The 64,039-nt window shown below is 45.6% G+C and overlaps 2 protein-coding genes across 2 annotated transcripts in view; both read right to left on the minus strand.

The window, feature by feature from the left end:
• Window positions 1-11,106: 11,106 nt before the first annotated feature.
• Window positions 11,107-32,982, minus strand: LOC126543483 (purine nucleoside phosphorylase-like). Its single transcript, XM_050190597.3, has 6 exons — window positions 32,689-32,982; window positions 23,480-23,649; window positions 20,387-20,490; window positions 18,990-19,165; window positions 16,578-16,771; window positions 11,107-12,461 (listed from the first exon to the last, which is right to left on the minus strand). Exons 1-6 carry the CDS (start codon window positions 32,730-32,732, stop codon window positions 12,259-12,261), a joined length of 891 nt encoding a protein of 296 aa, XP_050046554.1. The 5' UTR covers window positions 32,733-32,982; the 3' UTR covers window positions 11,107-12,258.
• Window positions 32,983-57,013: 24,031 nt separating this feature from the next.
• LOC126543484 (uncharacterized) overlaps window positions 57,014-64,039 on the minus strand; it is a 34,297-nt gene continuing 27,271 nt past the window's right edge. The window contains exons 2-3 of the mRNA XM_050190600.3: window positions 60,104-60,190; window positions 57,014-58,505 (exon numbers count right to left, since the gene is read on the minus strand). Of these exons, the coding sequence (XP_050046557.2) occupies window positions 57,480-58,505; window positions 60,104-60,190 (1,113 nt within the window). The 3' untranslated portion in view covers window positions 57,014-57,479. The remainder of the gene's footprint in view (window positions 58,506-60,103; window positions 60,191-64,039) is intronic.

The raw sequence follows: 64,039 nt of genomic DNA on the forward strand, positions 1-64,039 counted from the left end.
GCCGTGCCCCTCTAACCTGTCTCGAGACCGGCGGAAAAGGCCGCTTAAACCCGAATTCAAAATAGTTTTTTTTCTACCTATTCACAATATCGAGGTATTCTTTTTTCTGTCACACCAACTTACTCGCCAGCATTGCAAATAAACCATTATCTGCTCATTTCGCCGTCGAATGCTGGCAAAGACGGCACGGTGAATTTCGCAACAGTGGGCATTCGTGATACAATCGCAACACGTGCTGGACAACGCCTGCAACGAACGGCACAAGTTGCAAGCGCAGAAGCTGAAGACCTGCTTCACATCCGTACTTTTGCGCCCATTTCCGGAAAGCCTAGCCTAGTGTCGCGCATGTGGCTGCACTTCAGCACTGGTGCCGCACGAGCATTGGAACATCGCAGTGAACTAGCGAGAAAGGTGCAGGTGAATCGAACAGACAAATAACCTTCGCGAGATTTCGCGCCTCTCTGCACCGGACACGCGAGAATAGACGGTCGAAAGTGTTCCTGGCACCATGGGAACATAGCGAGCGTGGCACAGCGCCAGAAACGCTGTCAGCTGGAACCGCATGTCGCATTTGTCGTGAACGCGACGTGGCGGCGAACGCCCACGCTGCCACCGACGTGATGGCATACGCACGAATAGCGAGGCGAACCCATGCACGCCGCGGCAAAGCTTCCGCTATAATCTATAGGCACTATACGGATTATACTTCCACAATACTGCGGGCTCAATCGGTGGGTTCCACCATCCATGACGTGCTGAGGGCCACATCTAGTGGTGTTGGAGGGAAACAAGCTTTGCGTTACGTGACTGAACTCTCCACGCTCATTGGTGAAAGCGCACGCGTCATTCTTGTGGCTAGAGCGGCAACAGCTTCTACTCGCAAAAACAAACAACGATGACCAAGTCTACGATGCGTCAAATCGCGGAGTAGTACAATTCTCTCTGCTCCTTTTGTACGAGAGATGCATGGACTTAGTTTATATACTGTACTATATACAAATAGCTCAGTCGTTTTCAACAGCTTAGTCAGAGTCTTAGTGTTCAGGCTGAGCAGGAGCCGTAGTCTTCCCAGCGAAAGTCACCAAGGCCGGGATCAGCACGTCGCACCCTACCTAAACGACAACTGCTAAAATGGCTGCTCTACGCGCTGCACTTTGCATTATCTGCCCAAAACAGCGTCTAAATTGTTTCTATTCTACGCAACACTGCAGTTTGTAACCACCAAACGGCGGCACGCGCCACACGAATAACTGAATAGTGTTTGAAATGATAAAAGTTTCGAAACATATTGACCTAGAGGCGATATCATACCGCTTTCTTGAGTGTCTTTCAAGTTCCAGACCACCGCGGCCTTATGGGTGGCAAGCACGTACGCCGATGACGCTGCGCGGAGAGCTCACGAAGAGGGTATACAGCAACCAATACCATGGTCCAGGAAAGATGCGGTTACGAAAAATTTTGGTCTCGTACGAAAGATCGTGTTGTCCGTGTAAAACACGACAAGCTTTCAACACAGCAGGGTGCACGGCTTGGACCTTCGTTCAGGTTTGAGACCCTGTCTGGGCTTCCCGACGTGAGACAACCTTTCTTTGTCAGCTATGGGCAGCAGGCCTTTGCAAAAACTTTTGCGTTCCGTTTTGAAATGGTTGATAACGCTGCGCGTGGCAGTTGTGGTCACGAGGAGCCCCTGAACCCCATCCCTACTTGTTACCACTGTGCGAATTCATACTGACAACTGACCGCTTTCGAAATTGAGCATTTCGGGATGCCGACCTCACCACTCGTCGCCGAAGAGGGTGACGAAGGCGTCGTTGCAATAAGAGATACATATTAGAGCAACGAGGAAAGAAATACTTAAGGAGCATAAGGAGCAGGGCAGGCCTAAACTTCGATTGTTTATTCGGAAGGCGGAGCCGAAAGAGTACACCAGATGCACATGCGTGCAGCGAACAGGTAAAAAAAAATCGTAGCAACGTGTCAAACTGTTTAAACTCGCTGCCAAAAAAAAATATAAACAGATCAGGTAAACATATATCACTGATGCAATTCGTGCATTTTTTTAAATATCAAAAGCCTCCAACAGCTCCTGTGCCCACGTGTCATTACTCCTGCTCAGCATCATGAACTCGCGCAGAAGTGGCTCACACTTTCGCTTTTTAAGGGCGACAGACATGTGCTAGCGGCTTTAGTACCTGCTGATAACTGTGACATCTGTACGCATGTTTGTGTCCAGTGTTTCTCGCCTCCCTATTTCCTTTTTACCAATTACCTTCTCATCTAACCCCCCGTCCTGGTACCAATAATATCGTATCTTCTTTTCGGTTGACCTTCCTGTCTTTTCCCGTTAGTTCTGCAATCTCACTCTCTCGCTCTTTATGTACAGCATCTGCCAACCTTCCTACGCATAATGGCAAAAAACATGAAAAAAAGAGGGAAAAAAAGTCAAGATTCCAGCAGGAACTCAGTTCACAAGCACCTGTGAATGAAACTATCACATAAAAGATATCCCTTTCTTTTTCACTCTAAGAACACTACGTTTGCGTTTAACTCCGAATCGTACAATAACAACGTTTTCCTTTATGGCAGGTGTTCCTGATGTTTTCGCCAAGTTTTATTATCGTCCTCAATTTATAACCTCTAACAGCATCAACTCCTCTCTCTTGCCCTCTTTCCGTTACTGCAATAGTCCACGAGTCTAACTGCACTAGGACAACTGTGCATCCCGTTCGTCGCATTCCATTCGCAGGTGAGCGAAAAAAGAATGATGTAACAGAAAAAGAAATAGACAATAATGATGCGCACTCGGCTGCAGCCTGTCTTTAACTCCGTCTCAATTTGCTGCCGTATATGGCAGGTGAAGTGGCATTATGCATAAGTTACATGATGTCACGATGATGTCACCATTGGTTAGAGCATCGCACGCGTAATGCGAAGACGTGAGATCGTTCCCCACCTGTGACAAGTTGTTTTTTCATTCACTTTCATCGCCATTAATTCATCATTTCTTTAATTCAATTAGTAAGTACAAGGCTATTCCCCTGTGTTTTCCTTGGTGTCTTTGTTTGTTGGCTTCTCATGATGTCACCATTCCTTTCTTCATGTGTAATTAGCGCTGTCATTTGGATCAGTGTATATTTGCTTGAAACCTTACGGAGTACTTATCTTGTAGAGAAATAAACTGATATTTGGCAATTATCACTCGTTTCTTACACTTTAGGTCACCCTCTTACAAAACAATCCTGCCTTTCAGCCTAAACACTTTAGTACTTGAATGCTTCAAGCATTCAAGCATTGAATGCTTGAGTTCAAGTGACATGCATGTTCCCGGTCTAACCATTTGATTCTGCGGGTGCAAGAATAAGCGCGAAAAGGGCGTGTGTTTTAGTGCACAACTAAATGCTGAACGCTCCGTTCTGCCCGCTTGTCGTCGACAGGAATCCCCAACGGCAACTTCTCGAACTTCTGCAAAACTGTATTGCTTCATATGTGGGTTATGCATCGGTTATGCAAAAACGTAGCCAATGGACTGACAATTTTCGCTTGCATCCTCAAGACGAGATCATGCATATGCTGTCTCTGCCAAATTATTTACTAGCCGAGTCATAAAAGCTTACTTGTACCTCAGATGAGTGGCTCAGTTTTCCATCCACCCACCACAGCTGTACAAGACTCGACAATTTGTATTAGCCTGCTGTTCGCGACATGATCGACTAGCATTACGCGACATCAAAGGCAACATTTAGAACCCTGTAATAAGCGCTTGTCCCGACAGTGCGCGCCAGAACACCAGAAGGAGCACTGCAAGAAGACAGCTCCTTCGCGTATTCTGCCAATACACACTTAGCGCTCAGTTTTCTCGAGCAATTGCCATCCTTCCAGCATGCGTAACCTAGAATTCTACTGCTATTGCGTTGTCCTGAACGTAACAGATAATAAAAAAGGATACGTAGTTTCATAACTGTTTTGCTCAGAACTCACTTGGATAATGGATAAGCTATAAGTAAATGACTGACAAATCTCTCTCCCACCTTGATCGTCCACCGGGGAAGCGTCTAGTCGTTGTCGTTGAGTCCGAAATTGATTACTGCATAGGAGATTCAGGCAGCGACCGACATTATCCTGGGAACGCGCTCTCTTTCCTGCACGACCCGCACGCACACACACCGCAAGCCAGGGCGCGTACAAAGCGACCTACTTCCGTCCTCTGGCACAGGTGTTCAACTCGAAAGTGCATCAGCGCGAAGTTCGCGTCACGCTGGCGGCTGCCGCTAGACGACCGCAGTGCAACGAGGCTGCTGAGTGCGCCTGTTAAGGGTGCACAGTGTAGGTGTAGCGCAGCGTTGTCGCTCGAACAACGTCACGCCGTTGTGTGACTAGAAGGTTTCCATCTTCCATTCACCCCCATAAGAAAGAAAAAAAAAAACAGAAACAAGTCCGAGTGGTAACGCACTGGCTGCTGTATCCAAGTTTCCTTTTAGTACGACCGGTAGCGCACGAACAGCGTTCAATGCGTCAGCAATTTGCATTCGCGACGGGCGCGCCATCTCTAGACATTTTCATGTTTATTCCTAACGTGAGACAAACAGATGGGAAAGGGAAGACGGTGGTTGGGGTTGGAACGTCAGCAATGATATATTTTTTGTGCTACGCAAAAGACGCGCGGAAACTGTGGAAGCGTCAAACCCTTACAGGCTGAAGTGGAAATTCTACGCGCTCGTAAATCAACGAGTTTCGGTCATAAGTAAATGTAGATGACGGCAAAAGCTGAAGTATAAAAGCTACATGGGCACATGTGGAACGTCCAAGTGTATTTGTTCATATACGCGCGTTCATGTGAGTGCACACATGCGTATGTGAGCGCGCATAGCAACTATGGACTGGATTTATTATCACGGCAAACGACGTCCAGTCTTATTTCGACATTTGTAGAACCCAATGCTCTGTTTTCAAATCTCCGTTCAGCTTCATGAAACAGCTTTAGCAAAATCAGCTACAACGCAAACAGGCCAGACCACTTTCGTCATCTTCCAGATCGCTATCAGGAAAGTGTAGCCTGCAGTGATAGCGGCCGAAGACACCGAGTTCTTATGGTAGCCTTTCGAGTGCAAAAGCTGCAGTGGCCTCTGTATTCTAAGCGAACAGCGGCATCGCCACAACACTTCACACTTGCAACACCGGTCACTGCTGCCAATACTTGCTTCTTGAAACAAACGGTACATTTCCCTCAAATTGGTTAATATATTTAACAGCAGAAAGAAAATAACCACCTATTTTATCAAAGAATAAACGAAACCTGCCAATCTATAATGAAAACACGGCTTGCTAATTGGGGAAATATATTGTACAACAGGGATATTTTACCTATAGGTATATACGTATAGGGCACGTTTTTCAATGAGCAGCAATCTGCGAAGCACCATCTTGCGTTCTACCGTAACTAACGCGAATACTTTGCGTTCACGCACGTAAGCTTTTCGCTCACGCACGTAGTTACAGGGTGCAGCTTCAGAATACATTATCGAGAATTAATTATGCGGCGTGAGCAGTCGTAACCGAGCCTGTCTTTCTAGGTGCAATTGTATAGCAGTAAATCAACGAAGGACGTAATTATAGAGGTAATTAAAAATCTACGAAGGGAATGGAATGTTCAATAGAAGCGCCTAAATAAATGTCTCCAGAAGACGGCACCGTAAACTGCGTCCTTATCATTCTTCATTCTTTCTTGTATCTTCACTTAACGGAACCCTCGTCAAAAACGGCAGCAAGGTTGCATGCGCGGATATATTGCCTCGGAACGCGGCTTGAGACTAGTTATCTGCAGGACTGTATGACATCAGAGTAGAAGAAGAATATGCTACACCCCTGTCTCAACGGCAACTATATTTTCTGGAGGTGTCCGCCGTCGGTCATATCCGCCGTCGTCCGCCTCTTTAAGCCGGCACTAATTCGGAGTAGACATCATGAGACTAAACGAAGATCGATATGTTTATTTATACATATACAAAATTCTCAGGTAAACGCCACCCTTTGAAAGAGAGCCCGACTCCACCCTTTAAGAGCAGCCGGATGGTCCGCGTTAGAACATGTGTGTCACAATTAGGTCAACTGTCATAAGTAATTAAAAAAATTGGAGGACGCTTAAAGGGACGCTAAAGGCTAATATTAAGTCAACATGGACTGTTGAAATACCATCCCAGAAACCTCGAAACGCTTGTTTCCTGCGAAGAAGAGACTTATTTTAAGAGAAAATGCGTTCTGAAGCGTCCGCGTACCTCTAGCGCAGTTCAAATCGCCCGCCCCCCAATCGAAGAGTGGTGACGTCATGGTCTCATAGTGACGTTGCGCCGTCGGTGAGTAAAACGGCGCCCGCAGACGGCGCTACGGCTTTTCTGCGCAAAACGCAAACGCGCGGCCAGAAACAGAGCCAAGACAGAGAGAGCCAACAGCAGCGCCAAAGTGGAACTATAGTGGCTAGCGGAAGGGAAAGCGCGCGACGATAAGCTGGTTCTTTATTTTATGACGCCAACTTTGACGCTCGTTGCAATGGACGACCCTGACAACGACACATTGGCTCGCGCTGCTGGCGCCGTTGCGTACTACTACGACGGCAACTGTATGTGATGGCTGTACATATTCGCACATTTGTAGCTTTTCCTTCGTAAAAACCAAATGCCGCACTCAATGACCCGTCTTCAACCTGCAGTTGTTCTTGCGCTTCGGAGAATGCAGGCAAGACCGACGGAACAGCTCTACGGGAAAGCATTGCTTTGAAAGGCACTCCACACGACTTCAGTAAGTCCTCGTTGAACTCGTAATCCTCTGGACGAAAGTGCAGCGAGCACACTATGCGATTTTTCGGCTCTTTGCCAATGCGCTGTGGCAGAGGTACGGCACTTATAACCACTTCGAACGGAGAGGTTCACTCGTTGACACACAGTGGTAAGTAACGTTGGATTCGCCGCTGCAACTGCCCTCTGCCAAGCTCCGCGGACCGTTCGCGCATCCCACGACATCACATGGACATGGCATTCTCGCTGCTTGTTCCAAATGCAAGTTTCACGAGCCAGCAGAACCAGCGCAGCACGACGCGATAACGAAACAACTGAAACTCCAAAGCTCGCGCGGCGCAGAGTCGAGCGAAAACAAAACCTTTCGACCACCCATACCACTGAAGGGTAACGTCAAAATGTTATTTATTTTTAGAATTAAACAGAAGTAGACAAATAGCATTTTCTTCCGCCTTATAACCTAATGAAATTATTTTTAATACGAGTAGTTGAGTACTAGTGACATAAATTATGATTTGGAGTGCCTTCGTCATCGGCATAGTACCGGATGTCGCTGGGGGGTCTCAAATGGTGTCATGCATTTACCTCAATTTCTCGGCTACTTAAGTTCTGTTCGCGATTATATTAACGCCTTAGACGTTCTAGAGCATCGCTTTATCACTTTAACTTGATTTCATAGAAACCTTTAGTGTCCCTGTAAGCTTCGCCTTTAAGAGGAAGCTTTAGCTTGGGTGCTCCTATATAAATACATGTAAAAGAAGAATTCGTTTTTCTTGACAACCACTGCACCAAATTTGAGGAGGTTTGTTGCATTTAAAAGGAAGCCTTAAAATCTAGTGACTGTTGGTTTCGAATTTTTGATCTCGGTCGTAAATGTTTTATTAAAAATTGACAAAAATCAAAAATTTTCAGAAAACGAAACTATGAAATTTACAACTCCGTAACTCGGCAATGAAAAAAGCTATCAGAATTACGTGAATTGCATCTAATAGTACATTTAAAGCGGACAAAATTGATGTCACACATGAACCTAAAAAAATTTAGTAAAATGTAAATACAGCTTTTGCAGAACTTTTGTACATAACAAATTCATGTAAGATATAAAATGACATGTTCAATTTATCCGTTTTTAACGATCTAATGGATACTGAAGAAATTCGTAAGACAATTCTAGAAGGTAACAATGATTCGAAATTCATAGAACAAATGAGTAACCTGAGTGTCAAGGTTATCGGTGAAAGGCCTATCGTAACGCGCGTGTGTATTAGTTAACATTTTTTTTATGTGTTTTTTATTTTCTAAGGTTAAGCGCGTAGATCTTCAGTAAGTGCGTGATTTGCACTAAGAGTTCTTAGGTCCGTTAGCGCGTGTCCTGTGCGGACGGAAGGTAGCAGAAGGTTTATGACTGGGTTGCTCGTGTGTGTCGAGGGCAGCCGTATTCTGACTTCTCTAGTACGCGTGCGTAGAGCTAGTTAGTAAAAGACACATTTGTTCAAAGGTTCCTCTGTGTTGCGTAAGTTACGCAAGTTTGGGTGTTTGTTTAAGGAACGTGTCCTGTGTGGATTAAAGGAAGAAATGTGAGTAAGCGTCGCAAGTACGCGTTTGGATTAGAGACCACAAAGCTGGCGCGATTGTATTTACGTACCTGTGGAGTTGGCCAGACGGTGCAGTGGCAGGAGTACATGAGATAAGTACGCCACTGTGGTAGGATAAGAACAGGCTGTTCACGAAGTTAGGCTGCTTAAGTTATGTTTGGGTATTGGTGTTTGAGAGCCTTCAGTTCAGTTCTGCGTAAACCTTTACTCTTGTGCAGCGCGACGGTCAGGTTTGGTCGAACTCAAGAGGAACGTGAACGCTCGCTTTGGCGGCACGAAATTTTGGGGCAAAATTTGGGGTTTCCCAGTTGAGTGACTTGCATTGAAATTGTGATAGGAGGCCTGGTGGATTAACGGCTGATTCCGGGCGTTTGAACGCTGAGCGGTATTGTGTTGCCAGGTCAACTCTTCTGTACCAGTTGTTGTGAGATGGTTGAAGGCATTCCAAGTACGCAGGGGTTGCAGAGAGCAAAGCCATCGTCTTGCTCGCCAGCCATTCTCTTCCTGCCCAGCGGTTGCCAGCAATGGCCAGGCGAGATTTTCCGGGCCATGGAGGAGCTGTTAGGAATGGCCGTACGGGGTGGAAACGTGCCAGCTATTTCAGCCCGCTGCACGTGTTCCAATCCAACCAGACGGGGCGCACTTCAGAGAACTGCGGATAACCGGCAGCCACGTGGTGCGGGGTCAGCTCAGGAATGTGGTACCCGGCCGCGCCACCCGGGACGGAGCAGAGTTCTACGAAGCCCCTCTGACGTCGGCTCCGGACCTTTACACCTGTGTGTGTGTGCAACACGAGTATGTGAGCCCGCCTCCTCCAAAAGGGCGGGTCATCTTCGGTGACGTCGAACGGTGACGTCGAACGATGACTGGACGAACGTTTCCGTTCGCTTAGAATCAAGGGGGGGGGGGGACAAGTGCTTATAAGCAGCGTTTGCCGGCTGATAGGGTGTGCTGGTTGTGTGCTCGTCGTAGTGAGCTGAGTGCTCGTTGCCATGCTCGAAATGTACTAGTGAGCTGTGTGCTCGTAAGCGGTTTGCTGTATGCGTCGTCTTGCGGGCACCATTTGGGAGTCACGCTAGACTGTCGATGTATGTGTTGTTTTAAATGTAAATCCTGTAAATAAATCCTGTTCACCGAGTTCCTCTCTACGACCTTCAACTCCTTCAAATGGTGGCAGCGGCGAGGTCGTCCGACGACTCCTACATCTGGTTGACAGTGGTGGGATCGTCCGACAACTCTTACAAGCTAATCAAAAACGATTTTGTAGCGCACCAGCCTTTACGTTATTTCTTGACCGCGTCGTATAAGAGATATATGGTCACAGTAATTGGCATCAAACCAACTAGCCTGAAAGTCTATACTGTAAGCTCGACTTGGGTATCCACCGGAGAGTATCCTCCAGTGCGTTAACTTAGCCCGCATTCTCGGGTTTATGCAACAAGGGTCGCGATGTTTGCGCAAAACAAAGCGAGTCCCCGCAACGCAGAGCGAAATAACAGAGAAATAAAGTATCTAACCAACTCATCCAGTACGTGAGAGGGCCTGCGCACTTTTGTGACGTCACGTAGTATAACCGAAGCTCCGAAAACAAAATTTATTGTATCTAGGCCAAATTTAGACAGCAACGAGCGTCAACCGCGTCTGTCATAAGTACGTATGCGCTTAGGCTTGCCGGCGTGGTGTCGCAACTCGAAGCGCGCGGAACCTCTGTTAAATAGGAGGATCTTATTGATATAACACCTCAAATGATTTGGCACAGTCGGAACGGTGAAGGTACCGCTTCTCTGAACCATCCCAAGCTCAACAGGAAGTGGGCAAGAGAGCCGACTACGGACGAACACCTTTCCTCACTTGCACAGGCTACACAAGATGTACCCCGACAGACACAAAGAGAAATAACCCGGGTGTGAAGACACCGACGCTCCCGCACACCACATACAAACTCCCGAGGCGCGCGGCCGGCGCCGTCTCGCCGCTAATCACGGACTCGCTCGTGGGAGGCGCGGCTCACTGAACTGGACTTGGGAAGCCAGCTAGCGACCCTCGACCAGGCCCGTCGAGCCGTAGAAGCCCCTTGGGTTCTGGAATGGGGGCTTCACCCATATACACCACTCATATTTATGAGTTAATAAAATTCTTCTTCTCTTTAACTATAGGCGGGTGTGACCTGTGACGGTTACGTTAATGAAGGCAAGCTGTCGCCTGCCCCTCTTCTTGAGCTATCGCCGAACCTTGCAATCTTTATAATCTTTTCTGCACGATTACACATCGCGAAGCAAAGCATACCACAGCAGCGTGTTGATGTCACGCAAGCATACATTTGGTACGATTCGCCCCAATCCGATGTTCAAACTTGTGCAGCCGAAAAAAATTTCCCCACACAGAGGAGTATTCATGTTCAGAGGTTTTACGCGCCAAAAGCACGATATTCTTATGAGGCGCGCCGTAGTGGGAGCTTCCCGATTAATTTTGCCCTATTGGTGTTCTTTAACGTGCACCTAAAAGGAAGAATACGGGCTATTTTTCATTTCGCCCCCATCGAAATGCGGCCGCCGCTGCCGCGATTGAACCCTCAAGTTCAGCGACGCAACGATAGCCACTGGGCTACCGCGGCGGGCGCAGAACAGTATTCGAAGGCTGGAAGGACTTGCACATTCTACCACACCAGCATTCGAATAGTTCACATGGATATTGTAGAAGCGAGAAATTCACATACGAACGTGTTTAATCTACAAGAACGCTTTATCGTATATTGCAGCACCGGTACATCAGTCATCCACATTTACTTATTGACACACCATTCGCCTGTCCCAGATCTCGTGAAATATTCGAATAATTGTTCTATATACACCCTAACAACGCCGTGTGGCAACATAGCGTCGCAGTGACTTCAGTAGCGCCAATGTTGTGATTACAGATGGAACTAAGAACCAAAACTTGAATAAAGAATGTAACACGTGGTCCCTGGGTCCACATTCAAAATTAAAACTTGTGTGAAATGCTTTCCATAAAAGAATATGAACATGTTCATGCCACGCGTGAGAGAACATGTGTATGAAACAAATTTTACTCGAAGTGTTTCATTGTTGGATAACGGCAATATATGTAATAATTTCACGCGACAGACATAAAATGAGCTGCACGCCCCGATCTCGAAGAGCAGGTGGCTGTGCTATAACTCTCTCACCACGAGCGTCTCTTGGACGCTGGGCCTGTCACATTACGGGTTTGCGTGGCGGACTCCGAGAGCAGTGTAATCATCGCTTGAAGCCACTACTATACTCCATCTCACAAGTCGTTTGCAGCACTGTGGAAGATGCAGGACTCCTTAGCGAATAGAAAGGCCGCGTGCCTCTCGAAATGTATTCTTCCGGGTCGCGTCTTCTGCTCGCCGTCACACTAATTCGCAGTATACGACATGCATGTGCGGAGGTCCTAGCATGCCACGTATCGCTGTAGCATGTCATCTACCAACGAAAAATAAAACTATAATCCCACCAATAATCAAGATACGCGCGGAACTATATTCCGCTGCGCAAGGCTGTTGCCTGTGCACGCCTCGTACCTTCGACAGTGCTGCAAACGACTTGTGAGATAGAGTATGAAGAGCAATTAGCAAAGTGCCACCACTTCATTCCGGTGTGAAGGAATACGCAACAGTGTGCCGACCCGAGCTGCGGCTAGTAAGAAGCGGAAGGTAAAGCATACAGTCTGAGGTCACGAATTATGCTTTGGCTTCCATCTCCCCATCAGCCTTCATATGTACCTAAGTACGTGTCGCGGCCCTAGCGAGTAGCGCTCTTTTCTGTGATGCGTTTTCTGGTGCATGTCTAACATACTGCCAGCGAATGGGAGGCGAGGAACAGCGTAGTATTTCAGGCGTCCATCTTCTTGATGAGAGCCTTGACGAGTTTTTCGAGGTCTTTCTTGCGTTTCTGGCCGGTTTCGAGGACCTCTTCGTGATTGGCCACTTGGCACGTGTTGTAGTCACTTATGCACACGTTGCTGATGAGCGAAAGCCCGAAGACACGGAGGCCACAATGTCTTGCCACGATGACCTCGTGTGCCGTGCTCATGCCTGCGACAGTGATGGAAAACATGCATTTCATATATATAGCACTCTCTGTAGCACAAGTACGCAAGACTACAGTCAGGAGACGCTCGCAAGAGAGCACCATAAGAACGTTGAAGTGGGAAGTGCACCCTCCAGCTGCCTCCAAGCAAAAAAAAATCAAGGTCGCAGCGGGCCGTGTATACCACGATAATCAACACATGCTGAGCAATACTCATACGTTGTTTGTACGATCATAATTTTAATCGACAGTAGGACGCGGCCACAACCTGCGTGGGAGATGAGTAGGTCCGTAAAACAAAGAAGTGAAGAACAATACACAGAGGTTGCAATTTTTCTTAATTGTAACACCGTAAAATCGGTATGTAAGCCTTGTACATAGTATATACAGGGTGTTTAACGTAACTTGAACCCAGGATATAAAAAAAGATATGGTTAGCCGCAGCTGAATGAAACTAAACAACTCGATCGGTGGTTTCTGAAGGTCCTCTACAAATCTGCCTATCATACTTGCGGTCCTCAGCCAATAATAAAAAAAAATTGGGTAACTAAACTTAATTAGTGAGTTATGCGGAAAACAAAAAAAAAATGTCTCAGTTAGTATAGGCTGTTACGAATAGTATGCGTTCGGTTCAATTCGCTTCCGACGCGCCTTTCATTTTTAAATTCCTGACTCACGTTATGTGGGACCTTACAACCTTGCGTGCTGCGTCGCGCCAACGTGTCACAGCGCTCCTGACACTGCCCAGGAGGCGCGTCCGAGCAGCGATCGTGAGCGCCTCTAGCGGCACTTTCCGTCAAAACTGACACTGACGGACCACGCTACTCAGGCTGCCCACGCGGATCTGCCAACGTGATCCCATGTTCATGCTTGTTTTGAAACGAACAAATGGCGCAAGTTTTGCTGTGTTGGTTCAAACCAATCCCAAATTAGACGGTCGGATACGCCCTGTCATTCGTCGTAAAGGGCGAAATCTCTACGCTGCCGGGCAAGTTCACAGCGTGAAGGAATTCGCCGGTGTGACTGTGCTGGAGAAGTGCGACTCCCAGCGAGGTGAACGCAACTACAGCGTATCTCTGGACGTGAGTATACACTGAGCTATCATATTATGCTTTGACCAAGCAACTCAATTGAGTGTGCAGGTATGGCTGAGCTTATTAAGCGTTAGGCGTAGGTGTTCTTGGCCAACCATTTGAGCTACGGTAGACAAAACGTGTTCTTCCGTGGTGCTCTTTTGACACGCTTGCAAAGCCTCATTGGCCACGGATGATAGGTGCCATATCTTTCCCAATTAATAAAAGGCTCTTTTAAAAAACTTGCACAAACAATTGTATTAGACTGCTATGTTCTGCCAAGCAATCGCAGTACTTTGTTTACAACTGCCGAGGCACCGGCACGACCTTGGGCCGCTCCGGCCGCCAATACTCGAGTGACCGTATCCGGCAACCTGAACCCAAGCAGAGCCTCACAGCGTGAAGCGCTCAGCGACTCACACAAGCCAGAACACCTGCAGCCACCACGCAGTACGCTTCGTACAGGAAAATAAATAGCTCTAAAATATATCAAGAATTTACAAAAAATGTAAGTCGGCTTCCCGGCAAGACTCTTTCTCGACCAAACCCTTCAGTCTGCTGACTACAACACTTTCTAGTGCGGTCATCCAGGAAGGAAGCGCGAGCACAAAACAACGGCCGGCCAGGAAATCTGTAGAGTCGGAGATCAGGCAGTCCTGCGTGGCTGTTACAGTCTTTAACGCAGCAATACCGCCGTCCCCACGCTTTCTTTCCTGGGCAGTTTTCGATGTCTTGCACATTTGCCATCGTAAAACAGCGGTATGAGAACGTTTACCTGCAGGACGGTGGCGCACGTGGTTCAGAAGTATCGAATCATACGCGGTCATAACTATAACACGCGCGCCAGCTGGATTCTACGCCGTCTACTGAAGTTGGATCAGCGCCTGAGTTGCGCTTTCGACGCTACAGGTGGCGCAACCGTCGCCGGGAAACTCCACTGTCAGGAGCCTCGTGCGAGGAGTTCAAGCGCAACGCGCAACCTTGCTATCGCTGTCGATGCTTCGCTCTTCCGGTGAAGCTGACAATTTTCTTATGTCATCAATATACTGCAAGGCTTACCGCCGATATATGTTTAAGTGCTGCTATACGAAGTAACGACATCCGCCGGATTTGAGGGAGAAGCTTACCACTATAGCTACCGCAAGGACGTTCCGTAAACGCCTTCCTGCAGGACAGCTGTGAGGACATGAGTTTGAGGGGAAGTACAATCCGATTTTTTTTTTATGTATAATTATGCGGGTGAAAGCAAGCGAAAGGAGACACACGTGGCTGAAGAAGCGTAGTGCTATCCCTTATTAGTTTGTCACACGCCTATGCCGACAGTTATAATCACTGGCTGACAAAGGCGAACACATGTTCCTAAACGTGCACTTACCGCACGCACCCGAAAAAGCGTGTTCTGGTCAGATTTGTAAAATCCTGGAACGATAGTAAGGTAAATATGATAGACGTCGGCTAGAAATCAATGCTGTCATTCTCGAGTCGCACCCTTGTGCATGTTCACTGGTTGGAACAATATGTGGGGAGGTACCACTGTAATAATTATGCCAGAGTCAAACATTGGCATTTCCTATATGTTTCCAAATGTCAGCGCGCACTTAAACACAAACGCGCAGATGGCTTTGCGTCGTTGGATCAAAGCGAGGCTATATTCAGTGAGAGCGTCGCTACGTATAGCCACAGCGGCTCGGACTTTGACTAACTTCTTGCTCCCAATATTCACGTTTATTCATTTGGCAGTATAGAACGACAGGTTTATTCTATTATCACTATTGTCTTCATTATCATGCGCAGATGCGAGCATTATTACATATAGACTCTAGCTGTAAGAAATTAAACGTACGCAGATTTATAAGAGTTTCAGTTATTCTGAAAAAGAAAAATAAACAAGGCGAGAGAACGTTGACATTGTTCGAGTATTAAAATCTGTGGTAATTTAGTATGTTCAGTTTCGCCAAAAATTTTGGGAAAGGGTTGAATTCACGTGACACTGTGTTTCTTGCTAATTGCGGGGGCGCCAGCTACGGTATAAATAGTCCTCACAAAAAGCACTTTTGAGATCACTAGTTGTGGTAGCACGTGATGATTTGCCTAAGCAATAGTGGCACGGTGCCGCTTGTTCAATTTTTCTCGTGAATTCAGATTACGAGTGAGGTTACAGAGGGACCGACAGTTGGTTTTGTTAGACTTCGTTGTAACAAGGTCGGACATTTTCGGACACGAATTAAATGGCGAGGATGACACCGCAAGCGACAAAAAGAGCACTTGAGTTGTCGGTCTACCCTTGGCATTCCCCATCTTGCAGTTCACGCTTTATCCTTATGACAAAGGAAGGTTAATCGAAAGGACAGCAATGAAAAGAAAAAATTTCAACACAGAACTGAAGAGCAAGAAGACACTTCTTGAAACTGTTTAAACAATTATCATGCTCGTATTCTCAAAAACGTTCTTTTTTTTTTTTTTTTTTTTTGCCTAAGGGTCGTCGGCGATTAGCCATTACCGCAGCGACTGTGTCATCATCACGAGTAGTGGAGACCCCCGAACACTGGAGAGTAAGCGAATTCTCTTACGTAAAAGTTTTCTAAATACTGCCCCATATATGCACGTTCGTTCACGCTCAGTGGACACGCGTCATCAGTATTCAAGCAATCATAACCCAAATTTGAAGTGAAGGCATTGAGATTCATTTTAATTAACATATACGTTACGCATCATATCACCCACATTTTCCCTTTGTTAAGTAAAGTAAATGTTCAAGTTATATCGGACCAAGTTTCGTCCAAGAAAGAACAGCCCTGCCTACTTCCCGTACAATCGGGCCTGAAGAAAGCTTCATAACCCGCTTCTGTTAGAAAATGTGGTCGTCCAAGCGTATTCCAAAGTTTCAGTCCTAAATAACGACATTCAGAGTACTACGGGGGATGGCCTGAAGTAAAGCCAGTTTGCTGAATTTTCTGATCACACTTTCATTTTTTGATCGAAGTGGACTATATGCATGACTGGAGTAAAGGAATGATGCTCAGAACTTCTGAAGTGGGAACGACATACCACAAGCGTCGGCGCCGAGTACTCGGAGCATGTTTATCTCGGCAACAGACTCGAAGTTTGGTCCTCCAACCATGCAGTAGACACCTTCCCGGAGAAAAGGCCAGAGCGAAAGCTCTTCGTTGGCAATTTTCTTGGCCAACTCTCGGAGATCCCTGTCGTAGGCATTGCTCATGGCCGGAAAGCGAGGTCCCCATCTATAGGCAGGAAGAAATGTGTAAGAAAACTTGGCCGTGTTCTTACTTTAGTGCAACATCTGCAAGCATAAATAACGACATGTATTTTTTTTACACGATATCATTGTGAACCGCTTGTGGGAGCATTACAGCACTACTCGCGCATAATGTAGCGAGCGGCACTATGTAGCGTGGTCATGAAGAACCAGGACGTAAAGATTGCATATTGTCACGTATAGTAACGGTAAAGAACGCAGTATAAACACTATGAATGACGAAACTAAGTTTTTATTGGGCGAACTTGTGCTCACAAAAACAAGTTACACTCAAAGCACCACGATAGCGGCGAAAGAGTCGGCGATCGTCGAAATCTGATCTGCCGGTCAAGCGCGTCGGCTTTTATACACGAGTCATCGAACGTTCTATAGTAATCGCTGATGCCTGCGTGTTTCCCAGAAAGTTCAACTCCATTCGCGTCGCTCATACATGCTGTCAGATTACACAAGGTTTGGTGACAACAGACGGAGGATAGAACCATGGATAACATACCAGAAACTTCTGATACATGCAGTCGCGTCCCGCGCTAAGCGATAACATTTGTTAGACGGTGAAAAGCGCTCACACGAAAAAATTAAACACGTCCACGTGTCAATATGATCCACTCATGGATGTTTATTTCTTTAATGTGTTGGTTGGGAAACTGTCAACACGGACGCCTTGGAGTTCTGTTGTCTTACTTTAATTTATGATGGGAAATCCTATTCCCTCGAAATGTCGACCCTGTGACACGTCGAGTCCTTTCAGGACATTGGAAGAACTTCTTTCCCGATTCTTAAAATACGTGTGTAAAGCTTTGGAACGCTTTTATAAGTAATTATCTGCAAAGTTTGTAATTAACGGGCACACTTCAAACTAGCTCTCAGTATGCGTAACCCATAACATGGCCCCCATTCTATGCAGATATAGAACTGATGTCACGTTTTGTTATGCCAGAGCAGCGGCGAAGCTTTGTAAGTGTTTCAGATGCAGCATCTAAACAGGTAAAAAACGAGGGTGTCGCAATTTCCATTTAGCCCCTGACCCACACACTCTAAAACTTTCCTGTCAATTCCCCCTTAACATGGCCCACTTTCCCTCTAAATATAAACTCCGTGAATTATCTAGTTTTCTAAGGACACCGTGAAAGCACGCGTATAACGTTTTCTAGCGCTTCCAGCCACACTAGAAGCTTCGCTATATAATACAAGTAGTTATTGCCAAAAAACTGCATAGCTTCCAAGCAGAATAATGTATCAATCCTAATGTACTCGGTTACGATTACAATGACGCGGTGAGACCCCGAAATGTGAATAAACGCGATGCAGAGACAAACTGGGGAGTACAAGAGATCTTGCATTCGCACGACTTTTTTACGTGCTGTCTCCGCGGCTGAGCATACCGCGAAGTTTCCGTTCCAGTGCCATGTAATTACAAAACCGGGTGTAATTAATGAGACGGCCATGATCAGGCTCTCAAAGCCACACATTTCCGTGATGATTCAAGTGCAAAATACTCAATGTCACTACAAGAACAACAGAACAAACGAGAGCTGGGCTACTACATTTCGGAACTGTATATTAATGGCGGAAAAGAGACGAAGGACGGTGGCACACGCATCATGGGCACTGAGTCACAACTGAATTTTGTTCCTGCATACATACTATATGCTTGCCCAATAAAGCTCAGCTGCGAGATCGAGGCAGCGTCCCGTGCTGTGTCTGCCACCGTCCTGTCTCTTTCGTGCGCTTCTACTAGACTACAAAACAAGAATGACAGGCATGATATGCGATGAACGAGAAGAAAGGGGGTTAAGCGAGGTTAACCGAGAGGCATGATATGCGGTGTTTTAACAAATTCAGTGCTAGTGAGCTCCGAGTCGCTTCAGAAGAAGCGCTGCGATCATGGCTAGTAGTGTGACTAAAGTGCACAATTTGTGTAGAGTGCCTACTAACAGATTGATGCAGAAACGCACATGTACTGGCAATAATGTGCAACTGAACATCACATGTACCGGAAATTCGACCCAAGCGCTCTTCACCACGGCATCTTTCAGAATGCACCGATGCCACTGCGATTCAACACTGCAAGCAGACGAATCCGTAAATACCGAATTCGTGCTCCCTTTGGAAAACCTATTTCAAACTGCATGCATATCCTTGTATGCTCGACTATTGGAATCTTTTCTGAAAGAAATGTTCACCTTTCGTCATTGCGACCTCTCAGAGGATTGTCACCGCCGAGGCCAGGGAAGTTTATGTGGTCCTTGATGATCATGATATCGCCAGCTTTAAAATTTGGGTTCACCCCACCAGCGGCGTTGGTGACAATAAGAGTCTTTACTCCAAGCAGTTTCATTAACCTTACTGGCATAGCACACTGAAAAATAAAAGAAAATTAAGATGCATCATGCAACTCGCACGAATGCAATTGCAGCAAGATTCTGCAAGCACTGGAGAAAGTAAAAGTTCATTTTGATGATTCGAACATCGCAGCAATTTCTGATTATGGGTCCGATCGTACGATTCTGAATCGAACGTAGTTATAAATCTTGCCACTGTGTACTGCGGTACTTAAAAGCCGGAGTGTGACTGTGGCAGCACACTTGAGGTACTATTATGTGCTAGTAAATGCCCTACTTGGCGCGCAGAGGGAAATTAATGGGTGCGCAGCTTCAGACAGCGCCAGTGATAGTGCTGAAGTAAATCTATTAGCATAAAGATATTTTCCGAAAGCTATGCAAGTAGCAAATTGAATTAAGGATAATATTAATATTAATATGTATTAAGGATAATAACATTTCTCCGAGTCCCTAAATAACCCATTAGTTGTGGTATAAAGAAACGGCACGCGGAGAAGGCGACAGGATTATTATGCACCAACGTGATCCGGTGTATCATGCGCGTTGGGAGGAGGTAAAGAGGAGGGAGCAAGTTACCCCTTGAAACGTCTCTTATTATGGGATGCGGATGGTCTAGCCACGTCGCTCATTAATGCATGATTTAAAAAATTTTAGCACACAACAATAGCACAGTTGGATATAACATGGCGTCAGGTTAAAAAAAATTACATTATGGGGTTTTACGTGCCAGACCCACACTTTGATTATGAGGCACGCCGTAATGGGAGACTCCGGAAATTTCGACCACCTGGGGCTCTTTAACGTGCACCTAAATCTAAGTACACCGGTGTTTTCGCGTTTCACCCCGTCGAAATGCGGCCTCCGTGGCCGAGATTCGATCCCGCGACCTCGTGCTTAGCAGCCCAACACCGTAGTCACTAAGCAACCACAGCGGGTCGTGGCGTCAGGTACATGGCTTGGTAGTGAACACACTATATGTGTAATTGCGCACACTGTGTAGCGCTTCTTCATTTGGCTGGGGGCGAAATGCAAAGAACGTTCGCGTACTTAGATTTGGGTGCACGTTAAAGAACTCCAGGTGGTCAAAAGTCATCCGGAGTCCCCCACTACGGCGTGCCTCTTAATGATATCGTGGTTTTGGCATGTAGAACTTCAAATTTTTTTAAACATTTCTTTTTAGTCGTTTCAGTGTTTGATAGGGATTTATGCATTGCTATTCATAACAGCATTTCATATACCTTCCATAGTGGATAGCCTTCGTAAGGATGAAAGCGTCCTTGCATACAAATCACAGTCTTTCCTTCCAGTTTGCCTAAAACAAGTTTCCCGCTGTGGCCAGGAACTGGAAAGAGAGAGAACACGACCGAGTGATGCTTTCCTAGGTTTGCCTCCCGGCCTAGCCAAATGCGCACATTACTGGGGCTTCTTTGCTAATAGGCCCTCACACTGGACCATTAGTATGTGTTTATTGCTATCTGATTCCTTGGTATCTATTAACGATGTCAAACTACACCACGTTTTTTTTTTTAATTCAGAAGCAGTTGCTTTCATGTTCTAATGCGATCACTGTGACAAACAAACAAGTAAACCTATAACTCCTTAATCTGAAATTGGTCTGGGAAAAATTGTAGAGGATTGCTACCCGCTACAGCTGCCGCTTCTGGACATGTAAGAGGCTTCTGCAGAATTCGTGCAGCCAGCGCGAGGCTGCAAAATTGAAGCAGCCTATGAGTCTTAACTCTGATACGATCTCGACCGGGTGAGGCGTGTCTTCACCGCTAGAATCAGGAAACGACGACGAAGCCGGGCATCGTGATGATGAAAAAAGTAGAAAAGAATGTATTCACTTCATTGGTACATGGTTGTGACTCTTATCCGAGTCTCTAGCGGTTCTGATTTAACACAGGGGCCAGGACGGTCATAAATAACCCCTCTTTCCCTCTTTGAGGGAATCCACGGGCCAGTTACAAACGCCGAATCCTTCGCCACCTCTGCCGCCCCCCTCCCCTCCACTGGTCGTCAGCGTGCTGCTCGGGCTGTTCATGTCTTCAACGAGCTCCTCGTGTACGTGGTGCACCTGTCTCCAACGTGTCACAATAGGAGGCAACCGCCTGTCGTCGACACTTTCCCCCGAGAGTTGTCGACCAAGGCCCTTTCACCGATAAGTGGCCACTTCATGACGGTCAGGAGGACGACGTTGCTGTCTTGATGAGAAGTGAATGATGAGGCGTGAACATCAACCGTGACAGCTGCGGGTTCCTGGTGGGGCATGCCCCCGTCGCCAGATGTGGTAGTCGATGGCTTCTTGGAAAACTTAGGCCGATCATAACAACTCTTATTTTACTCTATTGTGTTTTTATTTATTTTTTAAATGCAAATGTCATGATATGCGCCCGACCAGGACACCTTGAATAAACCTCGCACATCAACACCTGAGGGCTTTCTCGTTCACTTCCCGGCTGACACTTTCGTCTGACGCGGAGATCAGCGGCGACACGAATGACGTGACCTCGAGCAGGCCTTATCTCTAGACGGCGCCCATCGCGCCGTACTTATCAGTAGGGGCTCGGCGAAACGAGACAACCCAGGGATGGAGGGTGAGGGGCCCTCGAAGCGGCAGACGAAGTCAAGGTCGGAAAAACACCTACATGCTTGCGGCCGCTGGGACCGGGTGCTACCAGGCGGGGGTCGTAAAGGGGCCAAATTAGTTCAGTCCCGTCGTGATACAGGACCAGTTGAGCTAAGATATTTTCAGCCCCACCTCTCAGGATTCGCCTTCCAAAGGCATGAACTTCCACACGTAGATAAAAAGATCGTACCTGTATCTGCTTTTATTCTCACCGACCACTGGTCGATATTTTCGAGCATTCTCTAGATGTCGAATTTCAAGCCTAGAGGTTGGGATGAGCTTTGCCAGTTTATTCATCTGCAACTGCATACGACGGGAAATGGCAAGGACCGGCTTGCAGATAAGGCCACTCTGTCATATAGAGCAGTCCTGTCCTACACTATATGGATGACAGTATCGACATCCTGCTGCGGGAAGCTAGGAGTTGCGATTATCTAGAAGTCATCCCATACGCAGTAAGACCAATTTTTGTGCTACTACTACTACTACTACTACTAACTAACTAACTAACTATCTAACTAACTAACTAACTAACTAACTAACTAACTAACTAACTAACTAACTAACTAACTAACTAACTAACTAACTACTACCACCACCACCACAACCACCACTACTACTGTTGCCACTATTCTGCTATTGCTTCTACCAGCATCGCAACCAGTCGTAGGCCAGTATGTTAAACTTCAGCATGCATATCGCGTCAAATGCAACAGGAATTCCAGTGGCACTTTATTTTGTGCTACTCCATTCGAAAAGTCACTCGTAACACATATTCTTATGTTGGCTAACATTTGAGCCAAGCTTTTAGATCACATGTATGACTCTATTGACTGACAAACAAACAAACAAACAAACAAACAAACAAACAAACAAACAAACAAAGCGATCTTGTATGAAGTAGAAACGCTGTCATCGTTGGCTCCATGTTTTCAATGAAAAGAAAAAAAAAAGATACATATCCAATGTGCATCTTGGAATCTATGTGAAGCGAAGCTGTCGCGTAGCGGTCCCTCAAATGCTGTACAATGAGCCCGCTTCGTTCCTGCTTCTTCATTTGAAGAGCAAGAGAAAGTAAAACAACTTTATTAATAATATCAAACTGGCGCGCACGCATCTGCCCTCGCGCACCCGTGCTATACGCAATGTGACACACACGCGGCGGTCATCTCGAAAGAGCTGGTGGCCGTAGGCACCATTGAAGTGTACGTACGGTGGTTGTATACCCTATAATGGTGGGAGCATCGGGCTGCTGTGCTGGGGGAGCGAGGTTCAATCACACCATCGGACACGCAACTCTACTTTTTTTAAGTGTCAGCTGTTCAGCAAGGCAACAGCAACACCCGGCAGCCACGGTCAGGAAAATCCGGAAACTTCGCTTTAAAAACGCATGCCTCAAGGGCAGTCGACGAATGAATTGTGCTAGGAATCGCAGGCACGTTATTTGCGTTTATCCTCAGCACGTCCATGCGCTTGCTCATATTCGTCTTGGTACCAACGATGAGGCATCAGAACGTAGTTTACAAAGATGATTTTGTCAGCTCCACGTCATTAATTAACACTCGTGGTATACTTTTATTTTTAAATAGTATTTGGTGCGTGCCAAAATAAATGCAAAATAAGTACTGTATGCCTTTCACGCACTTGTCGCGCGAGAGTCTTCTGCAAGTTTTCACTGACAAATGTGCAAAATAATTCGAACCTGTGCTGACTGGGAAATCTGGAATGTCCTTGTACTGGAACTCTTTGCTGCCTCCAATAAGGTCAGCCAGAGAACCCAGGCCAGAGCCACATATGATTCCTATGGTTGGTCGGTGCTCCGTCTTGCTCAGTAGGAAATTTGCGATACTTTCGATGTGCTCGTACGAGTACCTGCATAAAGCAACGAGGGTAAATTGCAGTACATTCTGACAATACTTAAGTTATGCATATGAAAAGTGCTGCTCAGGCACTTTTGATATGCACATGAGCAGTAGCGATTAAGCGCGTCGATAGATCCGCGCTAAACAGCGCACAGTGACCGAGAGCATAGCTTGTAGCAGCTAGACTGAATATTTATTTTACTGCAATACTTTCTACAAAAGCAAAAAAAAAATTTTTTTTTTCATTTTTTTTTGTATGACACTCATTTTTGACTGCCGGTAATTCGATGCAAATGTAAAGCACCACTCTGGGAAAGAAATCTCACAGGTCGGTTATGAGTGTGTAAGATGAATGTTTAAGCGTTATAAGTGAAAACATCGCTCTGGTCACTACACAAAAAATATTCACAATGCAGGAGTGACACCTCAAAAAACTAGGACGCGACATACGTAAACCGATATGGGAGAATCTTATTCGAGAAGTGCACGGCAACGTGTCTAGATTTCACGCAGGTCAATATTCTCACGGGTGCATCAAGAATTGACGAAAAACTAATTTGGCTTCGCGTATGATTACAAACGAATAGTCAAAACGCCAGAGGTCAAGGGGCAATCGAGTTAATGCGTATCAGAAGCGAGGAGCCCTATGAAACACATTTCTTACTGTTCATCCTTGGAGCTCATGGCTGAGTTGTGTCGACGGCAACCGTGAGATGTCGACTGACGCGGCTGCGCAGCTCTAAAATGTGAGCTCGGGTAGATATGACCCGCTTTTATACACCTCGCACGCGAGAGATGATAATACGCCGCTTTTTAACAACTTAACAACCACCGCGGCGAAGCCCACGTATCATAAACACAAGGCCTAGCGGCATGTAGACTGCACTACTAAGAAAGCTCATTTTTGACCCGGAACGCTCTCTTGCGGCTTCGGGAGTGTGCTATAACATTAGCTGACACAGCGCTTGCAGTCAGACGTACCACACACTTCACTACAGTGTCCTGTAAAGCTTTAAAGACGATAAGGATAACGCAGAAGTGCCCTTTTCGGCCCTTTTCTTGTGTTCTCTCTCTTCAGCGTAATACAAATGGTTTTGCAAGCGGATTCGTGGCAGGATGTTAGTTCTTATTGGGCACGTTTTTGTTCACGTATCTTTCATGCAAAAATAGCATAAATTTTGTCAGGCACTTGGCGCTTTTGTGCCGTGTACCAGATATTCTGCTACCAGCGTTTGCTTACACGTGCACACAGTGTCAGCTCGACAGGAGGGGGGATGCTACCATACATACATGAGCTGCTCGTTGTATGTATACAAGCATGCATGCATGTATACGATGATGATGATAATCTATTGGAATCCTCTTTGAAACGGGGCGGGGACAAATTGTCACCTAGCCTGCTTGCGTATATATACGTGTGTGTGTGTGTGTGTGTGTGTGTGTGTGTGTGTGTGTGTGTGTGTGTGTGTGTGTGTGTGTGTGTGTGTGTGTGTGTGTGTGTGTGTGTGTGTGTGTGTGTGTTCAGAACGCGAAAACTGCGAGAAAATCAAATCGCTGCTTAAGCACGTAGTCTGGACCTAACAGGTGCAGTGCATAGACCTCCAACTCAAATGCACAGCACACATTTTGTTTGCAGGCTGTATGCCTAGGTATTAAGATATTTTAGCTTTCGTATCTCGAAAACACTTGCGCACAAACAGATATTGCAAGATCTGATAGCTAAAATGCAGACAGATGGCTCGATATAGATGGCAGCGTGATGCTTCTTTAATAGAGCAGAATAAGCCAGTGGAGAGCGAAGAATGCTTGTAGAATAATTTGCTTGCATTGGATAAAATTGCAAAACATGTGCGCGAGTAAGAACGAGGTGTATGTAACATTGGAAAGAACTTTAAAAAGTAATGAACATTGAACAATATTTGCAAGATAGCGTATAGGGTTCTCCTTCGATAGCGTTCACCTTCGACATCTCCCGGTTCCTCAACTCCCTTGCGTCTGGCTGGCCGGTGAGCCACTGGCATTATAATAAAACGCTATCATCATTACCTGCCGTCGTTGTGACTGAATAGTAGGACCTGAAGAAACCACCAGAGTCTGGATATCTTCTCTTATTTATTTATTTATTTATTTATTTATTTACTTATAAACATGTCTGCAGACGTGAAGACGTGTCGAGAGTTAAAAAAAGGAGATAAAAGGCATGGCAGCTACTACTGTAATATATATATATATATATATATATATATATATATATATATATATATAGACATTGCGTTTGTATCCAGCATTGTAGCTGCGGCGAAGCAACTCAAGGTAATTGAAAATGCACGCGCGTTTAGATTGTCGGTCAGTCGGCACATTACGCGCACACCAATCTCGGAGCAAAACACCAGAAGGAAAATGCCTTATCGCGCCAGCAGCGTGAACAACAAGACGAGGGACCCTCTAGACTTCAGGGCCACAATATCTACGAGGAGCCTGTTGCGCCCCTCCAGATCTGTGTAGATCTCGAGGGGCGAGAACAACGGACATTGCGAGACTGGCGTTTTTATCAGCCCCCACCCCCCTTCCCATTCAGCTAATACAGTGGCACGTGCCATTACTGTAAATAAGTGCGCGTGAAATGCACTACGGCTCCCTCAAAGGCTCCTCTCGCCGATGTAGAAATGTTAGAACAAAGATAAAACAGGCTTCGTAGATAGAAAGACCCATGTAAACTGTAAGACTCGTGTAAGCTCCTCGGGAAGCCACTTCTGGTATCACTAACTAGCGACACAAGCGTCCTCCTCGGGTTTCTGCACAACGTTTGCAATTCGTGCCGAGTCGTACATGTTTTAACGTATACCAACGTCACGATTTAGGGTTTGGCCGTGGCATCCGAGCTGTTATAGAAGTAGCATAAGCTCGCTGGGCAGCTTTTCAGAGAGAAGCTCGGCCGTGAAGCCTAGTCTCTTTACTTATGTCAACATTCAAATTAAACCTTCTGCAACCATTTTTTTTTTAACTTTAAGCTAACAACTTAAAGACCACAGGAAAAAAAAATAAGAAACAATCTGCTTTGTCTGGAGCCTCTTATTCATTGTGACGACTGCTCTTTCCGTTTTCCCCCCGGTAGACTAAACAAGTTTCTGCAGTGCCAGCGTGGCGGCTTTTGTCTTCCAACGCAAATGGCCCTAGCGCAGCCTGTGTCCCACGCGCTGCGACATGACACTGTATCTTCTGCCTGCTCGCCACGTGCTCTGAGAGGCACTAAAGGCCGAGTCAACGAATGGCAACGGCGTTACATGACAGAAATTCTGTGGCTTTTCTTGTAGCCCTATTGTCTTACTCGCATTATTTTTCGAGGTTCTGAAATTAAAATCTCTGCAGAGGAAGTCTTCAACGTTTATTGTAATAGCGCCAGCAGAGAGAGAACAATACTGACATGCGGAATTAAAAGCTGGGTTTCTAGTGCCTGGAAGCATTTTAAACTGGAGACTGTGGGATCAGTCCCTAGAGCCGCAGGTGCTGTAATCAAGCTGGAGTTTTAAATACACGCGGATGTATCGCATCGCTCCAACGTTGAGCCCCGAAATCGGTGCCTATATATATATATATATATATATATATATATATATATATATATATATATATATATATATATATATATATATATATAAGCTATCTCCTAAACTATGAGTAAATGTCGCTCGTAAACCGTGCTTGTTGTGGGGTGACCAGGGGAAGCCTGAACCCTTTGTAAAGAGCTTGCGGAGTGGTTAAGGAAGACGCCGCAAATGCAATGAGGCCAAGTAAGGCGAGGCCACTTGCATTTGTAGCACTTCCACTGGTTGCCAAGCCGCTGTATTTATTCCCAAAGAGAGACAAAGAGAGCGCTCGACCTGTCGTTTCTTACTCTCCCTCCTAAGTCGTTATTTTCCTTTTGGCGCAACAATGTATTCATTAGAGAGAACGGAAATTAGGAGAATTTTAGCAAAATAGAAACGAAATGTTACGTTGAGGGACGTTTGCGCATGTGTAGGGCGGGCTTTTCTATTTCTTGGGTCTTAAGGCAGCGTCATTTGTTTTCCCGGCTTTACCATCTCGTGCCGGCACTAATTGTTCACGTTACGAAACTACTCTTCCGCATCATTACAGTACATATCGGAGCAGTGACGACGTGGTTGCGTAATGTTGCGGTAGCGCCTCCTTTCGCGGCTCGTCTCGGCCGGTACTTTGTCGAGTGCAGCGCCCACAGTCTCGGCGTGTCACTCTGTTGTGTCACTCTGTAGCCGAGTGGCACTTGCGTAGCGGCTTAATTCACGCTAATCTGATCTGGCGGCCCTGAAATGAACTTAATTATGGGGTTTTACATGGCAAAACCACCATTTGACTATCAGGCACGCCGTAGTGGGGGACTCTGGATTAATTGTGAACACCAAGGGATGTTTGACGTGGCCCCAATGCACGGGACACGGGCGTTTTTGCAGCACGCCCCCATCGAAATGCGGTCGTCGCGGCCGGGATTTGATCCCGCGACCTCGTGCTCAGCAGCGCGACGCCATAGCCGCTAAGCCACCGCAGCGGGTGATGCGACGGCTGAGAGTAAATCGCATTTGGCTGCGTCCCAGCACGAGGTCGCGGAATCGGAACTCGGGAGCACTTCGGTCGGTACGGAATAAAAAAAAATGAAAATAAAAAACACTGGCGCTTTTACTTGGGAGGCCGTTAAACAACCTCACGCGGGCTAAAAGAATACACTACACGGTGTTCCACATGGCCCACACTGCAGTTTTAGGACGTTAAACACCGATACATGTTATTATGCCTTTTCGCACTAACGTTTGAGAACTGACCGCACTGACTGGAATTTGTGAGCGTGCGCCACAACAAGCCTTTCAGAGCTTTGATCGCATACATGGCTCATCTGTCCAAAGTCATTCGGAATGAAACGGCAGTTGATTTGGTTTTCTGTGGCGACGTAGTTTTCAGGCGGCGCGAGCCCTTGCACAGATGCACGCACGGAGCCCTCAATGTAGTTGCTGCGGGTTTACAGTCGACGAACGCACGCCCAGCGAAGCGTGGCTAGAGCGGCTAGAATGGGCGAGAATGGCGAGAACAACCCTAGCGTGGCGACAGAAGGGGCCGATTACGAAAGGCTTCAAGGGCGCTTAGAAATCAGCGCCCTGCATAGAGGAACGCACGGATTGTTCGGCACCATTCTAACGTGATAACAACTTGCGCACGAAAAAAAAAAGTACGTGCAGAGAAAGAAAGCACAGTGTGTTTGCAAACGGCTTAAGCAGACTAATGTCACTCTAAGAAACAATCGCCTGTAAGAAAAAAAAAACAGATAACAAGGTCGAGCTTTCCGACAAGAGATTTTCGGATTTAAAGGAGAAATGCGAATGGCGACACCTAACAAATGTAAAAGTATTAACAACAAACGTTATAGGATACAACTTGATTTGCATTCATTGCTTAAATTGCCTATGGTACTATATAACTGCTTAACCACATCAGGCCTTTCAAAAAGGTCCAATCTTTGCGTGCGTTTATAGAAGTGGCAGCTCGAAAAGGTAAGTTACATCAAGGGTTAAACATTTCCGGTTTTTATTTTCCCTAATTACGGGTTCTTTTTTTTTTCGGCCTTTGTTTCCCCAGAAAATCCATCTGAAATCGTCTGGATTTTGTTTCCAGTAGAAAATTCACCAGAAATCACAGTATCTTGTTTTGTATTTTTCCTCGGTGATTATATTTTTTACAAATGGCCTTACACCGACTTCTTCCGGTAAATAATTTTCCTCCTCGAGCTGACCGGAGCTTAACGGCCTTTTCACAGCAGACAGATAGGCGTGTGCTAAGACGGACGATGTAGCGGAGGCTTCCAGATTAACTTTCATCACCCGAGGTTCTTTACCGCGCTCCTATAGAACTGAGTGCACGGGCGATTTCTTCTGTGATTTTATTCCTTTTATTGTTTTTTAAACGCCTTCATACACGTATGCGGCCCGAAATCTAATTGAGAATTCTACGCCGAGCAGCATAACACTAATGCTGCTGAGCCAACGCGGTGGATCCAGAGCACTTATAAATTTTTCTTCTTTATTGGACGCGTTCGGAATACCTATAGCACTAATAACGCACCCTCTGGTGCAACAGCATCGCAAGCTCTCCTGGCAAGGGCGAACAAAACCGCGCCGTTGTCAACTAGAGTGACCGGATGTAAAACAATTTTCGGCAAATCGTTTTTGAATGGTATACCAAGGCACACTAACAAATAGGCCTCCCACGCAGGGGACTCTAATACGTCACTGAGGCGAAGTGTCCTAGATGTGTTGCGGATGGGCCCCAGTCCACGAATTTCAACGTGCGCTTAAATTAGGTTTTCGCTTCATAACTTACTTACACTGCCCTGCATGACCAGTCGCTCTACAGCGATAAGGTTTCCCCCTCCCTCCATTTTTCGCTCCCTTTCCCTCCCCTTTTCAGCACTATTTTCTTTTTTTTTTATCCTGGTCGTAGCAGCAACATTCGTCGCGATGCCAAGCTTTGTGGGGGCTAAAGATAATAAAATGCCACGAAGAAGAATCCGGCTGTGATAACGAAGGCAAGAAACTATATGGGAAAGGTCGAATCACAGCATCCATCTCCGACTCTGACCTTGAACTGTAAGACTGGTTCTGCCGCTTTCCTTCTCATCTGTCGTCAACGTGCTAGTCTTTGTGTGTTTTGCTGTTCAACCGAACCCCACTTTTGTGTGTAGGTTTGTGCGTGCGTGCGTGCGTGCGTGCGTGCGTGCGTGCGTGCGTGCTGTGCGTGCGAGCGCGCGCACGTGAGTGTTTATAAGTAATGCCAATGTCTGGAATGTCGCTCTGTTTGTCACGTTGGGTGCCTTCTGGCTGCTTTTTTTCCACTTGCTGTTTGAGAACCTCAGAAGACGCATAACGACGAATGGAGTGTAATGACGCTGTTACATTGTGAGCACATTAATAAAAAATAAGGTAGTCAGGGACCACGGTACTTGATAGGGGATGTGGGATAATAGCATCATCCAGCAACATCTGACGTGCACGTCGGCTGAGCATGCAAGGAAGCTCGATCAAACAGCTCCCGTGCGTTTTGATCCAGTGGCCGCGGAAAATTTTATTAAAAGCTGCAACGTTCACGTCTACGTATCATAAGCAGTGATAACGGACTAATGAGCGATCAAAACGAATCATTTTCGTGCGAACAAATCTGTCGCTAAGCTTCGCAGATAATCAGCGTAGACCTTCCATTGATCTTAAGACAATTGTTGAAGTTATTACATATCACAAATATCCGGAAGTTTGGGCCAAACACATTTTTCTAGCATAGCAGTTACAAACCGCTAGGGCAATTAACTGTGCGTAAGTAGTGTGGCTGTCCGCCATGCAGTGTGTGCTTACAAGCGGTATTTGCGGAGATCACATGGCGAGAAACAGTGCATGAACTTAGTTACACTCATCTACACTACGTTTAGTCGAATATATATCCTTTGCAGCCTATGCGTGCATAAAAGTGGCATTGCGCTGCATTTCGTGGCATGATATGCGCGCGCCTCGACATGGCACAAAATGCGAGCGCGTCGCTTCGACATAAAAAGTGTGTGTTTCTGGAGGGGCGTGGGGTGAGAGGGAGGACAACGAGAAGCCAGTTCCGTTACTGTGGTTCTAGGACTCCAAGATTGCCCTCAGGTATCGTACACGCGAAGAACAGTACGAGCAACAGAACTAACTCTTAGCTAGAGCATCATTCTTTCAGTGCTGGACATTTTTGGGTCATGAGTAAGAACCATAAATGTCCTTACATCTGGCGCCAAGCCGGCAACACCCTCCGTGAAAGCCAATGACAAGATGCAAGAGCGCCTGCATAAATGGGCGGATGAAGGTGCGATTAAGATAGTCCTTGGCAGACCTATAGGGCAATTTTCTCGCTCCTCGAAGCAGCAACTATGTGGGTAACCGGTTTGTCTAGCCGCCAGATGCATGCCAGACTAAACTGTTTTGAATTGAGACACTGAAGTGAAGTGCAAGCATAATGCCCCTCTAATAAAACAAGCCCGAGCAGCTCCGAGAGAAATCGATAAGTAAAAGAACTGTCAACCATCTTAACAATAATGACAAACACCGTACTAGTAGTGGTCAGTGGGAGACTTCCTTACAGTGCTTTTGAATAAAAAGAATTGCACACAAATCTGCAAAGCACGCAAATGAGACTTGGTTCTTCTTCTTCTTCTTCTTCGATGTTTTTTTACTTGAGCGGAAATATTTTGTAACTTGAAACACTGACACCTACAGGCTGCTCATGACATTTCCAGCATTCGCGTACCGGCACCGTCAGAAAGTTTAAACCAGGGGAAATTCTGTGCTCAAAGAGAATGAAAAGCAGGTAATATAAGTAATATAGCAGTGCTTTATTCGTATTCACCTTTAGTGCATGTTCAAGTTAGATATCAAGCGCAAGCGTCTGCGGCTTTTACTCATCAAATTGAGCTGTAGGGTAACGCCCGCAGACAACTTATTAGCAGCTTAGTGAAGCGAAACTAAACCATAGCGTTATTAAAGCTATCTCGATCTTTTACGTAAAAGCTCCAGAAACATAAATGCTCTTTCACTTGATTGAAAAGATTACCACACCTAGAAGCGAAAAAGAAGCACACTTCTTCCGTTTAAGCACCTTGTCGTAAAAAGCGTCTGCAACCTCTCAAGAAGTGTTGCGTCATTGATGAGGCTGCGAGCGCGGACAGCTGGATTTAACTGTGGAACAAGCGCAGCTCCCAGTGCAAAACATGCCGCGCGCACACCTAATGCGAAGTATGCCTTTGGCGCGTTCTGGGGAAATACTCCTCCGCCAAGGGGCAGAGAATGCGAACCGTCAGCCCGTCACGCTACGGCGGCACGTGGGCATCAGCGGAGCGATCGGTCGTCGTCAGCAGGTGTTCGGTGTTCTACCTCCGTCCATAAAGGACCAAGGTTGCGGCGACGAAGGCAGGCGCGACGGGGAAGGAAAAACGAAATGGGAGAAAAAGAAAGTCAGGCTGTCTCACCCCTCGATACTATTCTCCGATGACTGTCCGGGCACCTTGGCCATTTCGGAAGCGGCGTGGTCAGGACGTGGCAGGAGGACGCACAGGCAGCGGTGAATTTCAGTTGGGACGCGGCTCTCCTCGAGCGATTAAGCGGGAGAGGGCCGCAGGGGAAGAGGCGCCGCCTCCTCGGCCAATCACCATGACCAGCGGCGCAGCAGACTGTTGCCTCACAGTGCAACCTCTGCGGCGGCGGCGGCACGCAGCCAGCCTTGGTGCGCTCTCTCCTCCGTGGGTAATGGCCCCGATGACAATGGACTGCCGCTGGCCAGGCCGGACGCGCCACCCAGTGCGATAAAAGTGCGTGCGCTTAACTGAGCCGCACCTTTTCTCTTCCAAGATAATTCCCACTCTCGCTGTCTGCGTGTCAGCGCCGACGTCAAACGAAAGACGCGGGGAGGCCGGCGCCAATTTCCCGTCGGCGTTTCCCGGTTCTCAACGCGACGCTACGCGCGAGTTTGCATGTCGAAGAGCAGTTGTGTGTCGCGGCACAAAACGCAGCCAGCCTTTTTGTTTTTTTTCTCCCGCTCTTTTTTTATTGTTTTATTTGTTTTTATTAAAACGGAGACACACGAAATGGGAATGTTGGCTGGCGGTAAAGGTAGATGTCGATGTAGATCCTTGTGATCTACTGGCACTTACCCACTCCGGGACATTGGCCAAGAATCGGATAGGTTATAGTGAAGTGCAAAATAAGTCAGAATTTTATAATAGGTTAGCTATAATCGAAATATAGAGATGGTAGAGCCTGCACGATTTTATGAAACTGAAAATTCTACTATGACCATAAATTCAATTTTGGTGAAAGAAAAAGAGGCGAAAAGATTTTTGTATTCAGAGTTTAAATCTCATTAATCCTAAAAAAATGTTTGGATGGCAGCGCTAACCTTCCCGTCGCTAAGCCCAAGTGTAGAGGTATCGAAAGAAAGCACATTTTGAACAGTGAAATCTAATCCAAGAAGGTGGGTAGGTGTTTCTAGGGTTCGTTTTCTTTAGCCAATTAATCGTCGACAAGAAATTAAAAAAAATGTTCTATGGTTTCATCTTCACTACACGCATGACAAATCAGTGAGGGTGCCAGACCAGCCCTGTACAAATAAAAATTTAAAAGAGGGTATGCGACAGGGAAGCCTATAGATATTCACTTCAATTTTTTTTAGGTTGGTAAGGAGTGCTTTTCCAGGGGTACAGTAACTGTTTAAAATCCGAGAAATTTGTTATAGATGGCGCAGAGAATTCTCGCATCATAATTTGCCTCCGAAATGTTGCAGCTATGATCAAGGTTGATGTAGGGTGAATTTGAATGGCTGGGCCAGCTGGCGACGCTTTCGCCAGTGAATCAGCCGTTTCATTTAGAATTAGGTCTGTATGCCCAGGTACCCAGACTAAATGGATATTGGTTAAGTGTTGAGGTACTAAGGATTTAAACACTCGCAGAACCCGAGATCCATTAAGTGCTGTGAGTGAAGTACATAAGAACAAAGAATCAATAACAGTGATTACATAATCTATTGTTGAGCTTAATTTACGAAGGGCCAGTGCTACTGCTAAAAATTCTGCAAGAAGTATTGGTACCAAGTCTGGAAGCCGCAGGGAAAATGACTAATCGAGAATAGGGCTGAATATACCAATACCACATTTTTCTTCGTTTTGCGTGGCACCAGTCGCTATGAGTACATTTGTTTGTGATTTTATTAAATAAACCTGTAAAATAGCAATTAACATTCGGCAATGTAGGTGTTTTGCGTTGCTTGGAAAAATATCGTCAAATTGTATGTTAAGAGAATTTTCCTCGTCGCAGATACAAAATAAACTTGATTGTGGAATCGAGACCAATGTGCATTGAAAAACATACTAGGCTGAGAAGTGAACACTGTTTGGCAACGTCTTAATGGTGATTCGTACGCCCTTAAAACGTTTGTACCGCGAGCACACGAAACCGAGTCACAAGAGAAGGAATCCTTGCTTCCAGATACAAAATAGTATTTGCTACAAATTTAGGCAGCCCTAAACATAGCCTTAATGCCTGCTTTTCTAGAAGAACAAGGGGGCGAAGCTTATATGCAGGCGCCCCAGAGCGCAGTACGCAGCCGAATTCCAGAGGCCGTGTTTCGTGAAGCGCTTAAGGATAGTATACATCGGCGATGAAAAGTGACCGACATAAAGGATACTTTAGGACTATTTCTAGAATTTCAAATTCAGGGGACAGAAATTTCAGTGCTATTTTTGCTTGGTGGCAAATTCTGGATGAAACTAACGTATGTAATCCACTACCTCATGTAGGCCGATCTAAACGAAAAGAACGATAATTTCTCAGATGAAATTTTTTACCTGGGGCTAGCCAAGTTTCTTGTAAAATGATTATAACAGGATCTAATTGAACAGTGAGACACGATAAATCTGTGGAAGCTGCAAAAAAGGAAGGACAGTTCCACTTTAATACTTTTAAGGGACCTATGGTGGAGACAGTATTGCACTAGCAACAACCTTCTCTAAAAGACCTTCCTTGAGGACATCATTAGGCGGATACTTTTTGTTCTTCTTCTGGGGCGACAAGGAAGAAGCACGGTATAATGGCGACAGGCTATGTTTTATTCTTTAGGATGTCTTTATATGGAATTACATAGAAGTGCACAAAGATACAGGCAATGAAAGCTTCGCTTTAGAAGGAGTTCCAAGAGATTGACAATACAGACAGGGAACAAGTCAAGCTCTCCGCAAAACTAGCTTTGAGCTGAAGATTGGGCCATCAGACATACAAGAAAACTGAGGAGCTAGGTATCTTTGGCCTTTAAATAAATCACTAGGGCCCGGTCGCTAACTGGCTTTAAGCTCATCCGCAAGTCATCATTGTCATCTCTGCACTGAACAAATAAATGACTGCGTTAAGGAGTGTTGGGGCTCGCACTGAATTGCTCGCCAGCTCGTAGGTTCTGTCTTCCTACCGCGCATCGTACACCAAGTCCAATTACATTTACTGACTGATCAACAGTGGGCTAGACTTGAAGTCGCCAACAGAAAAACGATGCAGGTAATAACAGCAACGGCGCGTCTTATCTCAAACCCGATACTCCAAGAGCACACCCAGCTTAACCCAACCACGGAGCTTGTCAACCTGCGCGAGCAAGAAAGACAGCCAAACAAAAGTATCGGATGACATTTCGTCGTGGTGGGGGTGGTGCTATGCTTCTACTACCACCACCCGCCGCGGTGGCTTAGCGGCTATGTTGTTGCGCTGCTAAGCACGAGGTCGCGGGATCAAATCCCGGCCGCGGCGGCCGCATATCGATGGGGGCGAAATGTGAAAATGCCCGTGTCTCGTGCATTCGAGGCACATTAAAGATCTCCCGGTGGTCAAAATTATTCCGAAGGCCCCCACTATGGCGTGCGTCATAATCAAATTGTGGTTAGGACACGCAAACCACCAGAATTCGATCATTCTTTTTTCGAATTTTTCTTCAACTGCGAAGTTTGTCTTTCGAGGAAACCGTATGGGTCTCCTTTGCAGCAATTGCTACGAACGGGTGGATGTCTGATTTTCCCTTTATTAAACAGTGAAGTCGCGTAGCGAACGCGTCATGGAGGCACTGCCACCACCTCTACGCCCAAAAACATACCTGTAATACCAGTGATGCTTATGATGCAGTGATGCTTATGCCAGAGATTACGTCTGTTGAGCGAACAACATAGGCCGATTCGTTAACAGAAAGTCTGAAATATTGTTTCCACTTGTTACTAAGAAGTTATCCGATGTAGCCCATTTAATATCATGCAAATTGTATAAGAGCATAACTCAAGTTATATGTGTGTATCTACGTACTCTCCTATGCAAAATTATACAGACCATGGATTCCAGGACAGAGATTTTCTTCCCCGTCTATGAATGTTACTTGAAATTGAGGACTGCAGTCCAAACATGGTATTGCGAACTTCCAATTGCACTCATCAATTGCAATTTGCAGTTGCGTAAATTACGAATAAATGTAGTTTTTTTAAGTGAGCCTGTCGTTAATAAATTATTGCTCACGCACGTGCGTGTGCATGTGTATACAGGGTGTTTCACGTAACTTGAACCAAGGATTTAAAAGAAGTGGTTAACCGCTACTGAACGAAACCAACGACATATGGCTTGCCGCCATGTGGCGCTCCTTAGGATATATTCTTATATTGCGCTTAATTAGTTAATTAACTAAGATCAATTATACACTTTCTATAATACTCCCTTTAGGCCCAAGTGCTTTTCGTTACGTGGTAGGGGGCATTTCAAAACGACTGATCGAATTTTTTATGGCAACGTACATGCTACGTGGTGATTTTTTTCTGGCGTGTAAAGAAAGCCCGCGAAATATGAAATAAAGCCACGTGACTGCGCTCGTGCGCTATGGTATTACAGCGCGCTCAACCGACCGTCTAGCCTATCGCTTATCAGGGATGACGGTGCTTCCTTCCCGTGAGCCACCGTCAAAGATGCTGTCGCACTGTGAAGCCAATGCCCAGAGCCGCGGCCGCTCACTTCGCCACGGTCAGCGCGCACGGTTCTTTCGCTCGAAGTGCGGTTGAGAGCGCTGCAATACGGTGCGCACGAGCGCAGTCACGTGGCTTTATTTCATATTTGGCCGGCTTTCTTTAAATGCCGGAAAAAATCGTCACGCAGCAAGTACGTTGCCACAAAAAGTTGGATCGGTCGTTTTCGACTGCCCTCTACATCGTAACCAAACGCACTTGGCCCTGAAGTGAATATTAAAAGGTCTTAAGAAATGCATTGGCGTTCCAGTTACTTTCTTAGCAAAACGTCGTTTTATGCATTCACGCACAGAAGTATCTGGAATGACAATGCATTTCACCGCAAATTTCGGGAATTAATATCTCCAAACTGGTGTCTTCCTCAGAATTCGTTCCAAGCACAATATCTCCATGACTAAAATTTGTAAACTGCAATATGGGCCATAAGGTAATTCGTTGAAATTTAGTTAGTTAATTCTTGCTAATTAGTCGATTATGCATTTCAATGTTTTGTGCAAGTAGTGCCTGCCGCTTTGAGTAGAACCAGCTCATGTATGAGAATTGGGCTATCTGCCACAGGCAACCTTTAAAAAATTTCGAATATGTTCGCTGAAACACCCGGAATATTACACCCGCCGTGGTTGCTCAGTGGCTATGGCAGTGGGCTGCTGAGCACGAGGTCGCGGGATCAAATCACGGCCATGGCGGCCGCATTTCGATGGGGGCGCAATGCGAAAACACCCGTGTACTTAAATTTAGGTGCACGTTAAAGAACCCCAGGTGGTCGAAATTTCCGGAGTCCCCCACTACGGCGTGCCTCATAATCAGAAAGCAGTTTTGGCACTTAAAACCCCATATTTTATTTTTTTTACCCGGAATATTATGTATGTATGTATGTATGTATGTATGTATGTATGTATGTATGTATTAACAAAATTCACCTACTTAATTTTATAGCTATGACACTTCAACGAAAGAACACAAACGTCGAAGGAATCAGATTCGCATGACGATCTAGTTTCATATCATGCTCTATTAGTAGATTCACATGGTTACTCCTGCAGAGCAACCTGTTTGTTTCATCAGCGTTACCAAATTTTGGCCGTTCCGAAGAAAATAATCTTTCTTAAAGGTGGCCTTGTCGCCGTCTTGCTTTCGTGCTTTCGCTAAGTCCCAGAAATCCCCCCCCCCTTTTTTTTTTCATGCTGCTTCTGAAAAGTCTATGCCGATGACCGCACCCTTCAGCTTTCGTATTTTTAAACGCGCAGCTTCATCTAAGCAATATGAACTTTGTACTCCTTTCTTACCAAGTCGAAAGCGTCCTAACCTGTGAGCCCTCTGCCAGTTTCCACACAAAAACGTAGGGAATGCCCAACTTCGAAGAACAAATATCCAAAATGGGCTTATTGGAGTAGGCATTTACTCGTTATCCTCGATATCAGGTATGCCGTGAAAAAACAAATTGCATCGCCTACTTCGATTCTCAAAGTCAACAGCTTTTGACACTGAGGCCTCCAGCGGATTGCTTTGATTCTCCCATTACTTAGCGCATTCTGTAACTTACGATTTCTTTTCATGAAGGTTAGTTAACTTTGCTTCTCGTTATCTGACACCACTACCGCGTTCATCGGAGGTGTCTAAAATGCAGAAAGATGCACAAACCCTGGTTTACCAATGTGATACGCAACCTTATCAGAAAAGCAGCGAATGCCCCCCAAAAATGTCTTAAAAGCAAAACAACCGCTAATAAGACAAGGCTTAGAAGTGCAAACAAACAGCTCAAGTTAAAATGGAAACAGGAAAAACATTCTTTTTTTTTTTTTTGCCAAGCTAAACACAGACCTGAAGCGTAATCCAAAATTATTTTGGAAGCACGTCAAGAGCAGCAGAAAAGATGTCACAGCTATTATATTAATTGCGGACAAAAATACAACGGACGATTTAGGAAAAGTAGAAACATTTACCGCCTATTTAAGTGGGTGTTTACTAAAGTTACTCCACACTCACCGGTGTTATCCCCTAAACATGTTGGTAAAGAGATGGCGGAAATAGAAATTGACAGTGCTGGTGTGGGTTATTTGCTGCGTGGTCTGGTCCAAGACTACAGGGCCAGACCGGATATGATCCCATGTGCTTAAGAAGAGCCACATATTGTTGCACAATATGTATGCGTTATGTACAAATTGTCATTTTATACTGGCCTGGTTCCAAAAGATTGGAAGACGGAAAATGATGTCCCTGTGCATAACGCAGGCAGCAAAAAACTAGTACAAGACTATCGTCCTATATTCTTAACTGTTGTAAATTGTTAGAGCACGTTATTTACAGCCCGCTGTTCAAATATCCTGAATCAGTTCTTTTTTTTTCACTAACTCCCAGCACGAATTTTGGCAGGGTCGCTCATGCATAACGCAACTAGCTGAATTTAAACACGACATGCAACTGCGCTTGATAGTAATAACTTTGTTGATGCTTTGTTTCTTGATTTTCACAAAGCATTCGACACAGAACCTCACAATATGTTAGACATGAAACTCGCTTGCTTAAACATAGATGCTAAACTACAAAAAAGTCATCGTACGTAAGCGTGACTTCAGGCATACCGCAAGGTAGCGTTCTGGGTCCGGTCTTATTTTTGGTTCTCATAAGCGACTTCTTAAATAATATACAATCTCGCATAACACTATTCGCAGATGACTGCGTCATCTATTGGAAAATTGCTTCAATAGGAGATGCAGAATTATTACAAGGTGACCTAAACACAGTTACACGTTGGTGTATACTAACTGGAATATGTGCTTAAATATCTCAAAGTGTAACCATGTTAGTTTTGCGAAAAACATCCCGCTAATCCAGTCTTCATACAGTGTGAGTAGCGTTGCAGTCACAAAAGTACCGGAATGTAAGTACCTGGGAATTTGTTTAACGAAATCATTGAACTGCATCAGGCACATCGATCAAATGGTATCAAAGGCTAGCAAAATGTTCTTTATTGGCAGAAACTTTAAGTGTGCAACAAAAGAGGTAAAAGAGACTATTTACATGTAAGATCAATAACTACGCTTGCGTTATTTGGGACCTGGCTCAGAAGTATTTTGCAGACAGAATAAAAAAGTGACCAACCCTTCCCTTACTGGAAAAGGGGGATAAGCGAAGCTTGTCCTGCGTGCGCGTGACCTTCGTCACGGTTAAGTAACCGACAGGTAACGGTGCCGGATATCTTCGGCCTCCCGCTCCCTCAGCTCGGGATCTTCTCGTTGCTGTCGGCTTGCCTGGGCTCCGGCGGGTCTAACGGTTGGATCGGCGCGCCGACGACGAGCCCTTTCACGGGCGAGTTCTCGCTACCGCTCGTCGAACGCTGCCCATTCCTCGGGGGAGCGCACAACACGAGGCCGTCCCATCCGTTTTCCGTGACTGAACTGAACGGAAACGAAGCCGTGTAGCGCGCGTGAAACCCTTTCCTTCCCTTTTCCTCCCCGGCTGAAGCGAAACGTTTCTGATTGGTTGCGCGTGTGGTGTGAGCGCGCGCCTATGCAGCTCGAATCCTTACTAATGATTCCCGCTCCGGCACCGGCGCAGCTGTCAACTCACCAAACCGCCCTTTCCCGCAGCTGCTCTGCTCTGGGAGCAACTGCGTTTTTGCGTGACCGCTACAATGCGACTTGCGAGCAAATACAAGCTTCGCTTGAAAATGTTCAGAACCAGGCAGCCCGATTCGTCAGCAATAATTAGAATGCCTTTGCCAGTATCTCAGAAATAAAGGGTACACAGGGTTGGAAAACGCTGCAATCTAGAAGACGTAAACTGCGATTAAAATTTTTGCGCTGTATGTATGACAATCAAACAGAAACTAATAAAATGCAGTATCTTTTGGTACCAACGTATCGTTCGAAGCACACGAACAAAATACAAGAATACTCCTTCAGAACCACTAGTTTTTCTAACTCCTTCTTTTTTTAAAAAAAATTCATCAGCCCTTCCAGTCTACGAAGAAGGACGAGCAGCAAAGCTGTGGTGTCTTTTACCGCAATCGACGCGTCTATGTATACATAGTTACTGCGCTCAACACGCGTCCGGCCCATACCAGAGCTCCTTGGAGACTGCCGATAAGGACGCCTAGACGACTATGACGTAACCACAACACACAACGCCCACTGGTGTAACAGTGTGTATAGGACGCAGGTGACCGTTAAACCGAGCCCCAACGCACGCGACGATATGCGTTGACTCGGGGCGCAGTCAAAGCAGTGCACGAATCAAAGCAGGTTTGTTTGTAATTTGCGATTGAACATACTTCCTAGTTTTAGCCGAATGAAACTTGGAAGGAATAGAGCTTTATTCTAGCGGAAAAACATAGGGCTGTCCATTTCCCTACCGTAAATGTCCATGTATTGACAACAGACGGGAATTTCACAATATCTACAACTTCACTGTGAACTACCTAATTAAGAAAAGCAGATGGAACTCGGCGTAATGTTGGAGTCGTCTTAGCGGCTAATCGTCATATAAATTGTTTGGGGATAGTTTCGATAAAACAAGAGTTACAGCCGTTTCCTTACAGCCGTTTCATTACAGCCGTTTCCTTACAGCCGTTTCCAGCCGTTTTCAGCCGTTTCCAGCCATAGACGGCCATGTATTGACAGTAGACGGGAGTTCTGTAACGTTTAAAAGTTCACTGTGAGCTAACTAATTATGACAGGTAAATGAAACTCGGAGTAATGATAGTCGTCTTAGCGGCCAATTCCAGTATATTTTTGTCCAAGGTACCTACATTAGATTGAGAGCTGCAGAGCATTCGCGAGAAACTGGAGACGAACATCTTTCCGTGTCGACTCGACGCGTAGACGGACGGACAGCGACCACCGCCAGAGGGTATACCTATATACAGCTTGGCTGTAAAGCAATTAGCGAATGGAACCAACTCCCTGAAGACATGATAAGCATAGTCGATAACAATGTATTTTTTTCATTGTTGTAACTTGTGACATGTGTATTATAACTTTTTATCGCCTTACCATTTGCATATTGTACTAAATCCATAGCGATGTGCTATTGTTATATTCTGCATTCTGTTTTCGTATTCCTCTCTAGCAATGTGTTTAAACTACGTCGACTTTGTATATGCCGACTTTGTAAAAACTCCCGATACAGATTTCTGTTGCGCAATACGCGCCACATAAAAGTGTTTTCCGAGCGTGAAAGAAGCCCGCGAATACACGCAAAATTGCCGCGCGATTGGCTGCTCGAGGCACTTTGCGTGTATTCGCGGGCTTCTTTCAGGCTCGGAAAAATTATGTAGCACGTATTGCGCAACAGAAAACTGTATCGAGAGCTTTGATGTTGCACTACAACTTTCTCATTGACGCTTCTTATTTAATTATCATAGTTGAGAAGTTGATCAATTAGTTTAGACGAATTATGTAATTAGGCATAATGCAAAAAATAATCAGAATATCTTCAAGCTGCGGTAAACAATATTACCTTGGTTTTGTCTGGCTTCTGGCATTTGCATATTTTTAAGTCTTGGTGCATGATACCTGGGACACCCTGTATATAGTCATAATCATAAACCTAAGTAGTCATACGCGGTCATAAGACATTCTTATGTATACCCCCACACATGACCTCATGTATTCCTATGGAGCGCGTCGTGTCCCGCGGTACAGACATTCGAACGGATTCGCGGACGGACGGACGGACGGACGGACGGACGTGTTTCCGAGGGATGCATTAAAAGGACGGTGTTCACAAAGCCTTTTATAAGTCAGAGAAGTTTGTCGCTGTCCGGCTCCTTTCGCTACTATAAGACTAAGATTAGGTGACATTTTATCTTACGAACCACTATAGCGTGCCGTCTATTTTCTGAGAACGAGCCTAGGTCGATGAAACGTAGTGTAGTTTTGCGTTCATTACAAATCACGGATGGCGGCAGAGAACTTTTTCTACTCCCATGGGTCGTCTTAAATGAATCTAGGTGCACTCTACGCTTACAGCTGTTTCCGTTCACACGGAATGCCCAGGATGTGAAACGCCGAGGTGCGAACGTGAGTGTCGAGTTCCCTCCTCAAGTGACGAACGAAGCGTCGCGGCTTGTCGATGCTCGGTGCCCTTGAATCTAGACCGGCCGTGCTTTTTCCTCGTCTTCGCGGATGTTGTGAGAAACGCATGTGTATGGATTACAGCCACGGATCACGTTCTCCCTGTGATCGTGGAAGTACTCGTGTTTAGTCGAATGTTCGCGGGCGCATCCATGATGTCAGGCGCCAGTTTCAGTTAGCTCAGAACGACGGGTGTCAGGTTCATAGGTATACATACAGGTGCTCGCCGCATGTGATGCGCCACAGTCGCGCGCTGGAACCACGTGTACTGCGCTGCAGACATTTTTTGTTGAATGTGACTACAGGGACACGTGTTTCATTCGCTGGATTATATTGTCTTCAAGTTGCTTTCTTTATCACGTGTAGTTGGACTGTTCTAAACCATTGGCTACGCCCCAATATAAGCACGCATACGGGGTGACCGTTCTAAGTTTTCTGAAAATTTTAAAAATCACCTGTGGCTGATAGCATAATTGTTCTTTTTGAGCTGGATTATGCGGAAATGCGACATTACTGCCACGAGAAATTGAAATACATGTTCAAATAATTAGCAAAGATTCGTTAATTAAGTTCTTAATTAATTATTTTTCGGCACATATAACAACTTGCAATTGTAGCCGGTGAGTTTGCAAGACGTATTCACTTGAAATGAATCTCGAAGATGACACCAGTTTCGAGATACATTTCCCAAAGTGTGAGAGGAAATACGTGAGCGTTCCAGTTACTGTTGGGCTTCGATGCATAAAAGAGTGTTTTGTTGAAAAAGTTACTCGAATTACTCGCAATGATTGTTTTAAATACAGCTTCTTTCCGAGAGCAATAAAACAATGGAATCTATTATCAGACTCAATAGTAAGGACATCATCTTTACGCGATTTTCTTGAAAATGTCAAAAGCGCATGTGTACGCATACCATAACTTGGCCTAATGGTTATACTGTACACCTGGGTATTGTATTACATGCTGTATTTGACATGGTGCTACTATCAGTGCATTCCCCAAAATGTACTTTTTCTTTATTGTGTAAATATATTTTTGCTTGTATTGTGACCTACCACTCCTGTAATAGCCCAAAGTTGGGCTGACAGTATCATTAAATGAAAAAATGAAATAAAAAGTGGTACAGCAGTGAAATTGATGGTACATATATCCAAACTGGTGTCATACCGGCAATTCCTCCCAAGTGGACACGCCTTGCAAACTCAGCGGCTCCAATTAGTAAATAGCTATTGTGCGGTAAAGTAATTAATTATGAAGTTAATTAGTGCATTGTAATTCGTTGTTATGTGATTCTATTTCTCGCGCAAGTAATTTCGCCTCTCTGAACAATACAGTTCAAGGACTAGAATTCTGTTATCTGCAACAGGCGATTTTTAAATGTTTTGGAAAACTTATAAAAATCATCGCCCTGTATCTATATTATAGAAAGGGGGTACGCGAAAAGATTAAACTGAACTGTTAAGAAGACATACCCGCTAGTGCGGTGTGCTAGGCTGGCAGGCAAGCTCCACGCTTGTGTTGCCAACCGTCAAGCCCACTAATGGGCTGCACTGAAGAAAGACGTTGAGGAACAGCGTTAAATTTAATCACGCGGTGTTTAACTTCACCAAACTACGCAATGGGTCATGAAGGGCGCCGTAGTGGGCGAGTGCAGAATAATATAGACCACTTGCAGAGCGTTAACGTGCACTGAAAGCACGATACACGAGCGTTAGTGCATTGCGGAATAATTTTTACTTGCCTGGTGCCTTCCCGAGACTCGTATATCACCACAAAGTCGTGCCAAGTACCCAGTCCCGCTGGCCGTAGCAAAAGGGAACTAGACAACTGAATTTGTCCCGTTGTTTCGTCTTGCGACCGCTGTCTTTGTTCTTCATCTGTCCTTTTGCTCTGCTTAACCGCACGTTCTTCCACGCACTCGCTTTTGTTTTGAAGGGAAACTAACGGTAAACGCCGAATTAATATAGAATATAGATTACTCTTTTAGAAACTTCACAACGATTCTTTTTCTTTTTCTTTAGCAAGCCATGGTTAGTTGCCGAAGCGGCGCACATTTCTTTTGCAATTCAACTCGCCAGCAACGAACGGAGTCGCTTACGTAGTTGTGCCAACGACGCGAGAAGGCATGTTCTACCAAGCACTGCTGCCTGCTTTGCGTCAGAAGCCCACGCAGAGATAGTGCCACGCACGCAGAAAAAGCGCCGACAGAGCTGTGTGAAGAGGGTATATCACTGAACTTATCTGCTGGAAAATGTAATAAAGCGGGTAAACTTTTTTTTATTAATGTATAACTGCAGGGTAACTGAATTTTTTTGTTATTATCAGTGGTTGCGTATAATTTACCATCATAAACGGGAAGTGTTGCGACAGGGGAGGTGGTACCCCGTTTTAACAGCAGGTGCGCAAATTCTGTCCAACATTTACTCCAACATCTCGCTTACGAAAGACTTGGTCAGGGGGACGCGTTGGACACCTTGTCGCTTTAGCTTCTTTGAGCTTCTTTAAGGCCGCAATTGTGACTCGTATATGACTTGACTGTGAATCTCCGCTTACAATGGCGGCAGGGTCTGTTCAAATACATAAAAGCTTGCCGTAATATTTCGTGTATTGACTCTTTATGTTCGTGTTGTGCGCCCCTACATGGCTCCTCTCGCCTTACACCATACCGCTACGTGAGGAGGTCTCGCGATTTGTTAATTTGTGTGCGTTATTAATCACTAGCGTTTTCATAGCAACGCCGCCACAGGACCCTGACCGGTCCCATCACACCCTCAGAGTTACCCTTGGTCTCATTTTAAAATTTCTCGTAGAAATAAATGCTGACCAAGGAACCGCTCAGAGAATTTTGCCTCCTAAGTACGAGCAACACAGGTCGAAAAAACGGGTCCTAACGATAGCCGACAGAAATCGCCGATAAGAGAGTGTCACAGCGAAATCAACTGTAATGTGTTGGATGGCACGTTGCCGCAAGAAGATAAACCCGTTGCTCATCCATGGGCGAACGAAGCCATCTCACCGCAGGCACTTGCGTCGAGAGTAACCAGAGCGGAATCTCCTCCATTCAAAGCAATCTTCGGGCGCGATAACTGCACGCTCGAGTTGAAGCGTGAACAGGTATGCGCGTACGTAGCGAGCGAAAACTAAATACAAGCAAATAATTGGGAGAAGTCCCGTAGAAGGCACAACATACAAAGAAGTAGAGACGACCGGACAAAGCTGGGGTGTAATTGAAAGCTTTGCTAAGAGAAATTGACGTATAAATCACTCAGTCCAGAAATGTGGGTGCAAAGGCCATGCACCGTCATCAAGACAGATCAAGTAAACGAAAACAGCGAGATAACCTAGCACGCTTCATGACATCCTCTTTATCACTAAGGCTTAGACAACGTCACGCTGATGCCCGTGTTGTCCTGCTTGAAATCATCCAAAATGTCTCTGTCTGCCTTTCGTTTCAGCGCCACCAATAATACGAACTCTTCCAACCACTGTGATGCGCCTGGAATTTCTACAATGACTTGGCAAGTCTGCAACGCCAATCGCAGAGAGGGAACCCTTACGTCCTCTTAGTCGACCATTGATGCACCGGTCAGTTTGACCAATATAAGCTTTTCCACAGGTGAAGATATTACAGAATATCACTTGAGTCACAAGAAAAGCAAACTTGACAAGATGCCACGCGTACTGCTTATTTGCACCAGCAACTTCTAGCGCACTACCTGACTTCGACGACTGTTAATTTTGCACTGACGTCTACGTACAAAAGTATGGTATTTGTATGGGGTCGAGCGTAGCTTAATGACTGCGCACGTTAAATGATAAGTTGTTAGCCCAACGTTGACCTCGTGCACTTCGTGCAACTTTGTCCCTGTTTCCAGTCTAGTATCCAGTCCAGTAGTATAATAAACCAACTAGCCAAGCTTCAAGTTGCTTTAACGTATTTAGTTATGCCGATGATTTTTTTGGTGCTCTTAAATATACTTCTTGGCGAAAATGTAGAATTTGTTGCCAATGTTGTGTTGAAAAACTTCAAATCTTCCTTGAAAATCACTCATTTCATGTAAGAACTACCGCCAAAGAACTGTATTAAATAATTGGTCCTGGAACTAACGTTTTGCGCTGACAGGCACGTTTTCTGGCTCTGCGCTCTGTTGTCTTAGAATATGCATAATACTACAGTTCTTGGCCCGCTAAACCAACAGAAAGAGTCATATTGACGCATTGTTTCAAGAATGCCTTGCAGCAGGGTTGTTTCCATTTAGTGCAAGTCAGTTTCCGAACGCAAGCAGCAAGATTAAAAGCGGTTGGTTGTCCAGACCGTGTCACAAAAGTTGTTGCTGAGACGCCGAAGAAGCTGTAGTGGAGGACGGGGGAAAGTAATTCAAAGTTAAGCCGTACATGAACAGGCTATAGCACAGCCTGAAAATAGTAGCGAGCAGATATGGCGCTGAAGGCGTTTCTCTCGGCTCCGTAGAAGCTGAGTAGGTTGTATAGGCATATCTTCGGGCCGACAGGTCCAAAGAAGCAGTACACGTGCGGCAGAGGGGAGAGGTACATATAAGATGCGCACTGCACTTTCACTAGGTGGTCCTTCTTTCTTTGGTCATGCAGTTTTAAGCGCTGAGTTCGGCACCTTTGCGAACCGGCACGTCAGCTGGATAGAAAGGTGAACAAACTTGTTTTTGACGAAATAGACGAGCAACCATTGACCCTGAGCGCGTCAGCCGACGCTTCCCATTACGATGCAAAGCCGTACGACGACTCGGCTCGTCGGCCGAGGAGACTGATAGGGCCCCCTCGAAAACACGACTTGCCCCCGAAGTGGGGAAACTAGTTTGGAGTGCGCTGGTCTCTTGCAGCCATTGCAGTGGCTTGAAGCAGCACCCATGACAGAAAAGATCCACGTGTTGGTCTCCGAGAACCGTACCTGCAGTACGAAGTAACCCGAATTTTGTAGCCGCGTCGGAATAACCGTGATGGACCATGACGTCAGGAATAATTAGGCATTCTGCTTTTCCTGATGACATTGTGGTCACTTGGTAGTGATATCACCGTGAAAGAATGTGGTATATGGTATCACTCTTATTTAGAATGCCAGAAGGAGGTTTGGTTTATCTCCTTTAGGCTAGTCACTACCCCACATGGAAGTTTCGCAATGAACGAACTGTCGAGCAGAGGTGCTGCAGCCTAACATCTTAGGGACGTAGTTTTCGTAGATTCACTGCAACATTAGTTCCACTGAATAACTTGCTTTTCTTGCGTTCTATTACCAGATTTTGCGGGATCACTTTTATTGAATTCAATTTCTTCTCTTCTGTACACTGTTCGCGGCAAAACTGCGTCCTTCCTCACAGAAACTTTCCACGTTTATGTCGACGCATCGAATGAACTGTAAGGCTATGTCATGGCTTTTCTTTAATGACCTTGTTGATGTCCCAGCCGCCTTAGGATGAGTCGTGCACTTAGCGGCTCGGGGCGCTATGTGCCTACACTGCAGCAGCAAACTCTTAGAGAAAGAAATGCTATTTACGTTTTATTTTGTACCAAATCGGCCTCATGGGTGCTCTTTTCTAAAAGCTTTCTTGACGTGATGGATGAGGGGCTTACATTGGGTCGATTTTAGTTCCGATGATGAAGACGATTATTATACGAGGACCAACATGTCCAATCTCTGCCTGCTTTCTTACATTACAATTTAAACAATCGTTAAACACGAGTTATTACTCCTTTCCCGCATAGCAGTGCGGGCTAAAATGTCAATTTAAAAAGAGGAAGGTGCGCCACCATAAGGTATCGACAAGCAGCTTCAAATGGTGCACTGACGTAGAAGATACAAACAGCCTAAGCTGCCCTTTACTAGAACAGGCTGAACTCGATTGTAAACATCAACGAAAGCTCGACTATCAGTCTGCAAAAAAATAAAAATTAAGAAAAATAAGCGCTACTTTCCATTTAGCTCAGGTGACATACCTTTTGATGGATGTTCAACATCTTCAAAAAGAAGCCCTCAACACGATTCTAAATGGCGCTGGTTCAATTAAAGACCTGATGGCTCAAGGCAGGCACCGAGACTCAAAAAGGCCATAGTCCCTTGGCCATCTGGAAAATTGGAAAGGCGAGCGGTCATGGCCCTTCAGTGATAGCTTAATGTGAGCAAAATTATTTCAAATAATAATTACAGTATATGTCATCCGTTGTGAGTTCAGTTTATGGGCGTATGTGTTCTGCGACTTGGCTTTGTATTCCCTTCAGTGTCATGGGTTTAGGTGTATTCATGTGCCCTTCTGTGACCTCACTTCGTATATATTTATGAGATCTTACGTGCATTTCAACAGTTGTTTCTATCTGCTGCTGAACATGTTCCGGCAACTTCATCTTGCTTGGACTGCGCTCAATAATTTGTTATTTCCCAAAGTTCGTGCTTTAACACGATGTGGCGCTCACATAGCTGTACTCGAATCCTTCTCATTCTCAACCACGGGACTAAACTCTCGTCTGTACAGAACTTTTACTCTGCGTGTGATACGTTGTGCCTTCCTCTTTTTTTTTTTCTCCTTTATAATGCGAAACATTATTTGGCTCATCCGAGGCACTTTGTGGTAAATATATAGTTATGTTTCCTGTCTCGCCTCGTTGCGGGCCTCTTCAAAAAAAAAAAAAAAAAAAAAAAAGGAGAAGAAAGGCTCAATTCAAGTGACTGACGGTAGGATAGAACCTCTGGCTCTCAAGCATAGCAACCCCATCATCTAACCATCAGGCCATTTTCGCTTGTTTCTTTATTGCCTGCTTCTGACATGTCACAAACAAAAATAATCAAACACTATTTAGAATACTATCATTGTCCCCAGACGGGCTGGTGTTTTTTAACATCAGGCCACTTTCGCACGCATACTTTCCTCGTGGCCAACGCCAACAAGCTCTTTCGATGACTTGCGTGTGCACCACGTGTCACGTGGTGCACGCGTGGTAGCGTGCCAGTTGCTCCCATTCCTGCCTCGTGGCAGCTAATGATTAGAGACGCTTCTTTAGGCTTCACTGCCTTCGAGATCGTCCCACATTCCCCAGTACGTATACCGGTACCTAGACGCGGTGCGACACAGTGTACCGCATTCAGGATAGGCCTAGGTTGTGACGGGAGAGGTAGTAATGTTTCTTCGCCGGAGTGGAAATGGAATTGTCATGATGCCGTCGCCGTCGTCATCTTCTTGCTTATGTCGTCTTACGCAGACTCGCTTCACACACAAGTTCTTGTTTTGCACAAACACGTCGCTCCATTTCCAAACTCAGCCAATGCTTAATAGTAAACCTATTCTTGGGCGAGCGGGTTAACATTTGATGAACCCATTGTAGCGCAATTACAGACAAACAGAGAACCATACACCACGAGCGCCGTGGTGTCCGGTTTTTCGGCGTTTTTTTTTTTTTCCCAATAGCGCTAAAATGGCTTCATCAGATGCTGGATAGCCAGCTGCCTCCAAGATGTTTCGTTTTGCAAAACCTCTATTCCCACATTGCGTGGGATCTGCATGATTTTTATCCTTTTCCTCTTTCCCTTTCCCTTTTTTTCATTTTCTTCAGGCCAGCGGGCGTGGTGTCCCTTTTAGGAGACAATTGCTAACATGCCTCTTTATCACTCTGGGATCTGTTTATATATATTTACGTCATAAATAACAATCTTAGGTGCACTGATGTGGCCTTTATCCTATTCTGTGCCGCCATATGATACGCATCGTGATGCACCCTCCTTTTCTTTGTGTGAATTCTATGCAAAAAAATATCCAGCGTTAGTTATAGGTACCAGCATCTTCTTATAGCCATTGTACGAAAAAACAACAGTATCAAACCACCTGCTGAAGAGTCAGTTTCCTATACAATTACAATTTATAGCTAACAATGCATCGTAAGACCATGAATTCTGACCGCTGTCTAGCAGCTTCAAGAGGCTTCTATTCGACTTATTTTCTTACAATAAAATTTAAAATTATGGAGTCTTACGTGCCAAAGCCACGATCTGATTATGAGGCACGCCGTAGTGGGGGACTCCGGAAATTCGGACCACCCGGGGTTCTTTAACGTACACCTAAATTGAGTGCACGAGTGTTTTCGCATTTTGCCTCCATCGAAATGCGGCCGCCGTGGCCGGGATTCAAAACCAAGACCTCGTGCTTCGCAGCTCAACACCATAGATACTAAGCAACCACAGCAGGTGACTTATTTTGTTAAGAATAGTCAAAATTTCATGCTGTGCCACAGAATGTGGGCCCAGTACCGAGAATGAAAGATTGATGAATACGCGCAATGTTGTCCAGCTCTGGCTTTTTGATATGAGTTGCTGGAATTTACCAACAGCTCTACTACGTTTTTTTTTTTCTTGCGCCTGATTTTAGTGAGTGGGATTATAAACAATGCTAGGGAAGCGTGGTCAGTCTGGGTACGCGAAGAGCAGCATATTAAAGGGGGATGGTAAGCACAAGGCACCAGAGAGCTTTGCAGTTTTCTTAAATTTTCCTGAACGGAATATTTTTTTTATGTTTCAGGCGCTTAGTACAAGGCGTTCTTCATTTATGCGCACCATGTCTTACCTAAAGATATTGAGAAGTGTTTATATATCAATCTATATTAGTACGTTGGTCGAGAAACATTTAAAAAGTATGTAATGCAATTAGTTCGTTGAAACTTCTTTCATATATTGCTCAAACAGCGGGCTTTTCACTGAACTAAAAGACTAACATTTACATTTTAATTCGCTTGAGAACAACTTTTTTCGACGTTGGCATCCCCAAATGAGGGCGATTTTGCGAAGAACATTCTCTATTAAAAAAAAAATCTGCTTATGGCGACACAATTGATTTTCGTTGAGTAGATGCATTAGGCAAATTACAAAAGTTGGGCAAAATATCGCACTGAAAATTTAGTTCGTCGCGGAGACAACGTTCCTTTGTCAGCAAAAACTATTTTCCAGAAATCGCGTATAAGTGTTCAGTTGTGCACCCCATCAAGCCAAAAATTCATTAAGAACACAATTTCCCACGTCATTCATGAGTAATTTCTTCGCAACATGTTCCTGGCAATTACTCTAGCTTTTCTCTTTGAATTGTGATTGAGTAATATAGCGAGACACTAGGGGGCGACGTACGTGGGGCTCGCCCTCGTGAGTGCGGCTGGACGTTGTTGTTGCAGGGTGGCGTACGGTTTCCCCAGAACGTGAGCTTTTTCTTCAGCTTTGATGACAAGTGATGCATTCCTGTTATCTGAGTGTTGCATGTGAACACGACTACTCTGTGTGTATTAAAAATGTAGGAGAATTTGAACTATGCGAGGAACAAAATCCCTGATCCACAAACAAGCCCTCTGCCGCCAAAAGTCAGTAATACATTTTTCAATGAATGTTCGCAACTATGAAAAGCTAAAATGATTATATAAAGCCACAAATGTCAATCGTAAAAGCAAAACAAATTTTTATGCATTTTTTTAGCTCTTTGTGAGAAGGCATTGTGTGGAATCGCTATAAAGCCGAACCGTTCTTATAGGAGAGAGAGGCAACTATGGCGCCACGTTTGAAGCATTTCTAGTGCTTGTTTCGGCATCAAACTTGGAGGATATATTCTTCATAAAATCAAGTATTATTGCTGCGAAATCGAAAAAAAAAAAAACGCTTATTTGAATGTAATTTAAGTTTTCTACACCCCATTCACAGGCCAGATCATACGCTAGAGGCATTCGAATGGACAGCTGCTGGCTGATCGTGAAAAAGAGGAATGATTAACGAAGGACAGCCATCCAGAACAGTTCTTACGAACGAGAAGTTGTGGGAATTCGGCCGTTGATGCTGTACGCCACGTGCATTTAACTCGGATACTTTGTCATCATCATCATCATCCCCGTTAGATCACGCTCTTAGTGCGATTAGCATTCTTAGCCTACTTGCCCATTTTGGCGCGCAGCTTCTGCCTGCCATCTATAGCCCCTGAAATGACGCTGTCACTTACGAAACAAAAAAAAAAAGAAAGAGAAATACGTGTCCGACTGTTGGTTCCGAACCCGGTTGCCTACCCACTAGACCGCGGACGCACACCTAGAAGTTCGACATAACACCCTTACCAGCTTCAATCGTGTAAGCCAGTGCTTTGAGTCGCTTGGCACGTGAGTCGCGTCGCATGTCAACGATTTACTGATAAAAGTAAGGACCCGTGCGCTTCTAGCCTATGCGAAGCCTATGCAATCTCGCCGATAGTCGATTCAAGTCAGTTTTGCAGAACTCCAATTCTACGGTGCAAGCGGGACAAAACTGCCTGCGTTTGAGAGCCCACGTTTAGTGCAGGTTTCTTTGTGGCGTCCGCGAATCCGAAGCAATGGAAATCTCAGAATGATCCTTACAGACTGTAAATAAAGGTGTTTTCCGCAGTACGGCGTGTCGCTACATTGCTTGAATGCTAATCGCATTAACGTCGACAGTCATCGTGGGATGGGTTCTGCCGGGATGTTCACCCGTCTGAATACCACTGTGTTTGTCGCTGAGCATGAACAATAGCGCATGGCACAATATATGGACCAGCAGATAAGTTTGCCCGCGATTTCGCACATCTACGCAGTGCATCGCCATGCGTAGATGGGAGCAGGAGCGAATGTTTTTGCCCTAAGTTGTTGCGACGTTCTTCTGGGTGGATCACGTACGAGAGAAAAAAGAACAGAAGTAAAGCGCCGAGAAGGAAAGAGAGGCGGAAGAGACTGCGATGCAGTAGAAACTACAGGCTGCCGTCAGAAGCGTCCCTTATAGGGTCCTGTAGTACGTAGAAAGGATCCAGCCTAAGAAAAGAGAGAGACGACAGAACTGCCGCTCTAGCCCCCGGGGAACATCGCCAGCGTATTATATTTGCCATGCATAAGCACGGACAGCCTAAGTGCGCGGTCAAGGTGTACGAAGCGCAATCGTGCGCATAACTCTGCATGCTTTGAAGAAACCAACAAGTACGCTTATCTTACGCCTGAAGTATTTTGGGACGCTCGCCCTTATTTTATTGTGAAAGTAATGCTTCATTTCTGTAATAAGAATTCTCTGGTATTTTAGTGTATGCATTTAGAAAATTTTCTAGAGTAAGAGCTCCTAAAAATTGCACAAGTGAGGTTGTTATCGTTTTTTTATTTATTAACGAATTCCCTATACTTATCACCACTGTCGCACTGCGCACTGTGGTAAGCAAGATTGATGGAGTGGTTTTCGCTCTCTCATTCAGTTCTGAAGTAGGTCCACGCGAAGTCAACGTGTTTTTGTTTTTTTCTACGAACGCGAAATGCAGACGTTCTTACCATGCGACAAACTACGCCGAGAGCGCAGAAAGCTAATCAAGATTGCAAAGCAAGAGTACGCCCAGAGTATGAATCGGCACAGTGTGTTCTCTGACGCTCTTCTACAAAGGAGTTCCCGGCCGCCGACTTTCCGCCTTCTCCCGAGCGGGAAGGGCGTGCGCTGTCGCGTCAAGAACCGTAGGTCAGCCCGGCATGAGCACACGCCCTTGGAGAAACTTGAGGCCTTTGATAAGTAGATGTCGTACGATGCTCAGCTGTGCTGATAGAGCGGTCCCTACTTATCAGTGCAGGCCCCCAGCAGTCCCGTCCCCAATAAACGTTATCCAGGCGCACGCAACTGGATCGACAATGGCGACGGCAGTTCGAGCTTGGCGATAGCGGCAGATAGCGCCCGGCTTCGCTTACGCTCGCCGCACACACGACTCTCGGAGACGACACCTTGGAGCGTGTTGCCTTGGGCGCCGCCTAGCCCCTATGCCTTCATTTATTTATGCCCGTCTGTTAGCCAAGTGTCCAAGCACACGTAGCAAATTGTATGAAGCCCTCGGGATAAAGCACTCGACACTTCGCCCCAGCGGCACCCTCACTTTCCCGTTATCATATCGTCGAATTTTTTCTCCTTGTCCGCCACAGGATCGGAAGCCTTATTCGGCCCAGAGCAACGCTTCTCGCAAGTGCGTCTAAACAGCTAGAAGTTACAGTTTCATTATTGACTGTGGTATTGTGGTTCAGATTTATCGCGCCTGCATGCTGTGAGGAGAGGGAAGCCATACATCAGTCGACGTTTAAAATTAAATTCTGCAGGCTTATACGTGCCAAAATCACGATCTGATTATGAGGCACGCCGTAATGAGGGACTCCGGATTAATTATGACCGCCTGGAGTTCTTTAACGCCTACGCAATGCACGGTCACGGGTGTTGTTGCATTTCGCCCCTATCTAAATGCAGCAGCCGCGACCGGGATTCGATCCCGCTACCTCGTGCTTAGCAGCGCAACGCCAAAGTCACTAAGCAAGCACGGCGGCTTTACTCGACGTTTCCATCAACGTACACGAGAAGTCTTGCATATGGACAAAAATAAATATGGGATTTTATGTTTCGAACAAACCTCGGTTATGAGTGACACTGTTGGGGGAGACTCGATTATTTGCGATCACGTGCTGTTTTTTAGCGTATACAAACCTCAATATGTAAAGGGAGCTCACGCAGTACGTTACGTTAGTGTGTGGTTCGCGACTACCACACCGCGCGCAGAAACGAGTGTCCAACAAGAACAATACACAGCTCTGCGCTGGGTCGCTTTCCTTGAGTCCTCCTGAATACACGCTCTAAGTGCCACCCGTATAGCGTGCCGCATGCACTGCTGAACAAATTACAGTACGCGAAACTCCTTGCTACCTGGGAATCCAACACAATGCAGTGGACCGTGGTATAAGTTTGCAGCATCGGCTTCAAAGGCGTTTCTGTTCATCACTGATAATTTATTTGTATCATTCTTCTAGGTTGGGGTAGTGTAGAAAACATTTAATATGTAAGCGCAAGCAAGACAAAACTTCAGTGAAGTAAGCGGTTCGTGCCGTTTTTTTTTCTTTGCATTTAAAGTAATGTAAAAATTTTATAGAAGCCTTTTACAGAAGTCTTTATTCGCACGGTTACTTGTGCTCAGACAGACGTACACACGTGCCCACACTCGTTCTAGTCACGTGGTGAAACCATAAAAGCAATTTCAACGGCGACATATGCCACTTGATGAACGAACACAGAGTGTCGGTATTCGAGTTCAAAGTCATTGATTACAGGCATCTCAATATAGGATGCCTGCTATGGTATGGTAAAACCTTTTTCTGGTCCTTCAGAACGCGCATCAGCACGTAGCGGGCCGCTCCCACGTCGGTACAGACAGACCGAGCCTCCCTGCTGCGTCGCGGGCCCGATGGACAGGCCATAGATGTGCTTCAAGATCGGGGCTGCTTAGGGCAGCCTCCCATTTGGACGACGTGACGCCGTCGCCGTCGCGTAACGCAGCGCACGGCCAGAGCATGTGCTCTAAGTTAGCTACGTCTGAGCATAGCTCGCAATTAATGGTCGATTGTATCTCTGCAGAGATTCTGTGTAACAGTGCGTCTAAACCGTTAGAAGTTGCTGTTTCATTATTAACTGTGGTATTGGGAATGCCTGCTAGTTGGTACAAAATACATTCAAGGGTCATATTTCGCAGCGATTCATTTCATTCCCCATTATTTTCGCCTTTCATCATTATTGCGGATGTCGCTGTGTTGTTTCGATTATCGCAAGAATCGGCCATTCGGCATGATGGATAAGAAAAGAATGGGAAATGAAGTGGATCAGTGTAATCTACGGTCCCGTATGTATCAGTATACTAGCGGCCAAGAAGTTTATTCGTCAGGAGAAGCTTTGTGCTGAGGAAGCAGTGTGCGCGCTGCTGTGCACACATACAAGCAAAAAAAAAAAAAGACTACAAGCTCTCACACTCAATAACATTCGAACATGCGCTTACTGAAAAAAAGAGCTCAAGCATGTAGATGCAATACGATAACTGCTTTTCAATAGAGTTACTGTAGTTATTTCGGCATTGCAACACGCACTGAAGGCGCAACGAGAACGACCAATTCTGGCGCTCATGGCTCAACACGAAGTGAGGTACCGCGTGAATACAAATAAATACGCGTTTTATAATGAAAAATAAAAGCGAATCCTCGTTACTAGGAAAGCGAAATCAATGCTGTTAGCATATACGACAAATGAATGCATTTTTGAATAACGCAACTCAGACGCAGAGTGAAGGAATCGATAAACTGCACGACACAATGTTCAGCCTGCGGTCGTCAAACTTCCACGACATGGCTATCGTAAACAGTGGACCCCGGCTGCGACTTCAAATCGGTTGCACCATTAGGGCTGATAATATCGCCTGCTGTAGTACTGGCAGCGTCGGCGACTTCTTCCGCAGCAACCTGGCCTAAAGGCGCCTCGGGTTCGTAGTAACTAGAAAATTCTTCGCGCCCAGGGGCATTCTCTTCGGAGAGCACAGGTGGGTCGGATATTGGGTCGGCGATCTCGGTGTCCTCCTCGTCCTCTGGCAAGGGGACTGGTCCCGTTTCGGGCTCCGGCTTTCTCTCAGGCTTCGGTGGCTTGGGATGAGTCGGAGGCCTGGGCACTGGCTTAGGCGCTGGCAGTGGTTTGGGAACCGGTAGTGGCTGCGGTTGCTTTCTCTGGGGTGGTGCGGGCCGCTTCGGTGGTGCTGGCCTGACGGGAGGGGAAGGCTTTGGCAACGGCAACTTTGGCGGTTGCCTGGGCGGTGAAGGCCGCCTGGGAGGAATCTGAGGTCTCCGAGGGGGCGGTACTTGAGGCTTCGGAAGGCCGGGCGGCTGCGGTGGCTTCGGAACCTGAGGGGGCGGCGGAAGTCTCCCAGGACGGCCAGGTAGGGGCGGCAACGGCGGATAACCCGGAGGAGGCGGCGGCAGCGGAGGAAGATAGGAGAGCGCCGGTATAAAGGGTGCTGCGGCGTGTAGTATCTCAAATGGGTATCCCGCGTTGCCGGCACCAAGAATTGGGTGCCTGTGTATCACATATGGCACAGTCAGAGAGAAGGGTGGCATTGGATGGTAAGATAGAGGCATGTGGAAAGGTACTGCGAAAGGTCTGTACATGGGGCTCGGTATAAACACGAGTGATTCATGGTTTGGCCTGTCTATCGGAAAAGGCAGCAAATCTCTGTGGATGCCATGAGGTCCCGTATCCAGGGGTGCGCTTCCCGATGCTTCAGGTCTGACTTGTGCTTCGGCAGAGCTCGTAACCAGAGGCCTCGATGACGTGGTTGGTGTATCGACAGTGACATGTCTTTTGATTGCCTAGAACCAGCAAATAAAGAAAATGCAAAAAACATTTATGTTTACGGCTGGAACTAGGAAAAGGAAGAGAGAAAGACAAAGGAGCAAACTAATATTCCACATTGTTAATGGGGCCAGACAAAGCGAATCCAATCATAATAAATTCTTGTTTGTACGCTGCCTACTTACTTCAGCGAAACCATGTGATGCCGAAATCTTGTTACACTGATTTATGACAAAAAACGAGCCACTAGAAATCTGTCAAGGTTATAAGCATAAAATATATTGCTTGTGTTGATGTCAACAAAAGACTTATAGGACTTATAGTGTACGTATACCTCCGACGCCAATATACGCCTTGATTCGCTCCTCTTGGAAGAAATTGCACTGTTCGCTATTATTCAAGACAAGGCTAAGGGTGTTGTTTGTTGGCATCAGCCAACAAACAACGCCTTTAGCCTTGTCCTCCTTTCAAGAGCAATTAACGAGATAATGTACATATGTAAAAAACTTGGAGGACGCATAAGCTTTGCCTTTAAGATAGGAACGTGATAGCATTCAAAGATCCCTGACTGTTTCTCACGCTTCCCGGCAACTGCAGCTTATATAACCGTAATGCTTACCGGGAAGCGCTGGCGGCGAATGCTATGCACGAAGGCGAGCTTTTTGGTAGAAACGCGGCCTCTTGCGGTGGCCGATACCGGAGATTATGCACAGCTGCCCCGAAAGATACATAATTTTTCAAGTTTCTGTTATTCTGAAAGTGAAAGTCTGAAAAGTGAGTCTGAAAGTGAAAGTCTGATTCTGAAAGTCTGAAAAGATTTAACATGAAAGGCATGCGCTGTCGGTGTTTTGTTTCATGACATTTTTGGGCTGTCATTCTCAAAATTCCGAGGAATGACTTTGTCCAGAATGTCAGACAACGTATGAGCAACTTTAGTGCTAGAAAGGTGTGGCAATATAACCCGCATATACTGCATGTCATACAGCAAGGTGTGGTATATACGTATACATAAATATATACGGAAATTTTCGATCGCTGATAACTCAGCCGACGCCGGCGCTGGATTTCCTGCGACACGGGGCCCTTAACACCATCGCGTTAAATCTTCGAAGACGGGCGGCCCCTTGTTGCCACAAGCTAAACGAGGGAACTCTGAGTTGATGGAAAATTTTTATTTTACTTGATGCGCTTTGGTGGCCAAACCCTTTTGGGTATCAAAGGGCAGAATAATTAACTCTTGAGTATTAATCATGCAATATTTACCAATTGATGCGTCGCGCTATCTGTCCTTTGACATTAGGCAAGCAAGAGCATGACAGAAAAAGTTCAAGAATAAAGTAAAATTCAGTTTAAATAGCGGTCATACTGCATCAATAACCAATATGCTTGTTTTCAATCATCAAGCGGCCATTCTTTCGCTTCAGTTTCTTTTACAAGCTTGCGCAAACTACTTCACTATGAGCAACCATTATTTGTACGCGAGTCCCGGTATATCCAAATGCTGGATGTATCAAATGAATTTACAGTGCACCCTGCAATATGTTATAGGCGGGTTTAACATTTGATGCTCATGCATAGCCCTATGGCTTGACAAATGAACGGGAGAACGTCTTACGTGATCCTTGCGATCCACTTCAGTTGCACCAACCGGAAGCGATTCAGTGGCCCATCCCACGCCGATTGCCAGGCCTACCAGCAGGAGCTGAAAAGGCAGTTAGATGACAAGGGTTGTTAGCAGCCCTGTGAAGGTCTCACTTCGCAACAACCATTACACTTCCACTCAGCACACGAATGTGCGTGCCTGCGCATATATGAGACAACCCGCGTCAACTTACTTACAGTTACAAGACACACTGTTAACATTTTCATGTTGTGATCTGCCTTGGTGGCATAATCGCGAAGGAGAAAGGGGCTCCGCTCACGCGTCGTGAGCTTCGTTTTGCGAAATTCCTTATAATTCTGCCAAGCCTGGATCGCTCCAGGCTTTATCATTATCGTCATCAACATCATTATCGTCATCATTGAGTAGATAGAGTTGAGAGGAAATATGTCTCTATACAGCGATATCGGTGCTCCAGGCATGTCGGCCGTGAACAACCTCGGTCTTAGTCCTCGCTCGGTCAAAAGGACCTGTACTGCAGACGCACCGAAGCAGACTTAACTTTCTTATTCAAGCTTGTAAATGGCCACTTTGATTGTACAAGAATAGCAGATAACGTCAGTGTAAGAATTCCGCGAAAAATAACCAGAGTGTCTCGACCTGTTCATGTATCTACTTTTGGCATCTCAAAGAATCCGTCGGCCAGGAATTCAGTGGGCCTGCAACGAACACTCAGACAAAATTGACATACTTCACAAACATTTGCCCACTTTCCAAGCAGCACTCGAATTAGTTTCATAACCTACTTCCAAAAATTTCAACGTTCAGTTTGGGTGGTATATTGTAAACCTTTATCGTATAAGATGTGTACGCTTTATTCCTGTTTGTTGATATATATATATATATATATATATATATATATATATATATATATATATATATATATATATATATATATATATATATATATATATATATATATATATAAACGAGAAGAAAGTGGGTTAACCGAGGGGCCCGATTTTTATTAGTCATATCGTAAGAAGCCAACAAACATTGACACCAAGGGGAGAGAGAGAGAGAGAATCAACGTTTATACTGAGCCCTTAGTAAAGGTTGGTGCGCACTGGCACCAGATGGGGTGGAACCTTCTTCTCAGGTCCCATATGCGTCCAGCAGTTCCTGGCCCCTAGCCGCCAGCGCGAGCTGGGTCGGTAGGTCGGGGCTGGACAACAAGGTCTCCCATCGCTCGGGGGGGTTGGGGCTGGGGAGGGTGTGGGCTAGGGATGTTGGGGGCTCTTGAGCTTAGAGCACTTTGCAAGGATGTGTGCTAGAGTGCCTTTTGATCGTCTGCAAAACGGGCATGAAGTGTCATGCTCTGTCGGGAACATCTTGTGCAAGAGCACGGGATGCGCTAGCGACCCCGCTTGCGTGCGTCGCACGATCGTTTGCTGCATTCGGCTGAGTTGCGGATGCGGACGGGGAAGCCTACATCTGCCGCTTCTGTAGATTTGTGTGATTTCTTTGTAACTTGTCACGGGGTGCGGTAGCTCTGGCTTGTCCTCGGCCCGGATTGACAGTTCTCGGGCATAGTGGTCGGCGAGCGCGTTGCCTTCCATTTGCGAGTGAGCCGGGACCCACACAAGCTCTACTGCCCGTCCGGTGATTTGCATTTGGTGAGGATCGCTAGTGCCGCGGGAGAGATGTTCCCCTTGCGGTAGCTTGCGTAGGCGGTCTGGGAGTCTGTGACCACGGTCCTCACTCCCGATTGTGCGAGTGCGAGGGCCACGGCCACTTCTTCTGCTTCGGCTGTGTTCGTCGTCCGTATCGACGCGCCTGTGACCAGTTTATCCATGGTGGTGACGACCGCCGCTGCTCTGGTTCCGTGCTTGGGAAGCGAGGCGTCCGCGTCGAGAACCTCGGGGTCCTCTTCCAGCTGTCGAGCCAGTGCCTTGACACTAAGAACAACATAGGGGAAATTACTTGTGCTTAAGCACAAGTAATTTCCCCTATGTTGTCCTTGGTGTCAATGTTTGTTGGCTTCTTATGATATGACTATATGTATATACATATATATATATATATATATATATATGTATGTTTGTGTGTGTGCGTGCGTGTGTGCGTGTGTGTGTGTGTGTGTGTGTGTGTGTGTGTGTGTGTGTGTGTGTGTGTGTGTGTGTGTGTGTGTGCGCGCGTACTGTAAACCGTAATCGAATAACATGGCATAAAATGTGTACATATTATTCCTGTTTGTTGATGTCTATATATCTGTCTTGCTACATGTTACAGATACTATGCTTGGTGTTATGTAAGAACGAGAAGAAAGTGGGTTAACCGAGGAAACCGATTTTTATTAATCATATCATGAGCAGCCAACAAACACACCAAGGAAAATACAGGGGAAATTACTTGTGCTTACTAATTGAAGTAAAGAAATAATAAATTAATGGAAATGAAAGTGGATGAAAAAACAACTTGCCGCAGGTGGGGAACGATCCCACGTCTTCGCATTACGCGGGCAATGCGCGAGCATTGTAGTATAAATTTTCCGGGTTAAACTGGTCTGTGTTCATTACTCTGCAGAAATCAACACCCTATAACCATTTTGCAAGTTTGGAAGCACTGAGATTTTCCAGTACGTCATCACGACTGCAGTACACATCAAATCTTGACTTTCCATCCCCTTTCTCTCAATCTCTTCCTCCTCTTTCTGGCTCATTCCTGGTTAACCGCCCTGCTTTTCCTTTATCATTATTTTCTATGCTTCGGAAGAGGTCAGGAACTCTACGAGCATGGTATTTAACTCTAACATTAGGATCAATCTTCTGATTCATGCGGTTAAACAGTTAAATAGCCTAGCTTGTATAATTATTTGTGTTTTAATATATCGGATAATTTTCAAATTCCTGATGCTCCGGTACATGCAGTCCTGAGGAAATGGCTTAATTATGTCACCCGCACTATCTTTATTTTAACTTCGAACGAATCTTCTGAAACCTTGAACGTGCATCCTAGACATACACACATGGAGACCGACACTGAGAACGTGATCATGACATTGAGAACTAGTGACGCTGATGTTAGTTCACGCTGATGACATCAAAATATTTCAAGAGAGACACAGTATCGAGGACTGTCGCGCTCTGCATTCCGACCTATCCTCATTCTCTGAATGGTGCAAATTAAATGGGCTCACTCCAAGTTAATCTAAAACTAGAATTATGTCATATTTGGGTAAAACTTATAATATAGTATTCTATTATTCTTTTGATCGTGCACTGTTGATCAGGTTGTTGAATTAAGCGAACTCGGTGTGTTTTTTGATAGTACGTTAAGCTGGTACGTATCAGCACGAGTCCTGGGCCGCTATTTTGTAGCGATGCCTTATGCCTTATTCTATGCTATTCTTATCATCCACCACACACGGCCGCCTGATCCCGTTGATAATGTGGGCAGACCGTCGCTCTGACCACTGGCCAAGCGCGAAAAGCCTGAAAAAGCATAGAATCGGAAAAGGCATCGCTACAAAATACAGGCCCTGCGCACGCTCTGTTCCGTCTGTAGACATACAAGAGAATTCCGTACCACACTTGCTTTCCTCAAATCCTTCACACCCAGAGACGAGTTTTAACTAAGGAACACAGACAAGGAGGTCGCTGTATTTAGCCCTTTGTTTTTCAGCTCAACTGCTAACATCATTAAAATAAATTGTTCAAAATTCGTCTTTGCTATGAACTAACTTGCTCCGTTAAATACTATTCTGATGTTCACATCCATATTTTTTTTATTTATTTATTACATACTGCAGACCAATCTGGTCCAAGCAGGACGGGCAATACAATTTACAGAATATCTCTATTACATAAAAAGAGAATAACAACAAGAAAAGAAACATGATAGTACAATCATCTAGTCACAATCATCTAGTCATATAGTGCGTCATGAGGT

This window comes from Dermacentor andersoni, chromosome 1, assembly GCF_023375885.2.
Source record: "Dermacentor andersoni chromosome 1, qqDerAnde1_hic_scaffold, whole genome shotgun sequence".
NCBI classification, from domain to species: Eukaryota; Metazoa; Arthropoda; class Arachnida; order Ixodida; family Ixodidae; genus Dermacentor; species Dermacentor andersoni.

Excerpts from the sequence above, each read along its gene's own strand:
- LOC126543483 (XM_050190597.3), bottom strand. The coding sequence starts at position 32,732 with ATGGCCAAGGTGCCCGGACAGTCATCGGAGAATAGTATCGAGGG. Across the intron at positions 23,650-32,688 it reads TCGGAGAATAGTATCGAGGG|GTACTCGTACGAGCACATCG; the intron begins GTGAGACAGCCT and ends TGCTTTATGCAG. Across the intron at positions 20,491-23,479 it reads AGATTTCCCAGTCAGCACAG|TTCCTGGCCACAGCGGGAAA; the intron begins GTTCGAATTATT and ends CTCTCTTTCCAG.